The 72,089-nt window shown below is 41.5% G+C and overlaps 1 protein-coding gene across 1 annotated transcript; it reads left to right on the top strand.

The window, feature by feature from the left end:
- Window positions 1-35,397: 35,397 nt before the first annotated feature.
- On the top strand, window positions 35,398-60,600 carry LOC144781408 (uncharacterized). Its single transcript, XM_078660242.1, has 7 exons — window positions 35,398-35,555; window positions 37,995-38,064; window positions 39,405-39,475; window positions 46,482-46,552; window positions 54,827-55,264; window positions 57,061-57,276; window positions 58,073-60,600. Exons 5-7 carry the CDS (start codon window positions 54,827-54,829, stop codon window positions 58,331-58,333), a joined length of 915 nt encoding a protein of 304 aa, XP_078516368.1. The 5' UTR covers window positions 35,398-35,555; window positions 37,995-38,064; window positions 39,405-39,475; window positions 46,482-46,552; the 3' UTR covers window positions 58,334-60,600.
- The last annotated feature ends 11,489 nt before the right edge of the window (window positions 60,601-72,089 follow it).

Below are 72,089 nucleotides of genomic sequence, written 5' to 3'. Positions count from 1 at the left end.
TTTTACCGTCTCATAAATACCGAATTTTACCGATTCGGTATTTATGAATCGGTAAAATAGAAGTTCCGAGATTTAGGTAAATCCAGATGTTGATTTACCGAATCGGTAAAAGTCGGTATTTACCGATTCGGTAAATACCGACCGGTAATGCCCATTCATTCCTATGGGCTTTGAAGCCCATAGGAATGAATGGGCATTACCGATTCGGTATTTACCGAATCGGTAAAAACCGATTTTCACAAGTGTGCAGGGGGTGTCACTTTGACACCCTCTAGCACCCCCAAAACAGGTTCGGGTGCCATGTGGCAGGCATACTTGCCCTAAGGGCAGGTCTGCCTGTCATATGGCACAGGTGTGCATGCACACATGTGCATGCACACCGGAATCAGTATTTTACCATCAAATAGAATTTGATGGTAAAATACCGATTTTGTCATGCTTGTGGGACTCAGAAGAGTCCCACCTACATATCAATTTTACCGAATCGGTAAAAATACCGATTCGGTATTTTACAGAATCGGTAAATTTACCGATCGATAAATTTACCGATTCTGTAAAATACAGGGCCCTACATCTCAAATTGCATTTACCGGTCGGTAACGGCCGAATTCGGCCGTTACCGACCGGTAAATGCCTACCTACATCTGGCCCTAAGTTTCTTAGTCACTATCGGGCTCCCTGCTCATGATCTCTAATAGAGGCTAGGAGTTCATCTGCCTCCAGAGGGGAACGGATGTTATGCATTTTATTATTATACATGACCCTCAGGAAGGCAGGAAACCTCATCTGAACAGTGGCCCCCAGACCCCTGAATTTCTCCATTCTCTGGCCTAGCTCCCACTGTCTGTCAAGGGTTGTTTTAGACAGATCGGACCTAACAACAAATGAGAAATCTGGGGCTTTTAAAGATGTAGCTTTAAGCGCCAAGTTTAATATTTTCTCCTTGGTGGAGTAGGTTAGAAAGTTCACTAGAATCTTTCTGGGTTTTGATCTCCCCGAGTTTAGGCGAAATGGGTCTCTGTGGGCTCGCTGAATATCCCTCTCCAACTCTTCAACAGATTCCTCCAAATTCAGGGTCTCTTTGAGCAAAGAGGCAATGAATTTTTCAAAAGCTATCAAAAAGGTGAAGCGGGGTAAGGCGGCTGGCCCCGACGGTCTCCCCGGTGAGTTACTTCGGGTTTTGGCACCCGAAATTGTTTCAGTACTTACTAGACTATTTAATGATATCTTAGTAAAGGGAGCCACCCCACCTAAATCATGGGGGGAGGCAACAATCGTCTTGATTCCAAAACCCGGGAAAGATCCGGCCAAATGTGGCTCTTATAGGCCAATTTCACTTTTGAATAGCGATTATAAGCTCTTTGCGGTGGTGTTGGCGACTCGGCTGGGACGCAAAGTTAGCTCAATTATCCACACTGACCAGAAGGGCTTCATTCGAGGTAGACAGCTCTCAGACCTCACTTATGATTTAATCGGGGCAGTGGACATCGCCTCTACTTTCTCCCTTCCCTTGGCCATTATGACCCTCGACGCAACAAAAGCGTTCGATAGAGTAAACTGGTCATATTTAGCTGAAGTCATGAGGAAATTCGCAATTGGGCCTAATTTCTGTAGGGCTATAGGTCTTTTGTATGCTAATCCCAGTGCGAGTATTTTGGTGAACGGTACATGTACTCAGCCCTTTCAGATTAGTAGGGGAACGAGACAGGGTTGCCCCCTATCCCCCCTACTTTTTAATATCTATATTGAACCACTTGCACAATCTCTTAGGGATGATCCAAGAATCTCCTCATTTGAATATGGAGGTTGGGAAAAAAGGGTTGGGCTCTACGCCGACGACATAGTAATTTACACTAGCGACCCAGCGACTGCCTTTCCCATAGTGGTCGAAATGGCCAAAGAATTTGGTCATATATCGGGTTATGATATTAACGCTGAGAAGACTGAGCTCATGACGTGGAACATTATTAATCCAAGCGTTGTGGTGACACCCTCAATTCGTTACCTCGGAGTTAAAATCACGCAAGATACAGACACCTTGGCTAAGGCTAACCTAGATCTGGTCTTCAAGAATGTAGGGCCCTATTGAAATCCTGGGCGGGTCTTCGACTGTCAATTTTTGGGAAAGTTAATATAGTGAAAATGTCTATCCTCCGGAAACTGACTTTTATTTTTAATTCCATCCCTCTGGCTTTTGATTCTAAGCAACTTCATAAGTGTCAGCAGGAAATTAATTCCTTCAATTGGGGCAATAAGGCTACAAGGTTGGCCTGGAAAAAATTAAGGAGGAGGAGGGAAAAAGGAGGGCTTGCTCTGCCAGACTTACAGTACTATGCGTGGGCATTCCAGCTTTCCCACACAAGAATGCTCTTGAAGTCACCAGATAATTCTTCAAATGGGAGATTGTTTAAGGCAATGCTGGTGGGGGCAAACCTTACGTTAGACGGGTTTCTATTTAAGTTCGGGGACCGAAAGTTTTTTAAAAAGGTGAGGCTTAAGACTCTTTTAACAATATTGAAGTCCTGGGTGCAAATTAAACTTAGAGTGGGGCTGGCATATTTCTCCAACTATGCTCAGATATGGGACTCTCCTGGGCTCCCACTGTGTTTGCAAGACTGCCTGGCAGCCCCCCTAATTGAAGCTGGGCTCTCAAGATGGGGTGAACTGGTATTTGAAGGCCTCTTGATAGAGTGGGAGGAGCTTAAGGAGAAAGTAGGGCCAACCTTGTCAAGATTTAAGTACACCCAAATCAGCACTAACTAGGAAAAATTCTAATATCGGGAGACCCAGCCCCCTAGAACAGCACTTAGTCGAAAAACAGACAGGAGGTAAGGAGGTTGCTTTTTGGTATTGGTCCATCTTGGAGGAGATAGATGGAGACTTCGACCTCCCAACGGAGCTATGGGGAAGTGAAATCGTGTTATTGGACGAGGATTTGTGGATAAAATCCTTTTCTCTTTTGTATAGACTTGTCAAACCCGCCTGGCTGAGACGAAACCACCTGTTCACTTTACACCGGGCATACCTCTCCCCTTTACGTCTATCTAAATATCAGGAAGGGAAATGCTGTAACAAATGTCAACTTCCAGCAGCCTCAGATATCCACATGTTTTGGGCATGCCCCCACATAATCGCTTATTGGAAAGAGGTTAAAGTCACCCTGGATTAAATTCTCAAGACCAACATTCCTCTTACGCTATCATTAGTCATATTTGGCTTTGATCAGAACATCATCGGGGTTGCGCGGTCTTTCTTATTCTATGCTATCCTTCTGGCAAGATGGCTGATATGTATACACTGGGTAGATACCATCCCTCCCGCACACTCCGCCTGGCTAATGTCTCTCTATGAAACATCCAAGATAGATTCGGCTAGATCCTGCAGTACCCAGTGCCTCACCTTTTGGAAACTCTTGATAGACTGGAAGTGAACCTTTTTTTCGGCTTGTTGGGGTTTTTTTTTTTTTCCCCCTCAAAGGTCCGATGATTATGCCCATCTACTCCATGGCTCAGTCTAGTGGTTTGCCCCGACTCCGATATCTATTTACTGGCCTAACAGGCATGAAGTTGCCTAGAGGAGTATCAACAAGTTCAACATATCTCCCGCCAATCCGTAATAAGTTCTGCCCAGTTTGCGAAGCGGCTCAATTATCAGGGCCTTGCTCCCGAAGGCAGTGAGGTGGTTGGTGTGTTTTTTTTTTCTTTGCATCTATGGAACGAGTGTCGGGCAGATGAGGATTTAAAAAAAAAATAAACACAATAATATCAACAACAATTTTATTGATAAAATAATTGTGTTGTCAAAACAAAAATTTGGACAACAACAATACAGAATGCAAAACTATTGCTGATGACAACAAATAAGATAAACTAACTAAATAGCAACAGCAAAAATCTTGTCAACAAAATATTCTTACAACCAAAGTTAAAAATAATATATTCAGATTTAAAATATAGCTAGTACGTTTAATAACACTTAACGAAAATAGCATAACTATAAACACTTTTATGAAATTATGTAAAATACATATTCTAAGAAGCAAATATTACATTGCACACAAGTGGGAAGCCTATTTAAAAGAGTGTATCATCATCAAAACACAGCCTGCTGCAGAAAAATGCATTATCTTAATTTGAAGGTCAGTCTGTTGCAGACAGGAAAATCATCAAGCCACCTGGGAGGGAGTAGGAGGTTTTTTAGAAAGTGTTAGACTTGTCATCCTCTGGGTGGTCTTTCCCCAAACATTTCTGCCTGCTTACCTCCTCTTTTTGGTTTTTGTTGGCTATAGGATTCTGAGCACATTATCACTGCTGACTAGTGCTAAATTGCATGTGCTTCTCCCCTTAACGTGGTGATATTGGTGTATACCCAATTGGCATATTTAGTTTACGTATACCCTATACCCAGGGCTTGTAATCTAAATGCTACTAGTGGGTCTTGAGCACTGGTTCTGCCACCCACACGAGTAGTCTTCAAACCTGTCTCAGGCCTGCCATTGCAATGCCTGTGTGGGCAGTTAATGCTACTTCGACTTGGCATTTAAAACCACTTGCCAAGCCTGAAACTCCCATTTTATTGCACATAAGTCCTCTATAAGGTAGGCCGTCGGTAGCCCTAAGTGCAGGGTGCTGTGTAAATAAAAGGTAGGACATGTACTTTTGTTTTTCACTACTGTGAAGACTACTCCTCTCGTAGGATTCAATAGGTATTCTTGATTAAAAAGGAGTAGGTGCATCATGTTTCATATCTTTGGAATGGTAATGTTAAATCCTCTTTAATGGTAAAGTTGGATTTAGCATTACTATTTTAGAAATGCCACTTTTAGAAAGTAGGCATTTCTCTGCTCCTATTGCTCAGCGTGCCTTGCAGCATCCAATACACGTCTGGGGTGGGTGACAGCTACACTTTGTGCATTCCCTCAAGACAACCACAAACACAGGAAGGGTGGGTGTGACAGAGAACTCATCTGCATTCTGATAGCTCTTCCTGGGCAGGCAGAGAGAGGGGGAGCTGACACTTACACCTGAAGAGGCAGTGTCCTGTTTCCCACACAAAGGAGGGCTGATTACCCCCACTGACAGTCTGAGTTCAGGGCTGGGATGAAAGGGGGACCTGTGAACTTCAAAGGCCTGCTTTGAAGGCATTCCCACTACGAAGGCACAACTAGGTATAAGTATTGGGGAGTTGACCCTGCCACGACAGTACACTACCGGACCTGTGAAGAACTCATGAGCTAAGACCGCTGTCGTACAAGGATTGCCACTCTGCTTGACTGCCGAACTGGAAGACCTGCTTTTTAGGTCGAGCCTGTCCCATTCCGCAGGAATGGATAGGATCGAATTCATGTCGGCAAAATCCTCGTGAAACTAAGGGCTTTCAGCTGGCGTTTTGTTTACGTTCACGTGAACCACGTGACAGCAAGCTCCTTCGTGCACGAGCTTGCCTGAGCCTTCCGCCTATCAGCCTGCCAGTTCTCCTCCCCTAATTATGCACTTCACTCCCACATCAAAGCCTCAGCCTCCCTCCCATGCCATTTGCTTCCTAACCAGCCTGCCTCGCATAATTGCATCAGACACTTCAAAGGAATGCGCCCTCCGAGACGTGCATTTCTCCCCCCCCCCGTATTTTCTTTGGAAACAACAGACAACGTGTACACTATTTCAGCACATTCCAAGTCTGCAGTTTTAACTACCTGTCACCACGTCAGATTTTACTTTGTTGTTTTTTGCAGATTTATATAGGCGAACTCGACCCGAAGGTGCAGGAGCGCTTTTCATGAGCACTAGTTACGTTTGTTGTTTAAACAGTCGAAAGGTGGATTTACACAAGCAGAACTGTGCGTGCACTTCACTAAATCCTCGAATACCCCTGCGTGGTGACTGTGCCATTTGAACACGTTGTTAGATTCAGAGTGCAGAGTGCAGATTCAGAGTGCAGAGTGCAGATTCAGAGTGCATATTCAGAGTGCAGATTCAGAGTGCAGAGTGCAGATTCAGAGTGCAGATTCAGAGTGCAGAGTGCAGATTCAGAGTGCAGATTCAGAGTGCAGATTCAGAGTGCAGAGTGCAGATTCAGAGTGCAGATTCAGAGTGCAGAGTGCAGATTCAAAGTGCAGATTCAGAGTGCAGATTCAGAGTGCAGATTCAGAGTGCAGAGTGCAGATTCAAAGTGCAGATTCAGAGTGCAGATTCAGAGTGCAGATTCAGAGTGCAGAGTGCAGATTCAGAGTGCAGAGTGCAGATTCAGAGTGCAGAGTGCAGATTCAGAGTGCAGATTCAGAGTGCAGATTCAGAGTGCAGATTCAGAGTGCAGAGTGCAGATTCAGAGTGCAGAGTGCAGATTCAGAGTGCAGATTCAGAGTGCAGATTCAGAGTGCAGAGTGCAGATTCAGAGTGCAGAGTGCAGATTCAGAGTGCAGAGTGCAGATTCAGAGTGCAGATTCAGAGTGCAGAGTGCAGATTCAGAGTGCAGAGTGCAGATTCAGAGTGCAGATTCAGAGTGCAGATTCAGAGTGCAGAGTGCAGATTCAGAGTGCAGAGTGCAGATTCAGAGTGCAGATTCAGAGTGCAGAGTGCAGATTCAGAGTGCAGAGTGCAGATTCAGAGTGCAGAGTGCAGATTCAGAGTGCAGATTCAGAGCGCAGAGTGCAGATTCAGAGTACAGAGTGCAGATTCAGAGTGCAGAGTGCAGATTCAGAGTGCAGAGTGCAGATTCAGAGTGCAGATTCAGAGTGCAGATTCAGAGTGCAGAGTGCAGATTCAGAGTGCAGAGTGCAGATTCAGAGTGCAGATTCAGAGTGTAGAGTGCAGATTCAGAGTGCAGAGTGCAGATTCAGAGTGCAGAGTGCAGATTCAGAGTGCAGATTCAGAGTGCAGATTCAGAGTGCAGGGTGCAGATTCAGAGTGCAGAGTGTAGATTCAGAGTGCAGGTTCAGAGTGCAGAGTGCAGATTCAGAGTGCAGAGTGCAGATTCAGAGTGCAGAGTGCAGATTCAGAGTGCAGAGTGCAGATTCAGAGTGCAGAGTGCAGATTCAGAGTGCAGATTCAGAGTGCAGAGTGCAGATTCAGAGTGCAGAGTGCAGATTCAGAGTGCAGATTCAGAGTGCAGAGTGCAGATTCAGAGTGCAGATTCAGAGTGCAGAGTGCAGATTCAGAGTGCAGATTCAGAGTGCAGATTCAGAGTGCAGAGTGCAGATTCAGAGTGCAGAGTGCAGATTCAGAGCAGTGCAGAGTGCAGATTCAGAGTGCAGAGTGCAGATTCAGAGTGCAGATTCAGAGTGCAGATTCAGAGTGCAGAGTGCAGATTCAGAGTGCAGATTCAGAGTGCAGAGTGCAGATTCAGAGTGCAGATTCAGAGTGCAGAGTGCAGATTCAGAGTGCAGATTCAGAGTGCAGAGTGCAGATTCAGAGTGCAGATTCAGAGTGCAGAGTGCAGTTCAGAGTGCAGAGTGCAGATTGAGAGTGCAGAGTGCAGATTCAGAGTGCAGATTCAGAGTGCAGAGTGCAGATTCAGAGTGCAGATTCAGAGTGCAGATTCAGAGTGCAGAGTGCAGATTCAGAGTGCAGAGTGCAGATTCAGAGTGCAGATTCAGAGTGCAGATTCAGAGTGCAGATTCAGAGTGCAGAGTGCAGATTGAGAGTGCAGAGTGCAGATTCAGAGTGCAGATTCAGAGTGCAGAGTGCAGATTCAGAGTGCAGATTCAGAGTGCAGAGTGCAGATTCAGAGTGCAGAGTGCAGATTCAGAGTGCAGAGTGCAGATTCAGAGTGCAGATTCAGAGTGCAGATTCAGAGTGCAGATTCAGAGTGCAGAGTGCAGATTCAGAGTGCAGATTCAGAGTGCAGATTCAGAGTGCAGAGTGCAGATTCAGAGTGCAGATTCAGATTGCAGAGTGCAGATTCAGAGTGCAGATTCAGAGTGCAGATTCAGAGTGCAGAGTGCAGATTCAGAGTGCAGATTCAGAGTGCAGAGTGCAGATTCAGAGTGCAGATTCAGAGTGCAGAGTGCAGATTCAGAGTGCAGAGTGCAGATTCAGAGTGCAGATTCAGAGTGCAGAGTGCAGATTCAGAGTGCAGATTCAGAGTGCAGATTCAGAGTGCAGATTCAGAGTGCAGAGTGCAGATTCAGAGTGCAGATTCAGAGTGCAGATTCAGAGTGCAGATTCAGAGTGCAGAGTGCAGATTCAGAGTGCAGAGTGCAGAGTGCAGATTCAGAGTGCAGAGTGCAGAGTGCAGATTCAGAGTGCAGAGTGCAGATTCAGAGTGCAGAGTGCAGAGTGCAGATTCAGAGTGCAGAGTGCAGAGTGCAGATTCAGAGTGCAGAGTGCAGAGTGCAGAGTGCAGAGTGCAGATTCAGAGTGCAGAGTGCAGATTCAGAGTGCAGATTCAGAGTGCAGATTCAGAGTGCAGATTCAGAGTGCAGAGTGCAGATTCAGAGTGCAGAGTGCAGATTCAGAGTGCAGATTCAGAGTTCAGAGTGCAGATTCAGAGTGCAGATTCAGTGTGCAGAGTGCAGATTCAGGGTGCAGATTCAGAGTTCAGAGTGCAGATTCAGAGTTCAGATTCAGAGTGCAGATTCAGAGTGCAGATTCAGAGTGCAGATTCAGAGTGCAGAGTGCAGATTCAGAGTGCAGAGTGCAGATTCAGAGTGCAGAGTGCAGATTCAGAGTGCAGATTCAGAGTGCAGATTCAGAGTGCAGAGTGCAGAGTGCAGATTCAGAGTGCAGAGTGCAGATTCAGAGTTCAGAGTGCAGATTCAGAGTGCAGATTCAGAGTGCAGATTCAGAGTGCAGAGTGCAGAGTCAGAGTGCAGATTCAGAGTGCAGATTCAGAGTTCAGAGTGCAGATTCAGAGTGCAGATTCAGAGTGCAGATTCAGAGTTCAGAGTGCAGATTCAGAGTGCAGAGTGCAGATTCAGAGTGCAGATTCAGAGTGCAGAGTGCAGATTCAGAGTGCAGATTCAGAGTGCAGATTCAGAGTGCAGAGTGCAGATTCAGAGTTCAGAGTGCAGAGTGCAGAGTGCAGATTCAGAGTGCAGAGTGCAGATTCAGAGTGCAGATTCAGAGTGCAGATTCAGAGTTCAGAGTGCAGATTCAGAGTGCAGATTCAGAGTGCAGATTCAGAGTGCAGATTCAGAGTGCAGAGTGCAGATTCAGAGTGCAGAGTGCAGAGTGCAGATTCAGAGTGCAGAGTGCAGATTCAGAGTGCAGATTCAGAGTGCAGAGTGCAGATTCAGAGTGCAGAGTGCAGATTCAGAGTGCAGAGTGCAGAGTGCAGATTCAGAGTGCAGAGTGCAGATTCAGAGTGCAGATTCAGAGTGCAGATTCAGAGTGCAGATTCAGAGTGCAGAGTGCAGATTCAGAGTGCAGAGTGCAGATTCAGAGTGCAGAGTGTAGATTCAGAGTGCAGAGTGCAGAGTGCAGATTCAGAGTGCAGAGTGCAGATTCAGAGTGCAGAGTGCAGAGTGCAGATTCAGAGTGCAGATTCAGAGTGCAGAGTGCAGATTCAGAGTGCAGATTCAGAGTGCAGAGTGCAGAGTGCAGAGTGCAGATTCAGAGTGCAGATTCAGAGTGCAGATTCAGAGTGCAGAGTGCAGATTCAGAGTGCAGAGTGCAGATTCAGAGTGCATATTCAGAGTGCAGATTCAGAGTGCAGAGTGCAGAGTGCAGAGTGCAGCTTCAGAGTGCAGATTCAGAGTGCAGATTCAGAGTGCAGAGTGCAGAGTGCAGATTCAGAGTGCAGAGTGCAGATTCAGAGTGCAGACTGCAGATTCAGAGTGCAGAGTGCAGATTCAGAGTGCAGAGTGCAGATTCAGAGTGCAGAGTGCAGAGTGCAGATTCAGAGTGCAGAGTGCAGAGTGCAGATTCAGAGTGCAGATTCAGAGTGCAGATTCAGAGTGCAGAGTGCAGATTCAGAGTGCAGAGTGCAGATTCAGAGTGCAGAGTGCAGATTCAGAGTGCAGAGTGCAGATTCAGAGTGCAGAGTGCAGAGTGCAGATTCAGAGTGCAGAGTGCAGATTCAGAGTGCAGAGTGCAGATTCAGAGTGCAGAGTGCAGATTCAGAGTGCAGAGTGCAGATTCAGAGTGCAGAGTGTAGATTCAGAGTGCAGAGTGCAGAGTGCAGATTCAGAGTGCAGAGTGCAGATTCAGAGTGCAGAGTGCAGATTCAGAGTGCAGAGTGCAGATTCAGAGTGCAGAGTGCAGATTCAGAGTGCAGAGTGCAGAGTGCAGATTCAGAGTGCAGAGTGCAGATTCAGAGTGCAGAGTGCAGATTCAGAGTGCAGATGCAGAGTGCAGATTCAGAGTGCAGATTCAGAGTCACCAGGCAGGCTTTGACAACAAGGTAGACCAGAGCGCGGGGGAGCTTAGCCTGTAAGGGTATGAACGCCATGTTCCCTGTAATTAAGAAGCAGCCTATTCAACACTTAAGACAGTAATGTCATCCCATCTGCCAAGGCCTGCGCTGGCTGGCAGCGCGCCCCTGCCTGCTGCTGCTTCTGTTACCCACCTGATCCTCGGAGACCCGCTTTGATGGAGCGTTTGCAAACACAAGTTTCTTCGCCGGGCTGGCGGCGCGCGCAGGAGATAACAAGCATTGGCATTGCCAATAGGTCTCGCTTGTGGGACCTTATAAGTATTTAGTTTTGCAGCACAATATCCTTGTTGCATAATCGGATATTGTGCTGCAAAACTAAATACTTATAAGGTCCCCAAGCGAGACCTATTGGCAAACCCAATGCTTGTTTGCTTTGCTCGCTGCCCCGCTGCCTGCTTATTTTTGCCCTGCTGAGGGCAAGGATTGGACCTATCTCACTTGAACCCAGAGTGACTCAAAGGGCTTGCTCACTTGCCCCCTATTTGAAAATCTCAGGGCCATCAAAGACTTTCTTCACCCCTGCAACAGCATCTGGAATCTGCCATCTGTGAGTCCTGCCATGCCAAGTGGTGGCAATCCAGTCATAGGCCCTTGAACGTGAGCTTTTGCTATGCAGAACCATCAAAATCGTCATAGTGATGCCTTTGCGCCGATCAGAACCAACACATTGCCCTTCGACGCAGGAGCTTATTCATGACGGACTGTGTGGCTAAATGGCGATGGACAGCGGAGCTCAATGATGACACAGTGCCTACATCGTAAAGGGGTTCGTCGACATGATGCATCGAGTATTCAACATCAACACTTGTTCCATCCAAGGTACTTTTTCAGCATGACATGCATGAGTTCTGTAGCTGGGTAGCCCTCCATCACGGTTGGCCTGAACTTTGGATTTGCCACTGTCCAGCACAACCTCAAGTAACCCCTAAGTGCTATTTTCTTCTAAGCACTACTTTTTGATTTATTCTTTAAAAATGTATAACCCTGGTTCTACTTATTGGAGTTTTGTCATTTCTGTCTTGATTTACTCATACAATTATTATCTATTTTCCTAACCATGTGTGGAGTATTTTTTGTGGTGTTGTCATTGTTTTACTGTGTGCATGTGTTGCACAAATATTTTACACATTGCCTCTTTAGATAAGCCTGACTGCTCTGTGCCCAGCTTCCAGAGGGTGAGAACTGGTTATTTTTTAGTGTGTATCTAGATTACCCTGACTAGAGTGGTGGTTCCTGCTTGGACAAGGTGAATATCTCTGCCAACCAGCAACCCCAGTTCTAACATAGAGTAAACAACATAGAAGGCAAAAGATACCCTTTTCCTAAAGAGAAAGAAAACTTGCAAAGTGGGCTGTCACGGAGGCTGGGTCTGTCTCATAATATTAGGAGTGGGGCGAGGAGCACGAATGAGAGGGTAATGCTGATAAAAAACTGTACAGTACTGGTAATACCGTTTATAAAGTGGAAGTCTCTAAACCTCAGTCTCTTAGCATAGTCATCAAACAGATTCTTCCACTGGTCGTGTGGACCTTTGATAGCCGACTTGAAGTGTTGGGGGAGAGTTAGAGTTCAGAAGACACATGAATTTCAATAAATCAGTACAATTCTATAATAATGACAAAGGATAGTATGCAACCATAAATATTTATTTTCAGATTATCAGTTTATTACAGTCATCAAACTTTTCAAGGTTCAATCCAAGGTATCCTTACAGGCAAGATGGTAGTGTGCTCATGCACTATTAATCGTGATATCATGATATACAGAATGCAAATAATCAGTATGTAAAGATTGCAAATTATCCAGATTAAGTGTTCCATAAAGAAACTAAAATTAGCTAAATCAAGAAATGAAAATGCAAACGGAAATGAGGAAGGTGTCAGCATCATGTGAACCTCAGTAGAAGTTCAGAAAATGAACAGTGTGTTTAGTATGAAGTCTTACACTTGGAGGAAATCAAGGAAAGGTAGAGAGATCTGCTCTCTATGAAGTCAGGAAAGGTGTAGAGACAAAATATCGAGTTTTTTTATCGACTAGACATAATATAGAGTCAAAAATATAGAATAGACATAATATCGACTAGACATAATATAGACTACCAAAATATCGACTAGAAAATGTTAATATCGAATAGAATGGACATAATATCGAATCAAAAATATAGAATGGACATAATATTGACTAGACATAATATAGACAACAAAAACATCGAATTTTAGGTAAGTTAATATTATTTTTTATTTTTTGTGTAATATAATTCTGTAGCGGGTTGTGGGTTTATAGGGGAATAGGGTGGGAAGTAATTTAATTATAATTAATTAAATATGTTAATTTATTTATTGTTATTTATTTAGAATTAATTGTTAATTAATTATTAATTGGTAATGAATTAAAATATAATTGGTAATTAATTTTAATTGATTAATTGATAAAAAAAATATTAATTTATTTTCTGTAGCTGGTTGTGGGTTTATAGGTGAATAGGGTGGGAAGTAATTTAATTATAAATAATTAAATATGTTCATTAATTAATTGATTGGTATTTATTTAGAAAAAATTGTCAATTAATTTTTAATTGGTAAGTAATTAATTGTTAATTGATAATTATTTTTTATTAATTGATTAATTGATAATTATGTGAATAATATTATTTTATTTTTAGTAGCGGGTTGTTGGTTTATAGGGGAATAGGGTGGTAAGTAATTTAATATAATTAATTAAACATGATAATTAATTGATTTGTATTTATTTTAAAAAAATGTTAATACATTTTTTATTGGTAATTAATTAATTCTTAATTGGTAATTACAATTTATTAATTGATTAATTCATAATTATGTGATTTATATTAATTTATTTTCACTAGCGTGGGGATATTAAAATTTACCCCTATGCTATCCAACGTTTTCCCTACTGTTGCAGTCGCTGGAGTGGGAATAGTAATTTTTACCCCTGCGCTATCCAACGCTTTCCCTACTGTTGCACTCTCTGGAGTGGAAAAATAATTTTTACCCCTACGCTATCCAATGCTTTCCCTACTGTTGCACTCACTGGAGTGGGAATAGTAATTTTTACCCTTACGCTATCCAACGGTTTCCCTACTGTTGCATTCGCTGGAGTGGGAATAGTAATTTTTACCCCTACGCTATCCAACGCTTTCCCTACTGTTGCACTCGCTGGAGTGGGAATAGTAATTTTTACCCCTACGCTATCCAACGCTTTCCCTACTGTTGCACTCGCTGGAGTGGTAATAGTAATTTTTAACCCTACGCTATCCAACGCTTTCCCTACTGTTGCACTTACTGGAGTGGGAATAGTAATTTTTACCCCTACGTTATCCAACACTTTCCCTACTGTTGCACTTACTGGAGTGGGAATAGTAATGTTTACCCCTATGCTATCCAACGCCTTCCCTACTGTTGCACTCTCTGGAGTGGGAATAGTAATTTTTACCCCTACGGTATCCAACGCTTTCCCTACTGATGCACTCGCTGGAGTGGGAATAATAATTTTTACCCCTACGCTATCCAACGCTTTCCCTACTGTTGCACTCGCTGGAGTTGGAATAGTAATTTTTACCCCTACGCCATCCAACGCTTTCCCTACTGTTGCACTCTCTGGAGTGGGAATAGTAAATGTTACCCCTACGCTATCCAACGCTTTCCCTACTGTTGCACTCGTTGGAGTGGGAATAGTAATTTTTACCCCTACGCTATCCAACACTTTCCCTGCTGTTGCACTCGCTGGAGATGGAATAGTAATTTTTACCCCTACGGTATCCAACGCTTTACCTACTATTGCACTCGCTGGAGTGGGAATAGTAATTTTTACCCCTACGCTATCCAACGCTTTCCCTACTGTTGCACTCTTTGGAGTGGGAATAGTAATTTTTACCCCTACGGTATCCAACGCTTTCCCTACTGTTGCACTCGCTGCAGTGGGAATAGTAATTTTTACCCCTACGCTATCCAACACTTTCCCTACTGTTTCACTTGCTTGAGTTGGAATAGTAATTTTTACCCCTACGGGATCCAACGCTTTCCCTACTGTTGCACTCGCTGGAGTGGGAATAGTAATTTTTACCCCTACGCTATCCAACGCTTTCCCTACTGTTGCACTCTTTGGAGTGGGAATAGTAATTTGTACCCATACACTATCCAATGCTTTCCCTACTGTTGCACTCGCTGGAGTGGGAATAGTAATTTTTACCCCTACGCTATCTAACACTTTCCCTACTGTTGCACTTGCTGGAGTTGGAATAGTAATTTTTACCCCTATGCTATCCAACGCTTTCCCTACTGTTGCACTCTTTGGAGTGGGAATAGTCATTTTTACCCCTACGCTATCCAACGCTTTCCCTACTGTTGCACTCTTTGGAGTGGGAATAGTAAGTTTTTACCCCTACGCTATCCAATGCTTTCCCTACTATTGCACTCGCTGGAGTGGGAATAGTAATTTTTACCCCTACGCTATCCAACGCTTTCCCTACTGTTGCACTCGCTGGAGTGGGAATAGTAATTTTTACCCCTACGCTATCCAAAGCTTTCCCTACTGTTGCACTCTCTGGAGTAGGAATAGTTATTTTTAACCCCTACGCTATCCAATGCTTTCCCTACTGTTGCACTCACTGGAGTGGGAATAGTAAATTTAAACCTCTCGCTATCCTACGGAAAAAATATTGTATATGTTTTGTTAATAATATTTATATATACATATATATATATATTTAAAAATATTTTTTTTAAGTTATAATAATTATTTATTAATGTTAAGTTTATTTAAGTATTTTAAGTATGTTTAAATTAATTATATTTATTATTGTAGTACTTTAAAATTACTTTTAAGATATTTTAAAAAATCGATATTTTGACTGTCTATATTTTTTCCTATCGATATTTTGGAGTCGATATTTTTGTACTTACCTGTTTGTAGCTAGGAAGTCGATATTCTGGCATTTTATATTTTTACCTCGATATTTTGGTAAGTCGATATTTTGACTGTCGATATTATGTCAGTGATCCGCCAGGAAAGGGTCTCTCTTCAAACTGCTATTGAAGACTAATTAAAAGCACAATTGAAAGTTCCAGAACATCCATATCTCCCTCCCACAGTTCAGAACCAATCGTGTGGTGTATTTGCCGAGAACCAGTAGACTCCCCAAATTCACCCTCTCACACAATTAGGTACACATCTACTCATCTTTGAGTGCTACATCTCCCTACTATAAAGGGTACAGGAGGCTCCTTTCACCGTCATCTCTTCATGCTTGTTGCCAACGTTCTCCACCCAGGCCTCGCTATTAATCTAGTACAAAATAATTAACCTTTCTCTAACTAACGAGGGACTTAATAACACACCTGCAAAGAAAGAACTATACAGCATACTAACAATCTCAAAATGTGTAGCACTCTGCTAAAGCCTAATGTCAAGCTAAGTTAGCTCAAAAATCAAAATGGAAGTACATTATAACATTATCAACCATAAGAAAACAAGCTATCATCATTAAAACTTGAATATTTAATAAGTTTGAAGGCATGTGTTACCTATTCACTCCACTGCACTACATTGCGATTTCCTAATGCGCACAAGTACGTTACATATGATAATGCATAAATGTGAAACACACGAGTTTAGTTAAGGCATACATTGAATATATGGATCATATGCTGTAACATATGACTAGAGTTCATGCGGAGAGCGGAGTCTAATTTACGCTGCAAAAACAGTTTGTGCACTTTACTGCTGCTTGTTTACTGCAAACATTATAAACAGTGCAAAAAATCTAACATTGTACACAAACAGAACATGTGCCAGCAAAAGTGTGAAAATGTTATAGCTGCAGAGCTCCCAAAACAGTGTTTTTAAGTGTAGCGCAGCACAAAACGTGCCTGTGTTTTATTTCCTCATCCTAGATCTTAAAATGATGGTCTTCTGCGGAGAGTGACAGGAGACAGAATGGGGATTTGAAATTCAATTTTCAGAGAGACGTCCTGCTGCACCACTGGATCTGGAGAGACAAGGGTCATTGAATGGAGTTAAAAAGCTGAGGGAGACAACAAAATGGAGATATCGATTTCTTTTCTGTGCTGGCTGGGCTTGCATTCTCCGGTATTGCCTGCAGCAATCTTGTAAATATTGATTTGAAGGCCGTGTTCATTAGTCTGAAAATACACACAGAATTTCTTTTCCCTCTGTCTCCCTCCTTCTCTCCCTCCCACATTGTTCTCCCATTCGTTGTCCATCTTCCCTCCGTCTGTCTTTTTTTCTTTCTTTCTTTCTTTCCTTTTTTGTTTGTCCCCTCTTCTACATAGATTGACCCCCTATTTCTTTCAACCTCTCCTACTTTAAATGACGCTGAGAATTGTGGAGCAATTAAAAAGAGAACAGATTGGGTGTAAGAAAAAAGTAAATAAGAAAGCAACCCTCAGACTACGCAAAATTATGAATGGAAATTCCTAAATCAATTTCAAATACTAGCAATAACTTCAAAATAGGCATTGCATTCCATAGTTTTTAGCTAATCTACACCATTATACACATAGACAAACCATAAGCAAATGAGTCTTTGACCGACCCCAAAAGGGACAGTCCACCCTAAACTGTCTACATCGTCTTTGAATGCGCATGCAGTCAGTCCACACATTTAATTTTTGTTGGGCCTCAAGAGTGAAGCACAGACTATTTACAAGCCCCTATCGCTACCACAATCTCACTTTTTGGGACGTTGTGGTGGCGATAGGGCATTCGCCTTATTTACAACTTAATGTGGCTTAAAGCAGTCTTGTAAATAAACCCCCCTTTTACGCTGTACTTAGCGTGAAAGGGGAGGGCAATAGGTGTTGTGGTGGGCGTTCCACCCTAACACCCATTGATTTTGACACTGCCCCCGATTTATATGGGTGGTGTAAATAGGAGGCAGCGCCAAAATTAAGACCAGGGAAAACATGGCCTTAAACAGGCGAAACGTGGAGGAATGCTTTATTTCTCCTCGTTTTTGCTGTTTCTATATGTGCTGCGTTGTGCAGAATACATAGTAACAGCAAAATGCCATTGATTTTTTATGTGCAGAAAGGTGTCTCTTCCTGAACATAAACAATGCAAAAAAAGACGTTTTGGCACTTCTATGTGTTCAGCATTAAGCAGCACACATACAAGTTACAAAACGCCATTTAAAGATTGTTTATGTGCAGGAAGGTACACCTTCTGTTTATGTACAGGACGGTACACCTTCCTGCACATAAACAATCTTCCCCTCAACGCAGACACCTTTGCACCATGGTGCAAGGGTGCCAGCGTTGGCACTAGGCTGCTAAATATAGTGCCAGCGCAGGGGAAAATTGAGGGCTGCACCATATTCTTGTGAATATGGAGCAGCCCTGTGTTTATGAAGTGGCAGAGCGCAGCGTTAAGCCAAGGAGGCTAACGCTGCGCTCCGCCACTTCATTGTAAATCTGCCCCCGAGTCCTAAGGCACAGCAAGTTTGGGACTTAAGTCCTGATTGAGGGTTTGGCAGATGGTGTAAAGGCAGACAGGATGGCGGAGGACTTTACGTCTGTCACCCTGCCTTTAGTGCCTACCAAACTGAGAGATGTCTGCTGGCCCCGCAGACATTTCGATAAATTGGCAGAAACTACTGTCATGTCGGTTCCTGACAATGTTGGAAAGGTTTGATAGATGGCTCTGTCAAACATGATGACCACTCAACAAACATTTCCAAAGTTTCTTATTTTTCAGCAGCAAACTCTCAAAGCAGGAGTTTATTTTTGAAAAAAGAAATGCTAATGACCCACACACCATGGAAGCTGTCCCCTGTAGTGTAGGAGTCATTCTCTTTTCTTTTCTTTCACTGTTAGGTTTGGTGACAGATAGGAAAAATATGCACATAACACCATCTAAATAGGTCAGACTATGTTATGTGCTTCTTCCGACGGCCCCGCTCCATCAGGACATGGAAGAAAGGTTTACTCCGAAGGACTATATTTTATTCCATCTGTGTAAACATGATAGCTCGCTGAACACTAAATTGGGTGGGGCAGACCGAGAGTTTGGCAGAGAGACTACTCCATTACTGTTGCAACAGAGTACTCTCTTCGCCAAATTTTAAATTGAGCCTTTAATCTATACTTAACCCAACCCTTAGGGGAATGTATGCACTTAGATGCTGCAAAAGAAATATATTCAAATATGTGCATCGATTTGAACAACTAGTAATTTCCTCTGGGGCTATATAATTTATTGATTTTTTATATCGTGCACAAATACAAGCAGGGCCAGCTTCGGAGCTGGTGGCGCCCAGTGGGACAGTGTTTCTTGGCACCCCCAATGGCCACCTCCGCCACCTATTCCCTCACTACCACCCTTTAACAGTGCCCCTCATGTGCCCATATCCACTTTCTCTCAGATGCATTTAATTATTTTTATAGCGCCATTCATACCAGTGTAGGGTGTCAGAGCACTTTACATCACACACATTACACTGAGACAATCATACATATGTAAATCAGTGTATAGAAAATGTTATATAAGACAGAGGACAACAAGGTGTAGTAGTCACATATCATCCATACTGGTAGGCAGGATAGTTTAAGAGTGCTTGGTCTGGAGAAGCACAAACTAAGAATTTAAAATTAAACACCATGACTAGGTGTTCTCTTTAATAATGCAAATTGATTTCTACCCAAACGAACACTTTTTACAACAGTGGGATGATGAAAGACTGGAATAAATAATATCGCTCTAATCTATTCCTTGCAATTTGCATGCAGCTTTTGATGACAGTTAATAGCTCACTATTCTATATTAGGATTTTGACTTATATACTGGAAGAAACAAAAAGATATCTCTGACACAAGCTGTAACTAACTGACCTATTTACATTATGTGCATTTTGTGATCTGCATGGTGCACCTTCTTTGCAGCAGTCATATTAACCCTCTGCTACGTTACGATGAGTCAAAACTTCCACTAGACAAAACTCCGATCTCTCTCCAAGAAGAACATAATCACCGGAGCTATCTTGTCATTTTTATTGTTGCCTGAAAATTGCTGAAGGCAAGGAACGCAGCCATACTCGACTTGCAAACTGGGCACCCTCACCGGAAGTCAGCGCTGGGTGCAGTGGCACCGGTGAATCCTCCCTAGAGCCAGCCATGAATACAAGTAGGAACCAATCACACGCAAATCAGCCTTGGTCACGCCCTAAAGTGGATAGTCTGCTCAAAATGTTACATGACATCCTATCTGAAAAGAAACTCAAACAAACCCAGACATATTTCAGCCTTATTGGACCTCATAAGTGAGGTGCAGCTTGAGTCTGTACGGCAAAGAAAATACATGACAAACATCTGGGCATATACATACCATTTAGAGTTAATGTAAATGATTTGTAATTACTCTAGATGAATTTTATTCTATAGACTTTAGGTTGTCTGTTCCATCACAAATAAGGATCAACAATTGTTAAAGCAGCCTCAGCCCCTCCGCTAAAGTGACGTTTATGGCCCAATGGCTGGCCAACGTCCTCGCCCCGAATGGGAACTATTGGTAAAATTTCGGGCCATTTACCATCCCTGGACTTGTGTAGTTTGAGAAAGTGCCATTGTGCCATTTCAGAGAGGGACCATGCATATGCAAATCATCATTTATCAGTCTCAAAAGAGATAATCCAGCCCAAACTATGAGGCTGGGGTCTCTCTGATCGGGAACATAAGTAACATAAGTAACGTGAGCCCCCTTGCAGGTCCTTTGCAGTATTAAAGACTGATGATACTTTTCCACAAAGATAAACTACATTAGAAATGAAGGTGATGGCATCTTCCATCAGGGCCACATCAGCTCAGATGGTGCCATATTCCCTCATTGCCTGATCCTATTCACACTAGTAGCACAGCAAGTGCAAAGGAAGAAGCAAAGCATATTCAATAATGATGTGCCGACATCTCCCTTTCAAGTGATCTGACTATGCAACACAGCAATGCTCTTCTGCACAGTCTATGTTTGTTGTATGTGTGTAAAAACCCTCCACTATTTTGTCTTCCACATAGGCTTTTCATGTGAAACTTTGTCATCAGAGGTTCTTGCTTGAGGCTTTTCCCTCAGGCACGAGCTCATGTTGCACTACACAGAAGCTAATTACGGGCCTCATTTATGAGGAATTGGCATGGGGCAGCGCCGCAAGTCTTCTTTTCTGCACTGCCCTACGCCAATGTGAAAGGGCCGGAAAACACCATATTTATGAAATACAGTGCATTCCTGTCCTTTCCCCCTCTGCTGGAGCACAATTTGCTGCCTAGTGCCAACATAGGCACTTGTGCACCATGGTACAAGGGTGCCTCCGTTGCAGGCAGGATTGTTTTTGTGCACAATGTGCCACATGCATTCTTCTGGTTGTTTCTGGGCTCAAGGGTAATCATACTCCAAGAACTGTTGAAAACTTATGGCTCATTAAGGGAAGTCTAGAGCTCCCGGTAAAATAAGGCATAAACAGGCGAGTCTTGCGTGTCGCTTTGAAATCGTTGAGAATAATCCATCTACTGCAGCTTCTCAGTGATGCTCATTTCAAAGACAAAGACAAGGGAGTGACCCCCGGCTTGCAACTTCTTGGACGTTGGAAGCGGTGGCCTAGCAAACTCTCAGCTTTTGTAGCTTGAGCGTTGGTACCACTATGCCCCATGAGCTGGTGAACTCACTTCTTCTAACATACTAATTAGTTACTTACAGGCCTCATGTGTCTGTAGGATTGCAGACAAATGCTCATAATGGGCACTGTTAGGGAATATTATGAAGAGGGCTGTCTTCCTTGGGCTGACATGCTCAGAGAAGAAAACAAACAGAAACATTTAGAAAATAAGGTCACAAAAGGAGAGAGAGGGGAAAACGGAAGGAGTATGTGAGCGATAACAAAGTATGTAAAAGTAAGGATGTGGAGAAAAACAATTAGTAGGTGTAAAGGGGAAATAAAGAAAGGGAGGAAGAGTGAAAGAAAGTGAAAGGAAAGAAGGAAAAATGTGAATGGTAGGATGGAGGAGTGAAAGGAAGGAAGAATTAATAAATGAATAGCAGAGAGTAAGGATGGTCGAAATGCAAGTGTAAAAGGATGGAGGGGAGGGTGAAAGAAATGATGGGCCCTAAAACGTAATCTCTTAGTCAATTTGTCAAAGATTTGTCCCCATTGTTCGTATTGACCTTTATTAGCTGACGCAAAGCACTGAAAGGGAGAAAACATCAGCAATAAATTTCTAATTTGTGAAACTAATATGACTCCACAATAAGAACCAGGACTCACTGAATATGGTTAAAGGGTTTTATTTGGGTTACCAATCAATCCTGTATATATTCAGACCAGGATTAGGTTCAATAAATGCAATAATATAAAAGATATGCAGACATTTCTTAAAAAGTTAAGGCGCAATAGAAAGTCATATCGAAGTGCAATAATCACAGTTGTATAAATACAGATTAAAGCAAACAGCTGTTCCCATAAAGAAACTTCACTTCTTTCTTATAAACATGTAGCAAATACAGAGTCATCTATCAAGGGTCTCTAAATTGGGAGCATAAAAGAAGATGACAGCATGATCAAACTTCAGTAGATGTCCACAGGCAAAGAAATAAGCATTTAGCATTAAGCTTCACACTTACAGGAATAGGGCATGCAGAGGAGTCTGTACCTTTCTATGGGACTGATTTAAATCTTGGCAGGACTGGTCCCACCGTCGCTTTTTTGGCGATCTTCCTGCCTGCTGCCTTGGCGGTCAGACTGCTCAATTTAGATGTTGGCTAGTCATTGGATGGAAGACCGCAGCAGTCCTGCCGCCTCCGCCAGAATGTTTCTCCTGTGTCTACGGCACCAGAGGCAGAAGCTGCTGTCAGAGGGAGTCCTGACAAGATTGCCACCATCCACATTACAATGTGCCTTTCTGTCGAGGCAACTGTGGTGGAGAAATCTCCAAGCTCAAGTTGGCGAAGTGGGTGAAAACCCACCTTTTTTCAGGGTCCCTCCACTGATTCCATCTTGAATGCCATTGTCCAGGGATTCTGTGCTGCTGCTACTAGACCACGAAGCTCAGCCACCCCGTAGTCGTCTGAATCTGAGGTAGGCTTTTGGTGTGGGTGTACATTCAATAGTGTATGTATGTTGTTGGTGTGCAATGCTATATGTAAAACATATGTGACTACACATTACCTACATATACATAATGTCAGATTCACAACATGTATGTGTGTTAAGTTGAAAATAAGTTGTTTCCACACCACCATGGCCTCACTCCATCAGGACACAGCCAGCACAACAGGAACATCTAAATCTGCACGGTGGAAACCCGCCGGCATGAAGGCAACGGCATATTGTTAGCCAGTAGAGAAGGCCGCCACCACCGCTGTCTCCTGCCTATTCCTGCTTCATCAAAATACGGAGGGTGGACTGCTGTCAGCTTGACAGCGTACTTTGGACCGCGGGACATCAGTAGTATTACCAAGATCTAAATCATGCCTTAAGTCTAAAGGGAATCTCTCCTAAATCTTATTATGGGAACACCAATTTAAAAGTAACAGGAGATTCAGAAACACCTTCTCTCCGTTCACAGCACCAGGGACCAATCAGGTCACTACTTGAGTACATCTGCAACATTGCTTCAGGTTCAAATCATATGGAAATAACACTTCGGTTCTCAACATTGAAAATGTGCCATCCTGGTACATGATGAACAGAAGGTGTCTTTCGACCATTGTTTCTCAGTGTTGGCTGCCAAGTTTCTCTCCAGGCCTCTCTATCAGCCATCTAATAGAGACAACAAGCCTTTCTCAAGCTGACTTAAAATATATTTTTTTTGTTTGATCTGTTTATTAAAGATTTTATGTTTCGTTTTTTATACATGAATACAAAGCAGTGCATCATCAAAGAAAGCACCATACGGAACCAATAGGAAAACAGAAATTCTAGACAGGTAAGCAACGATATGACTGCTTGGTTACGTCCATAAGCATAAATAATATAGGCAATAACATTCACCATATCTCGTCAAACAAACCACGTCTTCCCGCCGTCAAGAATCGGAACAAATGCCTCATGGCGCAATGTAACTGCAACTTATGCAACATGTAATAATGTACATAATCACGTTTCGTGTGGCTTCACTCGGCCATATCACATGGAGCAGTGCATAGATTCAAACGTTTATATGAAAACACCAACTACAAAAGAATAAAGCTCACTCATCGGGGAAGGGGGAAGGAAGGAGCCACGAGAGGGGAGAGAGGAGAACCAATGTCTCCTTGCGGCAGAACAAAGTGTTTTCAACTGCTCTAAGGGTCACAATCCATCTACCAGGAGTAAAGCTCATCCAGAAAAGTGGGCAGAGGTTGCAGTCAGCATATCAACACACCATCGGGACACGGGCTACTCAAGCCAATCTAACTAACAAGCTGATGTAAATCATGAGAATAAACCTGCAAGGAAAAGACAAAACATGCTGGCAAAGGAAAATGCATTTGAACTGAGGCTTGTAGTCAGGCTAACTTACATGAGCATTAATGTGCATTGCGAATATATGATTATACATGCACACTTCTAACTTTTAAAATGTCTGCAAAATGTGAGCAAAAGAATACGTTTACATAAGCCAATATATCTTGATGTGTAAGTGTAAAATGTGAATAAAAAAATACATGATTTTATTTTTAAACTGAACATTAGTGCACACGTATATAAATTTCTAGGGCCCAATTCACAAAAGTAATACGAGACAAAATCCATTTAGGAATACTAAAGTTAGGATTTTGTCTCTGTTAAACTTAAGTTTTGGTCTTAAGTTAAACTTAAGACAAACTTAAGTTTAACTGAGACAAAATCTCTTCAGATGGAACCATCAACACGATCAATATGCTAAACGGCTCCACAGCTCCTTGCCTGGATGGCTTTACAGGTGATTTTTACAAAAAGTAAATCCTAGTCATAAAGTTGGGATTTTGTCTCTGTTAAACTTAAGTTTGTCTTAAATTTTACTTAATTTTACTACCTTGCTGAACCTTTCTCTTCAGACGAAATCATCAGCGCTATCAACATGCTAAACAGCTCCACTGCTCCTGGACTGGATGGCTTTACAGGTCATTTTTACAAAAAGTACAAAGATATACTGGCCCCTAGGCTTCTCGAAGTTTACCATGAGGCCCTAGAATGACTGACAGCTACCTCCCACTCTCAGAGAGGAAGTGGTCGTTTTGCTGCCCAAACCTGGTAAGGACCGCTTGTTATGCGGGTCTTACAGACCGCTTTCATTACTGAACCTAAACTAAAAGATTCTGGCAAAAATGATCGCTTTGTGGCTTGCCTTACCACTTGACAAAATAATATCCCCAGTCCAATCTGGATTTGTACTACACAGATCCACCTCCTTGAATCTGCGCACGCTGTTTGCAGCAATACACAGAATTAACTCGACAATTCCAGCAGCTGCAGTCCTGTTGGAGACAGAGAAAGCGTTTGATTCCCCAGAGTGGCCCTTTTTAGGTTTTGCCTAGCGAAAGCTGCGCTCTGCGCAGCTTTTCGCGCAGGCGAAATCCTGTTGAGAACTGTAGGGTGCTTTGGGTCGGCCCTCGTCATTGATTGGCTGGCTCCGTAAACGGAGCCTTGCCATTGGACGAGGGGCCTGTCCGTCAATGCCGGACCAGACACGGGGGCGTTCCTGACATTCTTTGCCTTTTGCCGACGTCACGCGACGCCGGGAACGCCCCCGAGTCTGGTCCGGCATTGCCGGCACCTCCCTTGCTCTACTGTCATCACCACAACACTGCGCCCATTTTATCCCAAGCTAAACACTCGGAGAGGCGCAGTGACCGGGTCTTTGAAGGCCGCTCTCCCAATGAAAACAAGTTTTCTCTCCGAGTCAGCACGAGCAGGAAGACGAGCAGCGCGCCTCCCAGCTGGCCTCTCGCATCAGCATCCAGAGCTGCCCTGCGCGGTGTGTAGCTTCAGTGGAGCTTCAGAGTGCAGAGTGGAGCTTCAGAGTGGAGCTTCAGAGTGGAGCTTCAGAGTGGAGCTTCAGAGTGGAGCTTCAGAGTGGAGCTTCAGAGTGCAGAGTGGAGCTTCAGAGTGCAGAGTGGAGCTTCAGAGTGCAGATTCAGAGTGGAGCTTCAGAGTGCAGAGTGGAGCTTCAGAGTGCAGATTCAGAGTGGAGCTTCAGAGTGCAGAGTGGAGCTTCAGAGTTCAGATTCAGAGTGGAGCTTCAGAGTGCAGAGTGGAGCTTCAGAGTGGAGCTTCAGAGTGCAGATTCAGAGTGGAGCTTCAGAGTGCAGAGTGGAGCTTCAGAGTGCAGATTCAGAGTGGAGCTTCAGAGTGCAGAGTGGAGCTTCAGAGTGGAGCTTCAGAGTGGAGCTTCAGAGTGGAGCTTCAGAGTGGAGCTTCAGAGTGGAGCTTCAGAGTGCAGCTTCAGAGTGGAGCTTCAGAGTGGAGCTTCAGAGTGCAGCTTCAGAGTGGAGCTTCAGAGTGGAGCTTCAGAGTGCAGCTTCAGAGTGGAGCTTCAGAGTGCAGAGTGGAGCTTCAGAGTGCAGATTCAGAGTGGAGCTTCAGAGTGCAGAGTGGAGCTTCAGAGTGCAGATTCAGAGTGGAGCTTCAGAGTGCAGAGTGGAGCTTCAGAGTGGAGCTTCAGAGTGCAGAGTGGAGCTTCAGAGTGCAGAGTGGAGCTTCAGAGTGGAGCTTCAGAGTGCAGAGTGGAGCTTCAGAGTGGAGCTTCAGAGTGCAGAGTGGAGCTTCAGAGTGGAGCTTCAGAGTGGAGCTTCAGAGTGGAGCTTCAGAGTGGAGCTTCAGAGTGGAGCTTCAGAGTGGAGCTTCAGAGTGGAGCTTCAGAGTGCAGAGTGGAGCTTCAGAGTGGAGCTTCAGAGTGGAGCTTCAGAGTGGAGCTTCAGAGTGGAGCTTCAGAGTGGAGCTTCAGAGTGGAGCTTCAGAGTGGAGCTTCAGAGTGCAGCTTCAGAGTGCAGCTTCAGAGTGCAGAGTGGAGCTTCAGAGTGCAGATTCAGAGTGCAGAGTGGAGCTTCAGAGTGCAGATTCAGAGTGGAGCTTCAGAGTGCAGAGTGGAGCTTCAGAGTGCAGAGTGGAGCTTCAGAGTGCAGAGTGGAGCTTCAGAGTGCAGAGTGGAGCTTCAGAGTGCAGAGTGGAGCTTCAGAGTGCAGAGTGGAGCTTCAGAGTGGAGCTTCAGAGTGGAGCTTCAGAGTGGAGCTTCAGAGTGGAGCTTCAGAGTGGAGCTTCAGAGTGGAGGAGTGGAGCTTCAGAGTGGAGGAGTGGAGCTTCAGAGTGCAGATTCAGAGTGGAGCTTCAGAGTGCAGAGTGGAGCTTCAGAGTGCAGATTCAGAGTGGAGCTTCAGAGTGCAGAGTGGAGCTTCAGAGTGCAGATTCAGAGTGGAGCTTCAGAGTGCAGAGTGGAGCTTCAGAGTGCAGATTCAGAGTGGAGCTTCAAAGTGCAGAGTGGAGCTTCAGAGTGGAGCTTCAGAGTGCAGAGTGGAGCTTCAGAGTGGAGCTTCAGAGTGGAGCTTCAGAGTGCAGAGTGGAGCTTCAGAGTGGAGCTTCAGAGTGGAGCTTCAGAGTGGAGCTTCAGAGTGCAGAGTGGAGCTTCAGAGTGGAGCTTCAGAGTGGAGCTTCAGAGTGGAGCTTCAGAGTGGAGCTTCAGAGTGGAGCTTCAGAGTGGAGCTTCAGAGTGGAGCTTCAGAGTGCAGATTCAGAGTGCAGATTCAGAGTGGAGCTTCAGAGTGCAGAGTGGAGCTTCAGAGTGCAGAGTGGAGCTTCAGAGTGCAGATTCAGAGTGGAGCTTCAGAGTGCAGAGTGGAGCTGCAGAGTGCAGAGTGGAGCTTCAGAGTGCAGAGTGGAGCTTCAGAGTGCAGAGTGGAGCTTCAGAGTGCAGAGTGGAGCTTCAGAGTGCAGAGTGGAGCTTCAGAGTGGAGCTTCAGAGTGGAGCTTCAGAGTGGAGCTTCAGAGTGGAGCTTCAGAGTGGAGCTTCAGAGTGGAGCTTCAGAGTGGAGCTTCAGAGTGCAGAGTGGAGCTTCAGAGTGGAGCTTCAGAGTGGAGCTTCAGAGTGGAGCTTCAGAGTGGAGCTTCAGAGTGGAGCTTCAGAGTGGAGCTTCAGAGTGGAGCTTCAGAGTGCAGAGTGGAGCTTCAGAGTGCAGATTCAGAGTGGAGCTTCAGAGTGCAGAGTGGAGCTTCAGAGTGGAGCTTCAGAGTGCAGAGTGGAGCTTCAGAGTGGAGCTTCAGAGTGGAGCTTCAGAGTGGAGCTTCAGAGTGGAGCTTCAGAGTGGAGCTTCAGAGTGGAGCTTCAGAGTGGAGCTTCAGAGTGGAGCTTCAGAGTGGAGCTTCAGAGTGCAGATTCAGAGTGCAGATTCAGAGTGGAGCTTCAGAGTGCAGAGTGGAGCTTCAGAGTGCAGAGTGGAGCTTCAGAGTGCAGATTCAGAGTGGAGCTTCAGAGTGGAGCTTCAGAGTGGAGCTTCAGAGTGGAGCTTCAGAGTGGAGCTTCAGAGTGGAGCTTCAGAGTGGAGCTTCAGAGTGGAGCTTCAGAGTGGAGCTTCAGAGTGCAGATTCAGAGTGGAGATTCAGAGTGCAGATTCAGAGTGGAGATTCAGAGTGGAGCTTCAGAGTGCAGAGTGGAGCTGCAGATTTAGAGTGGAGCTGCAGATTCAGAGTGGAGCTGCAGAGTGCAGATTCAGAGTGCAGAGTGGAGCTTCAGAGTGCAGATTCAGAGTGGAGCATCAGAGTGCAGATTCAGAGTGGAGCATCAGAGTGCAGATTCAGAGTGGAGCTTCAGAGTGCAGAGTGGAGCTTCAGAGTGGAGCTTCAGAGTGGAGCTTCAGAGTGGAGCTTCAGAGTGGAGCTTCAGAGTGGAGCTTCAGAGTGGAGCTTCAGAGTGCAGAGTGGAGCTTCAGAGTGCAGAGTGGAGCTTCAGAGTGGAGCTTCAGAGTGGAGCTTCAGAGTGGAGCTTCAGAGTGGAGCTTCAGAGTGGAGCTTCAGAGTGGAGCTTCAGAGTGGAGCTTCAGAGTGCAGAGTGGAGCTTCAGAGTGCAGAGTGGAGCTTCAGAGTGCAGATTCAGAGTGGAGCTTCAGAGTGCAGAGTGGAGCTTCAGAGTGCAGATTCAGAGTGGAGCTTCAGAGTGCAGAGTGGAGCTTCAGAGTGGAGATTCAGAGTGCAGAGTGGAGCTTCAGAGTGCAGAGTGGAGCTTCAGAGTGGAGCTTCAGAGTGCAGAGTGGAGCTTCAGAGTGGAGCTTCAGAGTGCAGAGTGGAGCTTCAGAGTGGAGCTTCAGAGTGGAGCATCAGAGTGGAGCATCAGAGTGGAGCATCAGAGTGGAGCATCAGAGTGGAGCATCAGAGTGGAGCATCAGAGTGGAGCTTCAGAGTGGAGCTTCAGAGTGGAGCTTCAGAGTGGAGCTTCAGAGTGGAGCTTCAGAGTGGAGCATCAGAGTGGAGCATCAGAGTGCAGAGTGGAGCTTCAGAGTGCAGAGTGGAGCTTCAGAGTGCAGATTCAGAGTGGAGCTTCAGAGTGCAGAGTGGAGCTTCAGAGTGCAGATTCAGAGTGGAGCTTCAGAGTGCAGAGTGGAGCTTCAGAGTGCAGATTCAGAGTGCAGAGTGGAGCTTCAGAGTGGAGCTTCAGAGTGGAGCTTCAGAGTGGAGCTTCAGAGTGGAGCTTCAGAGTGGAGCTTCAGAGTGGAGCTTCAGAGTGGAGCTTCAGAGTGGAGCTTCAGAGTGGAGCTTCAGAGTGCAGATTCAGAGTGGAGCTGCAGAGTGCAGATTCAGAGTGCAGAGTGGAGCTTCAGAGTGCAGATTCAGAGTGCAGAGTGGAGCTTCAGAGTGCAGATTCAGAGTGGAGCATCAGAGTGCAGATTCAGAGTGGAGCTTCAGAGTGCAGAGTGGAGCTTCAGAGTGCAGATTCAGAGTGGAGCTTCAGAGTGCAGAGTGGAGCTTCAGAGTGCAGATTCAGAGTGGAGCTTCAGAGTGCAGAGTGGAGCTTCAGAGTGCAGAGTGGAGCTTCAGAGTGCAGATTCAGAGTGGAGCTTCAGAGTGCAGAGTGGAGCTTCAGAGTGCAGATTCAGAGTGGAGCTTCAGAGTGCAGAGTGGAGCTTCAGAGTGGAGCTTCAGAGTGCAGAGTGGAGCTTCAGAGTGGAGCTTCAGAGTGCAGATTCAGAGTGGAGCTTCAGAGTGGAGCTTCAGAGTGGAGCTTCAGAGTGGAGCTTCAGAGTGGAGCTTCAGAGTGGAGCTTCAGAGTGGAGCTTCAGAGTGGAGCTTCAGAGTGCAGCTTCAGAGTGGAGCTTCAGAGTGGAGCTTCAGAGTGCAGCTTCAGAGTGGAGCTTCAGAGTGCAGATTCAGAGTGCAGATTCAGAGTGGAGCTTCAGAGTGCAGATTCAGAGTGGAGCTTCAGAGTGCAGATTCAGAGTGGAGCTTCAGAGTGGAGCTTCAGAGTGCAGATTCAGAGTGGAGCTTCAGAGTGGAGCTTCAGAGTGGAGCTTCAGAGTGGAGCTTCAGAGTGGAGCTTCAGAGTGGAGCTTCAGAGTGGAGCTTCAGAGTGGAGCTTCAGAGTGGAGCTTCAGAGTGGAGCTTCAGAGTGGAGCTTCAGAGTGCAGAGTGGAGCTTCAGAGTGCAGATTCAGAGTGGAGCTTCAGAGTGCAGATTCAGAGTGGAGCTTCAGAGTGGAGCTTCAGAGTGGAGCTTCAGAGTGGAGCTTCAGAGTGGAGCTTCAGAGTGGAGCTTCAGAGTGGAGCTTCAGAGTGCAGAGTGGAGCTTCAGAGTGCAGAGTGGAGCTTCAGAGTGCAGAGTGGAGCTTCAGAGTGCAGATTCAGAGTGGAGCTTCAGAGTGCAGAGTGGAGCTTCAGAGTGCAGATTCAGAGTGGAGCTTCAGAGTGCAGAGTGGAGCTGCAGAGTGGAGCTTCAGAGTGCAGAGTGGAGCTTCAGAGTGCAGAGTGGAGCTTCAGAGTGCAGAGTGGAGCTTCAGAGTGGAGCTTCAGAGTGCAGAGTGGAGCTTCAGAGTGCAGCTTCAGAGTGGAGCTTCAGAGTGCAGAGTGGAGCTTCAGAGTGGAGCTTCAGAGTGCAGAGTGGAGCTTCAGAGTGGAGCTTCAGAGTGCAGAGTGGAGCTTCAGAGTGCAGAGTGGAGCTTCAGAGTGGAGCTTCAGAGTGGAGCTTCAGAGTGGAGCTTCAGAGTGGAGCTTCAGAGTGGAGCTTCAGAGTGGAGCTTCAGAGTGCAGCTTCAGAGTGCAGAGTGGAGCTTCAGAGTGCAGAGTGGAGCTTCAGAGTGCAGCTTCAGAGTGCAGAGTGCAGCTTCAGAGTGCAGAGTGGAGCTTCAGAGTGCAGAGTGGAGCTTCAGAGTGCAGAGTGGAGCTTCAGAGTGCAGAGTGGAGCTTCAGAGTGGAGCTTCAGAGTGTCAAGAGCAATGCCAATAGCTCTAACTTTAACAAAGGCAAAACCATTGCATTGTAAATGCTTGTTAGGTTTTGCCTAGCGAAAGCTGCGCTCTGCGCAGCTTTTTCGCGCAGGCGAAATCCTGTTGAGAACTGTAGGGTGCTTTGGGTCGGCCCTCGTCATTGATTGGCTGGCTCCGTAAACGGAGCCTTGCCATTGGACGAGGGGCCTGTCCGTCAATGCCGGACCAGACACGGGGGCGTTCCTGACATTCTTTGCCTTTTGCCGACGTCACGCGACGCCGGGAACGCCCCCGAGTCTGGTCCGGCATTGCCGGGACCTGCGTTTGCTGAAGTGTCGGGTTTCTTTGCTGTGGCGGAACAAATTGCAGGTAAGCGATGGTGTCTTTTGTAATATAAATGACTGTATTTTTTGAATGCCCCATCCGAAATGTTTAATCACGTATTTTTTTTTGTTCTCTGCAGGTATTTTGCGACGGCCCGGTGGGGGGAACAATTTCCGGTCGGGATCCTTGGCTCGCTGTCTGTCTCCGTCTCCGTGCTCCAAGGGATTTCTTGCAGGTAAGCGATGGTGTCTTTTGTAATATAAATGACTGTATTTTTTGAATGCCCCATCCGAAATGTTTAATCACGTATTTTTTTTTGTTTTTCTCTTCAGGTTGCCGGGACCTGCCTTTGGTGACGTGTCGGGTTTCTGTGTTTGTGGCGGAACAAATTGCAGGTAAGCGATGATGTCTTTTGTAATCTAAATGACTGTCTTTTTTGAATGCCCCATCCGAAATGTTTAATCACGTATTTTTTTTTGTTCTCTGCAGGTTTGCTGAAGTGTCGGGTTTCTTTGCTGTGGCGGAACAAATTGCAGGTAAGCGATGGTGTCTTTTGTAATATAAATGACTGTATTTTTTGAATGCCCCATCCGAAATGTTTAATCACGTATTTTTTTTTGTTCTCTGCAGGTATTTTGCGACGGCCCGGTGGGGGGAACAATTTCCGGTCGGGATCCTTGGCTCGCTGTCTGTCTCCGTCTCCGTGCTCCAAGGGATTTCTTGCAGGTAAGCGATGGTGTCTTTTGTAATATAAATGACTGTATTTTTTGAATGCCCCATCCGAAATGTTTAATCACGTATTTTTTTTTGTTTTTCTCTTCAGGTTGCCGGGACCTGCCTTTGGTGACGTGTCGGGTTTCTGTGTTTGTGGCGGAACAAATTGCAGGTAAGCGATGATGTCTTTTGTAATCTAAATAACTGTCTTTTTTGAATGCCCCATCCGAAATGTTTAATCACGTATTTTTTTTTGTTCTCTGCAGGTTTGCTGAAGTGTCGGGTTTCTTTGCTGTGGCGGAACAAATTGCAGGTAAGCGATGGTGTCTTTTGTAATATAAATGACTGTATTTTTTGAATGCCCCATCCGAAATGTTTAATCACGTATTTTTTTTGTTCTCTGCAGGTATTTTGCGACGGCCCGGTGGGGGGAACAATTTCCGGTCGGGATCCTTGGCTCGCTGTCTGTCTCCGTCTCCGTGCTCCAAGGGATTTCTTGCAGGTAAGCGATGGTGTCTTTTGTAATATAAATGACTGTATTTTTTGAATGCCCCATCCGAAATGTTTAATCACGTATTTTTTTTTGTTCTCCGCAGGTATTTTGCGACGGCCCGGTGGGGGGAACAATTTCCGGTCGGGATCCTTGGCTCGCTGTCTGTCTCCGTCTCCGTGCTCCAAGGGATTTCTTGCAGGTAAGCGATGGTGTCTTTTGTAATATAAATGACTGTATTTTTTGAATGCCCCATCCGAAATGTTTAATCACGTATTTTTTTTTGTTCTCTGCAGGTATTTTGCGACGGCCCGGTGGGGGGAACAATTTCCGGTCGGGATCCTTGGCTCGCTGTCTGTCTCCGTCTCCGTGCTCCAAGGGATTTCTTGCAGGTAAGCGATGGTGTCTTTTGTAATATAAATGACTGTATTTTTTGAATGCCCCATCCGAAATGTTTAATCACGTATTTTTTTTTGTTCTCTGCAGGTATTTTGCGACGGCCCGGTGGGGGGAACAATTTCCGGTCGGGATCCTTGGCTCGCTGTCTGTCTCCGTCTCCGTGCTCCAAGGGATTTCTTGCAGGTAAGCGATGGTGTCTTTTGTAATATACGCGATTTACATTTGTATATAATTATAATTTGTTTTATGTGTTCTACTTTTTATAACTTTGCAAAGTGTTTTAGAAATTAATTTATCTCACTTTCGTTGCAGGTATTTTTCGGCGTCGCTGCGTGGTCCCGGGATCTGGGCGTGGTCGCGGTTTCCGGTCGCCATTTTGCGCTCGGTGTCTGGCTTCGTGGTACGATGGATTTCAGGTACGCGATTTCAATTTGTATGTAATTGTAATTTGTTTTATGTGTTCTACTTTTTATAACTTTGCAACGTGTTTTACAAATTAATTTATCTTCATTTCGTTGCAGGTATTTTTCGGCGTCGCGGCGTGGTCCCGGGATCTGGGCGTGGTCGCTGTTTCCGGTCGCCATTTTGCGCTCGGTGTCTGGCTTCGTGGTACGATGGATTTCAGGTACGCGTTTAATTTGTATATAATTGTAATTTGTTTTATGTGTTCTACAGTCTTTAGCCTATTTGTTTTATATATTTTGCGCTTGTTCTCTTTAATGTTTCCGTGTCGGGTCTCCTCCGTGGCGTGACGACTTGCAGGTAAGCGATGGTGTGTTTTTTAATTTACATTTTTATGTCGCTGTAATTTCTTTTATGTGTTCAGCCTATTCTGTTTTTATTGTAATGTATTTATTTTTGGGGCCTGTTCTCTTTAATGTTTCCGGGTTGGGTCGCCTTCGTGGCGTGACGACTTGCAGGTAAGCGATGGTGTGTGTTGTAATTAATAAATGGCTGTCTCTTTTTAATGACTGTGAGTTTTTGTAACTTTGTAAAACTTTTTTTAGAATTAATTTATCTCACTTTCGTTGCAGGTATTTTTCGGCGTCGCTGCGTGGTCCCGGGATCTGGGCGTGGTCACGGTTTCCGGTCGCCATTTTGTCTTTGGATTCTTGGCTCGCTCGGTGTCTGTCTCCGTGGTACGATGGATTTCAGGTATGCGATTGCCATTTGTATGTCATTGTAATTTATTGTATATGTGTTCAGTGTATTTTGTTTATATTGTAATGTATTTATTTTTTGGGCCTGTTCTCTCTAGTGTTTTTGTGTCGGGTCTCCTCCGTTGCGTGACGACTTGCAGGTAAGCGATTGTGTGTTTTGTAATAGTGTTTTTGTGTCGGGTACGCAATTTACATTTTCATCTAATACTTATTTTGTTTACAAGTGTATTTCCTATTGGTCTTATATATTTTGGGCCTGTTCTCTCTCATGTTTCCGTGTCGGGTCTCCTCCATGGCGTGACGACTTGCACGTAAGCGATGGTGTGTTGTGTAATTTACTTTTTTATGTCATTGTAATTTCTTTTATGTGTTCAGCCTGTTTTGTTTATATTGTAATGTATTTCTTTTTTGGGACTGTTCTCTTTTGTGTTTTTGTGTAGGGGCTCATTCGTGGCATGACGACTTGCAGGTAAGCCATGTTGTGTTTTGTAACAAATGACTGTCCCTTTTCAATGCCCGGGAGTTTTTTAACATGGAAAAGGTATTTTTGAGTTTATGTATCTTCCTTTCTTTGCACGAATTGAACGGCGGCGGCGTGGGAACGATTTCCGGTCGCCATTTTGTCATGGGATCTTTGGCTGTCTGTCTCCGTCTCCTTGGTCCAAGGGATTTCAGGTATGCGATTTAAATTGTAATGTAATTAGTATTTCTTTTACAGGTGTTCAGCCTTTTTGGTTTATATTCTTTTAATGTTTCTTTTTGGGGCTGTTCTCTCTAGTGTTTCCGTGTAGCCTGCCGTGACGTGTCGGGTTTCCTTCCCCGTGGACGAACAACTTTAAGGTAAGCGCTGTGGTCATGTCTTAGTGCGACTCGGTGTAGATAGATTCAAATGTAATTTGTATTTTCTTACAGGTGTTGTAGATTTAACGTAACAGGTGTTCGGCCTATTTGGTTTATGTTCTTCTGATGTTTCTTTTTTGGCCTGTACTCTCTAGTGTTTCCGTGTCGGGTCTCATCCGTGGCGTGACGACTTGCAGGTAAGCGATGTGTTTTGTAACTAAACAATTACTGTCACTTTCGAATACCCGGAGTGTTTTGTTACGTTTCAAAAGTAATTTCTAACTTCATTTCTTTCCCTTTATTTGCAGGAATATGTCGGCGGCGTGGTGTCGTACTTCTATTATGCTTACTTTAATAGTTATTTTATATCGTGTGGTTTCAGTGTAGGGAATTATTGCAAAGAGCTATCGTGTTTTTCTACTTTAACAAAATGATATTCACCAGCACTTCTTTTTGTATTTGCAGGCAGCGTGGCGCCAACTCGTCTACCACTAAGCTTTGATATTCAAGATCGGCTAAAGTCGCACATAGCCACTAAGTACTCTAACGAGTCACAGCATCCACGACCTTTTCATTCGGCCAGACAGCCTCCTATCGGCAATTTACATATGTCGAGACAGCAACATCCTAAACAACATCTCACCTACATGTTCTTAACAACAAACTTTGCAAGTCTTTTGTTATTTAATGAACTAACTGCGTTTTTTTTTTGTCTTCCACAGTATGTAAAGGACTACAGCCACGGAAAGAAACATTTCTTCGAGCGAGCTCAGAAGGTATACTTCGTGACAGTGGACTGGAGCCTCTCGATTTCTCGACCGATCTCAGGAGGTATACTTCGAGACAGCGGACTGGAGCCTTTCGACATAAACTGTAAGTTCCTTCCTGTCTGTGAAAGTAATTTGTCCTTTTGAGCTGCGGTATTACGACCACAATTTTCAGTTTTACACGCGCAAACAAAGCAGTAATAATATGAATCACTTTAGAATTAAATTTTGTTGCCTATACGTTTGTCCAATTTCACCATGTTTTTGTTTAATGCGTTTGAGTTCTTTTTGGTACATTGCCAATAGGTACATTTACGATATAAATGTTGTCGCATGTCTCCTTTATTCATGAACTTTTCAAATTCAAACAAATGCTTACATTGTAAGGACCTCTGTTTATTCAAATTCGCCATTATGTACATTTTGGATGCCTTGTTTGTGCGATGCCACATTTTATTTAATATGCATAAATCGTGGGGCTGAGTTAGCTGACCACAAGCATGTATTTGTCGCAACACTAGATTTAGTCAAAGCATGAAGGCCTGTTACATTTACTGAGAGCATAAAGAACAGTTAGGATAAGGTGAGACCGACGACTTTCAGTGCAAAGTTATACATCGGCAAACTGTGCATGTAGGAGGAAAATGTAGGTAGATTTACGATATAAATGTTTGCGCATGTCTACTTTATTGATGGCCTTTGAAAATGCGAACACATGCTTACTTTGTAAGGCCTTGCTGTTTAATGCAATTCGTCATTATGTACATTTGGGATGCCTTGTTTGTGCGATGCCAGATTTTATTTCATATGCTCAAATCGTAGGGCTGAGAGTTAGATGGGCACAAGCATGTGTTTGTCGCAACACTCGATTTAGTCACAGCATGAAGGCCCGTTACATTTACTGAGAGCATAAAGAACAGTTAGGATAAGGTAAGACACGACGACTTTCAGGGCTAACTTATACATCGGCAAACTGCATTTAGGAGGAAAATGTTTGCGCATGTAAGTTTAGCCCTTTCTGTGAAAGTAATTTGTCCCCTTTTTTAGTTCATATGCTCAAATCGTAGGGCTGAGAGTTAGATGAGCACAAGCATGTGTTTGTCGCAACACTAGATTTAGTCAGAGCATGAAGGCCCGTTACATTTACTGAGAGCATAAAGAACAGTTAGGATAAAGTGAGACACGACGACTTTCAGTGCAAAGTTATACATCGGAAAACTGCATTTAGGAGAAAAATGTAGGTAGATTTACGATTTAAATGTTTGCGCATGTCTACTTTATTGATGGCCTTTGAAAATTCGAACACATGCTTACTTTGTAAGGCCTTGCTGTTTAATGCAATTCGTCATTATGTACATTTTGGGTGCCTTGTTTGTGCGATGCCAGATTTTATTTCATATGCTCAAATCGTAGGGCTGAGAGTTAGATGGGCACAAGCATGTGTTTGTCGCAACACTAAATTTAGTCATTGCATGAAGGTGAGACACGACGACTTTCAGTGCAAAGTTATACATCGGCAAACTGCATAAAGGAGGAAAATGTTTGCGCATGTAAGTTTAGCCCTTTCTGTGAAAGTAATTTGTCCCCTTTTTTATTTAATATGCTCAAATCGTAGGGCTGAGAGTTAGATGAGCACAAGCATGTGTTTGTCGCAACACTAGATTTAGTCAGAGCATGAATGCCCGTTACATTTACTGAGAGCATAAAGAACAGTTAGGATAAGGTGAGACACGACGACATTCAGTGCAAAGTTATACATGGGCAAACTGCATTTAGGATGACAATGTTTGCGCACGTAAGTTCAGGCCTTTCTGTGAAAGTAATCTGTTCTTTTGAGCAGCGGTATTACGAGCACATTTTTCAGTTTTTATACGCGCAAACAAATCAGTAATAATACGTATTACTTTAAATTTAAATTGTCTTGCATATACATTTGCCCAATTTCCCCATGTTTTTGTTTAATGCCTTTGAGTTCTTTTTCATACATCGCCAATAGGTACATTTACGATATAAATGTTTGCAAACTGTGCATTTAGGATGAAAATGTTTGCGCATGTAAGTATGCCTTTCTGTGAAACTAATTTGCAGTAAGAATACGTATCACTTTACAATTCAATTGTGTTGTATATACATTTGGCCAATTTCACCATGTTTTTTGTTAATCCATTTCAGTGATTTAGGTAAGACTAATCTTTCACACACACACACATATATATATATATATATATATATATATATATATATATATGTTCAGTTACAACTTTAGTTCACAAACTGCTTTGCACGATGCGAGAAATTAAATAAAACACTGGCAACATTCCTTCTTTTATTTTCACTACGTGCATGCGCGGATTTCTATATTTTTAAAGGCACATACAAACCAGTAACGTGACGCAAATAATTGCCATACTATTACATTAGAACGCATTAATCGCTAATACGCAAAGCTTTAGCTAAGATTCAATTTGCACAGTTTGCATGAGAAAATCACTGCTTTTTTTGCCTGCACTCATAATATTTTGCTAATGCTATTTTTGTTTTGTAGGGTAAAAAAGTACACGTTTGTTGCAACTGACCCATCGACTACACAATTTGAAATTCGTTATATAAACACGGTATGTTAATACTTTATTTATTTTACTTAATACATTTCTTTTTTTAATAATTGCTGTTTGTACTGAGCATTCTTTGCTGTATACTTATACACAAAATTTCGCTCATAAAGCACATCTTATGCTTTTGTACAAGAGCGCCACTGGTAAAGTTGTAGTCAACAGAGAAGGAAAACTTATAACAAACACTTTTTTTACAGGTCCCTGTAGGGAATGCTTTGACTCATTTACCACACGCAATATACATAGATCTCTTTATTTCCTGCCTTCCCTTTCAATTTCTTTCTTGCCTTTCCTTATGTCTCTCTTCTGCATTTACTCTGCATCTCCTTCACAATTTTACATTCAATGTCCTTTCTTTCACTCTCGCATTATTCTTCTCTCCTTTTCTCCGACTTTCTCTTTCTTTTGCTCTCCTTCTCTCTCCTGCATCCTCACTCTTCTGCCCTCACCCTATATATTCATCCCCACCTTCTTTACAGGTCCCGGCAGCAAATGCTTACATACTAAGCTAGCACATGCAACATACATACATTTCACTCTCTTGACTTTCATTTCAATTTTGCATTTTTGCCTTTATCTCTTTTGCATTTACTCTGCATCTCCTTTCCCATTTTGCCATCAGTCTTTCTCTTTTATTTACTCCTGCTCTATTCTTCCCTCACTATTACACCTACTTTCTTTCTTCTTCTCTTCTCCCTCTTTTTTTCATGCCCTCTCTTATACCTTCTCTCTCCTGTTTTAATCTTCTTTCCTTCTATCATGCACACTTTCTTTTACTCCATCTCTATTCAGCTCTCACTTTTACCCATCCTTTTCTTCTCTCTCCTGCTCTCTATTTTTTGCGTCCTCCCCCTTCTGCTTGCTATCTCCCGACTTATCTATTATGCTTATCTCTTTTACCTTCTCTTTTCCTATTCCTTCTATCTTTATTTCTCTCACTCTCTTGATATCTTAACCTTTTGCCCCTCTTCTTCCAGACACTTTCCACCACTCCTTCTTTCTCTCCTTATATCTCGCTCTTTTGTATTCCTTCTTTATTTCTCTCAATTTTGCACATTCTTCCCTCACTATTACACCTACTTTCTTTCTTCTTCTCTTCGCTCACTTTTTTTCATGCCCTCTCTTATACCTTCTCTCTCCTGTTTTAATCTTCTTTCCTTCTATCATGCACACTTTCTTTTACTCCCTCTCTATTCAGCTCTCACTTTTACCCATCCTTTTTCATTGCTACTCTATAATACATAGTGCTTCTAATTCTCTATTTACAACTTCTAATATACTTCACACAAATGTCCTCACTCTTTTCAAACTTTTGCTAACAGTATATTTTACTTTTACAGGACAAAAAATTTGCCATTTGGTGCAACTGCCCCATCGAGGACACATCTTTCAAATTTGTTCATTCAACACGGTACGTTCATACTTAAAACTTATTTTACTTTAGGCATTTTTGGGTAGTACTTCCTGTCTGTACTGGACATTCTTTGCTAGATTATTATACACAAAAGTTTGCCTCATAAACAACATTTAATTTAGTTTGGAGATGAAAGCAGCACTGGTGAGGTCGTAATCAGGAGAGAGGTCAAAGGTAAAGGAAAACTTATAACTAAGACTTTGTTCTTTCTGTCTGTACTGGGCATTCTTTGCTGGATATACACAAAAGTTTGCCTCATAAACAACATTTGATTTAGTTTGGAGATGAGCAAATGATTAGATACTGAGACAGCACATGCAACATATATACATATCCTTCTCTTGCCTTCCCTTTCAATTTAGCATTCTTGCCTTTCCTCTCTCTTGCATTTACTCTGCATCTCCTTCATGATTTTGCCAGCAGTCTTTCTATTTTATTTACTCCTGCTCTATTCTTTCCTCACTTTCTCCTACTTTCCTTCTTTTTTTTCCTCTCCCTCTTTTGCATCCTTTCTCTTCTACACTCTCTCCTGTATTCCCCTCTTTTCTTTCTTTCTATCATGCACTTTCTTTTACTCACTCTATTCTGCTCTCACTTTTACTCCTCCTTACCTTCTCTCTGATGCTCTTTCTAGCTTGCGTCTCAGCTTGCTCTCTCTACTTATGCTTGCTCTCTCCCTACTTATCTATTATGCTTATCTCTCCTTCCCTCTCTTTTTTCCTATTCCTTCTATCTTTATCTCTCTCCCTCTTGCTCTCTTACCTTTTGCCCCTCTTCTTCTTGCATACCCTTTCCATCTCTCTCCTTTCTTTCTCTACTTCCTAAATGTAGCTGTCTCTTGAATTCATTCTTTATCTCTCTATTTCCTGCGTCCTTTCTCCTTTCTGCTTCCTCTCTCCCTTTTCTATCATGCTTATCTCTCCTGCCATCTCTTTTCCTATTCCTATCTTTATCTCTCTCCCGCATGCTCTTACCTTTTGCCCCTCTCTTCTTCTTGCATACTCTTTTTATCTCTCTCCTTTCTTTCTCTCCTCCTTATGTTGCTATCTTGTATTCCTTCTTTATTTCTCTTTATTTTGCCCACTCCATCTTACATTCACAATCTTGTGCTTTTTTTCATCTATACTCACCTTCTTTCTTCCATCACAATCTGTTCCCTCCTGCTCTCTTTATTGCTCTCCTATATATATCTCTCCTTTCTGCTCTCTCCTTCTCCCTACTACCCCTTATTTCAACTGCTCTCTCTTTCCTTCTTGCTCCCACTCGATTATGCTTCTCTTTTTATCTCCCTCCTTTCTGCTCTTTTCTCTTTGTCATCAATCTCCCTCTTGCACCCTCTTCCAACTGCTCCATTCTTACTTATTTGTTGCTCATGCCCTCCTTCCCACCCTCTCTTTACCTCATGCATTTTCTCTCTCCTTTGCTCTCCCTTTTGCCCTCTCTTTTACTTTCACTTTCTATCTCCTTCCCTATGTTGTTCTCCATTTCCATCTTGCACTCCTCTTTCTTGTCCTCTGACTCCATTCTGCACTCTCTTCTCTCTCCTTTTTGCTCTTTTTTCTCTCTCCTGCACCCTATTCCATCTCCTCTCTCTCCTTCCTTCTTCCTCCCTCTCTATCATGATTATTTTTGTATCTCCCTTCTGCTATTTTCCCTTTGCCATCACTCTCCCTCTTGCCCCCTCTTCCAACTGCTCCCTTCTTAATTCTTTCTTGCTCATGCACACCCTCCCTTTAACTCCTGCTTTCTCTCTTCCTTGCTCTTCCTTTTGCAGTCTGTGACTTTCACTTTCTATCTCCTTCCCTATCTTGTTCTGGCTTTCCATCTTGCACTCCTATTTTTTGCCCTATGCCTCCATTCTGCAGTCTTTTCCCCTTTCTACGTTCTCTCTCATGATCTCCATTATCTTGCATCCTCTTTACTTCCTTAGCGATCATACTTCTATCTCCTGCACCCTCTTTCTCTTTCTCTATCTTCTTTTTACCTCCTCTCTGCGTACTCCGTTCTTTTTTTGCACTCTCTCTTCTTTTTTTAAATTACTTCTTTATTCTTTCTTCTATATATCTCTCCTTTCTGCTCTCTTCCTTCTTCTTCCTGCCCCCTATTCCATCTGCTCCCTCCTTTCTTCTTGCTCCTTTTCTATCTATCATGCTTCTCTGTCCTGCACTCTCCTTCTTTTCTAATACTCTCCGTGTTCCTCTTCCTCCCTATCTTTCATTCTTCTCTCTATCTCTTTTATGCTTTCTTTTCTCTCTACCATACCTCTCTCCTGCACCCTCTTCCATCTGCTCTCTCTCCCTCCCTCCTTGCTCATGCCTTACTTCTTACTCTTCCTTTACCTTCTGCCTTTCTTCTTACTCCTGCGTATTATCTCCTTCCTGCCTTCACTCTCCATCTCTGTCCTTAAAAGATACCATCTCTTACCTGCAAGAAATCCCTTGTATCATGGAGACGGAGACAGACAGCGAGCCAAGGATACAGACCGGAAATTGTTACCCCCACCGTGCCGTCGCAAAATACCTGCAGAGAACAAAAAAAAATACGTGATTAAACATTTCGGATGGGGCATTCAAAAAAGACAGTCATTTATATTACAAAAGACATCATCGCTTACCTGCAATTTGTTCCGCCACAGACAAAGAAACCTGATACGTCATCAAAGGCAGGTCCCGGCAATGCCGGGCTAGAATCGGGGGCGTTCCCGGCGTCGTTTTGTCGGCAAAAGCCAAAGAATCTTGAACGCCCCTGAGTCTGCTTTAAATTGACGGACAGGCCCCTCGTCCAATGGCTAGGCTCAATTTATGGAGCCAGACAATGAATGACGAGGGCCGACCCAAACTCACACTACAGTTCTCATTAGGTTTTGGCCTGCGCAAAAAAGCTGCTCCCTTTGCGCCCTGCGTCCTTTCTCCTTTCTGCTTGCTCTCTCCATCCTTTTCTATCATGCTTATCTCTCCTGCCCTCTCTTCCTATTCCTTCGATCTTTATCTCTCTCCCTGTTGCTCTCTTACCTTTTGCCCCTCTCTTCTTCTTGCATACCCTTTCCATCTCCTTTCTTTCTCTGCTCCTTATGTCGCTATCTTGTATTCCTTCTTTATTTCTCTTTATTTTGCCCACTCCATCTTATATTCACACTCTTGTGCTTTTCTTCATCTACCCTCTCACCTTCTTTCTTCCATCCCTCTCTTTACATCATGCTTTTTCTCTCTCTCCCTTGCTCTCCCTTTTGCCCTCTCTCTTACTTTAACTTTCTATCTCCTTCCCCATATTGTGCTACATTTCCATCTTGCACTCCTTCTCTTTCTTGCCCTCTGACTCCATTCTGCACTCTCTTCTCTTTTCTCTCTCCTTTTTGCTCTCTTTCTTCTTACTCTTGACCCCTATTCCATCTGCTCTCTCTCCTTCCTTCTTCCTCCCTCTATATCATCATTCTTTTTTTATCTCCCTTCTGCTATTTTCCCTTTGCCATCACTCTCCCTCTTGCCCCCTCTTCCAACTGCTCCCTTCTTAATTCTTTCTTGCTCATGCACACCCTCCCTTTAACTCCTGCTTTCTCTCTTTCTTGCTCTTCCTTTTGCACTCTGTGACTTTCACTCTCTATATACTTCCCTATGTTGTTCTGCCTTTCCATCTTGCACTCCTTATATTTTTGGACCTCTGCCTCCATTCTGCAGTCTTTTCCCCCTTTTACGTTCTCTCTCATGATCTCCATTTATCTTGCATCCTCTCTACTTTCTTATCTATCATACTTCTATCTCCGGCACTCTCTTCCTCTTTCTTACTTATCTTTCTCTAACTTCTTTTCACCTCCTCTCTGCATACTCCGTTCTTTCTTGGCACTCTCTCTTCCTTTTTTTAATTACTTCTTTATTCATTCTTCTCTATATATCTCTCCTTTATGCTCTCTTCCTTCTTCCTGCCCCCTATTACATCTGCTCTCTCCTTTCTTCTAGCTCCTTTTCTATCTATCATGCTTCTCTGTCCTGCACTCCTTTTTCTTTTCTTTTTCTCTTTCTAATACTCTCAGTGTTCCTCTTCCTCCCTATCTATCATTCTTCTCTCTATCTCCTTTATGCTTTCTTTTCTCTCTACCATCCCTCTCTCCTGCACCCTCTTCCATCTGCTCTCTCTCCCTCCCTCTTGCTCATGCCCTACTTCTTACTCTTACTTAACATTCTGTCTTTCTTCTTACTCCTGCGTTTTATCTCCTTCCTGCCTTCACTCTCCATCTCTGTCCTCATCTTGTATTCTCTTTCTATTTTGCACTCTTTGACTCACTGTCTCAGTCTCCATGGTGCAAGGACCCCCATAGAGAGAGATGTAGATGGAGGGCAGTAAGAAGAGAGCGGTTGGAAGAGGGGGCAAGAGGAAGAGTGATGGCAAAGGGAAAAAAAAGCAAAAAGGAGAGGGAGATAAAGAATAAGGATAGATAAGGCAAGAGAGAGTATGCAGAGAGTGAGCAATAGAAAAAACAGATAAAAAAGAGAAAGTTAAAAGGATAAAAGAGGGAGCAAGTGCAAGAGAAAAATAGTACATAGGGAGGAAGAGAAAAAAAAGACAAAAAGAAACGTAAGGGTAGAATGAAGTCAAAAAATCCTTTTCAAACTTAAAAAAAAACCGGTCATTCAAAAGAGACAGTCATTTATTTGTTACAAAACACATCGCTTACCTGAAAGTTGTTACGCCAAGGAGGAGACCCAACACGGAAACACTAGAGAGAACAGCCCAAAAAAAAAACATTATAAGAATATAAACAAAATAGTTAAACACCTGTAAGAGAAATACTAATTGCATTACAATTTAAAACGCATACCTGAAATCCCTTGTGCCATGAAGACAGCGAGCCATGAATCCCAACACAAAATGCCGACCGGAAATAGTTACTATCTTGCACTCTTTGTTTCCTATCTTCTATCACAATTGTACACTTACTTTTCGTCTTCCCTCTCTCTTCCTCCCTCTCTTCCTCCCTATCTACTATTCTTCTCTCTTGCACATTCTCCCTGTTTTGCCTTTAACTTTTTCTCTTTTCTATCTTTTATCTGTTTTTTCCTCTTGCTCACTCTCTGCATCCACTCTTTCTCTCCTTCCTTATCTATCATTATTCTCTTTATCTCCCTCTCCGCTTTTTCCCCCTTTGCTATCACTCTTCCTCTTGTTTCCCCTTTGCTATCACTCTTCCTCTTGCCCACTCTTCCAACTGCTCTCTTCTTTACTGCCCTCCATCTACATCTATCTCTATGGGGGTCCTTGCACCATGGACACTGACAGCGAGCCAAAGATCTCAAGACAAAATGGCAACAAGAAATACTTGACCAACCCTGCTGTCAAATACTGCAACAAAAGAAAAATAAATTTAGTCACATTCGGCGCATTCAAAGTGACAGTATTATCAGCTTTACAAAACACAACAGTGCTTACCTGAAAGTCTTTACACCACTGAGCTGGCCCTCTTGCTCCTGCACTTTCTTCCATCCATTCCTCCTTCTTGCTCATGCCCTACATCCTACCCTCCCTTTTTCTCTCTCTCTCATGTCCTCTCTCCTTCCTGCCTTCACTCTCTATCTACGTCTCCATCTTGTCTTCACTTTCTATCTTGCACTTTTTTTACTTGCTATCTTCTCACTACATTCTGCACTTACTTCTCTTCTTGCTTTCTAGCTCTCTTGATCTCCTATGTGTCTCCTCTCTTCATCAACACTTTCTAGCTACTTTGTGTGCTTTACACACATTTTTCCACTTCAATTTACTAAGTTAGTGTGAGCATCCCTATAAGGCTATATAGATGATGTTAACTATAGTGTTTATTTAGGAACACTATGCAACAACTATAGAACACCCTGGACAAACGCAATGACTTATATTTACAACTAATTGTGTGAAAGTTTTATATGTTTGTCTGCTATTTCTTTTACAGGTGCACAAACACTCCGCAATTAGGAGTATTTTTGGAATGAGCAATTGCTCTTCCCCCTTTTTTTTATGCACTAAATCATTTTTTGGATATTTTCACTTTCACGCCCCCAGGTCAGGGTGGGCGATTAGAGAGTCCATACCGCCGGGGTATAATTCTGTTATTATAAATGCCTAAGTAAATGTAAACAACTGTAAAACATGAAACATGTTGACTGACTAATTAGTATTTTAAATTAACAAATCCATTACCTTGGGCATTAAATTCAGACACATAACTCTTTCATTTGTATACTAAGCATCAAGAATTATAGATTTTTACTTACACATTAGGCAGTTTTAATTATAAAACTCACAACATGCCTTTTTCACAAAACCTGCTCCGCAGTCTTCTGGCGTCGTAGCACACCAAAGAGGCATTCGGCCTCTTTGGTGGGGCCCAATGATGAAGCATGACACTGACTAGGTCGGTGTGTGAGGGCTTTCTTTTCCACCTAAAGTGAGTGTGCAATTCCCCAGTTGCATCACTCAGTCTCTGTGGCAAATTCAGATGTATTTAACGTCTCTTCTATTGTTTATTTAGATTTAACAAGAGATTAAGTGTTCCTTAATCTCACTACCTCTCCTATTCCTTTGTACTTGCTTAAAATTACAAACAATGCATCTAATACACTCTTTACAACTTCTCATAAAAATCACTTCATGTAATTTACATTTCTATTTTTTTGTAGCTTACATTCTACACCTCTATATATCCTCTCTTCCTTATCAGACTTCTCTCTTTTCCTTATCTTTCTCTTCATCTTTCCACTACTCTTAATATTGCCTAACCACCCCTCTTTATTAACATCTCTTCTTCCTGCCCTCCATCTCTCTCTATCTTGCTCACTTTATCCTCCTTACTACTATACATTACTAGTTACTCTATACTACATACACTTCTAATACTCGATTTACGACTACTAATATGCTTCACTCAGTCCACACACATACTACACATACAACTTCTACACATAGTCTTGAGTATCGAGCCGCTTTTATTATATTAATATGTCAACTCAATATTAATGCTTGTTTCATTCTTCCTTAGATTGCCAATTGATTGAATAACATCAGACGTTCATAATTGTTTGACACAACATCAGTGAAAACATCATCACGGTAAAAGTATCTATTTTGCTTCTGTATTGACTTGTAAGTATAGAAATAGCAAGGGAAAAAGCAAGACACATATCAACACACACGTGTGTATATATATATATATATATATATATATATATATATATATATATAGTATATACTTAGAATTCGAAAAGATAGTATAAAAGATTTCCATAGGTAACATTAATCTTAAGAAAAAAAAATAGTTAACAAAAAAGTAAAAGTAATTGCTTTTTATTTTGCTACCAGCTCCAACTATAAAACAAGTCCAAAACAACAATAGAGTGGATTTAGAGAAAAATAAACTAGACAAAATCAGATATATAATTAGTTATTAAAAAAATTATATATATATTTATATACTTAACATTGAAAATTATTTCTTTTATAAAAACAATTGCTAATTGTTTGGAAATATATACAATTAGAAGTATGTTTTTTAAATAAGCTATCAACCTGTAACTTGGAATATATTTAACAGTAAAATAACTATATATATATATACATATAAATATATCCAATTATATATATATCCAAATATATATATATATATATATATATATATGCTAATAGTATAACTTATAGCTAGTACATCACTAAAATTGTAAACAAAATACATCTAAATCTGCTATCTAAAATACAAAGCAAAAAAATAGTGTTCAATTAATTGCCTTGCATTATAGTTAACTACAAAAGAAAATATAAATTAGCTATAGATATATATATATATATATATATATATATATATATATATATATAGAGAGAGATTAAATAAGAGAACGAAAATAGACTCGCGTATAACAAAAAAATCTAGCAATACTGTAGCGATATCAAATTATTTCATAAATTAGATTAGCTAAGATGCAAATACTAGCAGCAGATTATCATCAAGGTCATGACAAATTTACATGCAATTCTAGAGGTTATCAATGCTTGCCAAATAGTACTTTTGCAATTATACACAACTATTACAAAGATGCACATACATGGACTAAAGAAGACTTGCATTACATTATGAAATTAGGTGATGCTTTATATATAGATATGCATTTACTTAATAGCGAACAACTTAGGCATCCAGATGAGTTACCAAATTTTATTGAACACAATACTACTATCTATTCTCTTAAACTTAAAGAACCTTATTATGGAGACATATTACAACAATGTGACCCTTCGTTTCCAAATCTCAACAAAATATTAAAACCTGCACTTGATTCCAACTCCGGTGTTATACTTTGCATGGAAATTTATGTTATTTCCATTTTTAAGAAAAATGATTCGTACTTTGTATTTGACTCACATAGTCGTGATAAGACTGGAATGCCTCATCCAAATGGAACATGTATTACTATACAGTTCACATTTGAAAAACTTCTAGAGTACATCACTAATCTGGCACACTATCTTAAGAAACCAAACCTGAATTGTGTGCCGTATGAATTAACTCCAATACAAATAAGTACGATTACAAAAGAATCACTTCAAAAAGCAATGGTGCGTCATGAAAAAAATAAGAATGCAGTAGCACCGAAATTTTTTTATGTGTATTCTACTAAAGGTAGTGAAAATTTTTTCACACAAGCATTTGAAATGCGTATAGAAAATGCCAAAAAAATCATTCAGAGATGTCAATCTAAAAAAAATACTTTTTGGAATAAGGAACAGCCATTAGCATTTTTAGATAATACTCCTAGTACTAGTACGTATTCCTGTGCAATTATCACTACAACAGGGCCTAATAATCAATCTAAAAAGAACAGCAAGCAGATCAGCACAACACAATATACTAATACACCAGAAGAGACTACTCCTACTGACACATATGCAAGTATACTTAAGAAAACACTTAAGAGCAACACAGAAAGACAACATATTAATAGCACACACATAAATGTACAACAAACAATACCAGCAAGTAATTTAAATACCAACACATATTCTACTAATGTAATTAATAACACACACATAAATGTACAACAAACAATAAACACAAGTAATGTACATACAAACACATATTCAAGTTATTACTATAATACATATAAACTTATTACTGGAAGTAATGACAGTTTACTTCATGATAATATACACAATAGCACATTGCAGAACAAGGAAAGTAGCACAAATAATACCAATATAGATTCACATATTTTAACACAAACACCACAAGAAATTCCCTTTTTACATAACACACATCCACAGGAAAAAAATACACATAGTGATAAAACTATTCACTATACACATTGTCTTCAAAATAGTATATTTGCTATTCTAAAGAACTACTGTAAACCAGCATATATTTGGGATAGTGTAGACTTGCACTGTATTATGAATCTTGGAGATGCTTTGTACACTGAAATGCACTCTGTCGATGAACAAGATTGTATGCAACCTCTAAAGTTACCAAATTACATAGTTAGCAATGACATAATCTATTCTACAAAGCTCAAAAAATGCTTTAGCGAAGAACTAACAAAATCAGCACAAACTTTACATAGTAAATTTATATCTGCACTAACTTCTACAATTAATTCACAAACTGGTATATTGATCTCTATAGGTAGATATATATTTTCAGTCTTCAAAACTATACATACATACTCTCTATTTGATTCACATAGCCAAAATGAAAATGCAATACAACATCCTAATGGAACATGTATTGCTATCCAAATTGACTCTATTAATCTTATTATAGAATACATCCTAAAGTTAGGCAATAGAGAACAAATGACTAATTCTGAGAGTATTATTTTAGATTTAACTACTGTGAACATAACAACAATTAGCAAAAAAGGATTATACCAAACACAACGGAATCATAAACAAGGAAATGTAAAGTCTAGAAAAAGCATATATGTTCATACGACACATATATCTATAAATGCATTAGGGGAAATTCCTTCAAATAACTTACAAGTAGAAAATACATTAATAAACACACAAAAGAGCAATAGTCAAGACAATAGACTGCATGTAACAGAAGACAGTTATTTAGATTCACACATAGCTCTTAACAATCCTGAGATAATAAACACATTAGCAGCTGATGTTGAATCACTAATTCAAACAACCAATATAGAAATTCTAGAAATAAACAGTAATAGAAAAAGAAAACGGACACAAAACAAAGAGAATGAACTTAATCATAGAGATATAGCAGGTCAAACAACAAATGATATAATTAGGATATTTCAGGAAGAAATAAGATATGGACCTGAGTACACTTGCACTATTTGCAATCAACTATGGCATAAGCAAAGTCTTCAAAAAACAAACAGTATTAGTAAGAGAGCTAAATTCATAGAATGTAACATTAGCAAATACAGAACAGATGAGATATGCAGAACATGTTACACATATATATCTAAAGACAAAATACCTCCATGTTCAGTATATAATGGGATGACATTTCCTGATATCCCAGCAGTCTTACACTTGCATAACTTAGAAGAAAGATTAGTATCACCAAGAATACCTTTTTTACAAATTAGAACATTACCACGTGGATTCCAAAAATCTCTATCAGGTGCAGTAGTAAATGTACCTGCAGACGTTATGACAACAGTAACTGTTTTACCAAGGCAAATTAATGATAACATGACAATTCCAATAAAATTAAAAAGAAAATTAAGTTATAAATCTTATACCCATTATGAAAATGTTAGACCAAACAAAGTAAAACGTGCAGCTTTATATTTAGCCACTACTAGCACTTTGTTTCAAGAATATGGAATCACTATTAATAAAGATTGGGATTATACAACACAAGATATACATTCTTGTGATGAGACTTCAGATACAAGTTATATGTCAGATTCCTCAGACAATATTCCAGCAGGAAATTTAGATACTATGTTAGATAATGAAACTATTACTACAGAAACAAATAATATTTTAAGTTTAGCCCCTGCAGAATATAACACACCAAGAGGCTTGTATGAAGACAAAGATTCTGAATATTTGGCATTCCCAACTATATTTTGCGGAAAACGAAGGCCAACTAATAAAGAAAGGCATGTCCCAATACATTACAGCACAATCTGTCAATCAGAAGTAAGAAGTAATGATCTAAGAGTAGCAAAGTGTGCTACTAATCTTTTCTTTAAATTAAAAACATTACACATTAAACAATTACAGAGCAAAATATTTATATCTCTTAGGAAATACTTTAATAATGGAAACATTATAACTGCCAAAGACATAAAAGATAAATTAGATACAATTTTACAGTATAATGAAGGATACAAAATACTTAAAACTATCCGTAGTTCACCACCATATTGGGAGCAATGCAAAAAAGACCTTTTTGCTATGATTAGACAATTAGGATTACCAACATTTTTTTTAACTTTATCTGCTGCAGAAACGAAATGGTATCACTTAATTAACATATTATTACGTACAGAAAAAAGACCAGAATGCACAAAAGAAGAATTTAAAAATATGTCATGGGAAACAAAATGCAAATTAATACAGCAAAATCCCATTACATGTGCAAGACATTTTGACTTCCAAGTTAGGAAATTATTTAATTCTATTTTATTGCATGAAAGTAATCCGATTGGAAAAATTATTGATTACTTTTATAGAGTGGAATTCCAACAACGGGGATCACCACATATACATGCTATAATATGGATAGAAAATGCTCCACTATATGAAACTTCTGATAGGAATGAAGTCACTACTTTCATAAATAAGTATGTTACATGTGCAAAAACACAAGAACCAGATATAGAGTCTTTACTACCTCTACAAAGACACGGCCATACCAAAAACTGCCGTATCAAACATAAAAGAACATGCAAATATCATTATCCCAGATATCCAATGCCTGAAACTTTTATACTAGAACCAATAGAGCTAGACAAAACAAATAACGAGCTCTTACAGCAAATTGAACTAATACATCTAACTATAAACAGCCAAGAATTTTCAAATTATACTTTTGAACAGTTTTTACATTCAATGAACATAGATCTAAAACAATATACTTTATGTATACAATCTATTATAGAAAAAAATACTATTTTCTTGAAAAGGACACCAGCTGAATGCTTTATAAATAACTACAATCCAACTATTTTGAAAGCATGGCAAGCAAACATAGATATACAATACATCTTAGATGCATATGCATGTGCTGTGTATATTGTTTCATACATTAGTAAATCACAGCGAGGAATGAGCAAATTAATTGCCCAAGCTGCTAAAGAAGTACATGCCAATCCGAGTATTAAAGAACAACTTAAGCATATAGGTAACACATTCTTAAACTGTACAGAAATAAGTGCCCAAGAAGCAGCATATCTAATACTACAAATTCCTTTACGGAAAAGTTCAAGATCTTTTGTATTTATCAATACAAGTCCTAATGAAAAGCGTACATACTTATTAAAAGACATCGAAACTATCAATTCTTTACCAGATGAGTCTTGTAAAATACAATATGATAATATTATAGTGAGGTACAGCAAACGCCCTGTAAAATTAGAAACATGTACATTAGCTGACTATGCATCTATGTATAATGAAAAGAAAAAATGTAAAGGAAAAGAAGAAACAGGCCATGACAATTTCCTTATTGAAAATAACTTTCATAGCTCAGATGACGAAGAACTTGAGATAAATTTAGTAGACGAAACAAACTGCATAAAAAGAAAAAAAGGAAGAGTAATTCGCTATTGCAGATTTAACATCAAAAATGACTCAGAAAATTACTATAGAGAATTGCTCATGCTTTTTTACCCATGGCGAAATGAACATAATATAATTAATAACAAGGAAACTTATTATGAACGCTATCTAGAACTTAAAAATGCAGTTGATTCAAACCATAATAAATATAATAAACATAATAAACAACTAACAACTAATAGCAATGAAACTAGTATATTAGATACATTGCTACCACCAATAGATACAGAAGAAGATAACACCATATGCCATGAAGTGCAAAATAATGAAAACCCATTGTATGACCTATCATTTGATTTAGGGATTAGAAGTACAAGTAGAGAAGAATCAATAAGCAATAACATAATGCCAAAAGAACAATATGATAGTATAATGCAAAATCTAACAGAAGAACAACTTAACTTTATATATCATCATTTGCATTGGGTTAAAACAAAAGAAACACCATGCTACACATTTTGTACAGGTGGTGCAGGAGTAGGCAAACGTTTCCTTATAACAGCACTTTACCAAACATTAGTGCGTTATTACAATACAAAAGCAGGAGAAAACCCAGATAACATATATGTATTGCTTACAGCTCCAACTGGCAAAGCAGCACATAACATTCAAGGACAAACACTACATAGTACTTTTAAAATACCTATTTCACAAACACTAACTCATAGACAGCTAACTCATGAGAATAGAAGCACACTACAAGGTCAGCTAATGCATCTTAAATTGCTAATAATTGATGAAATATCAATGGTAGGGGCTAATGTATTCAACTTTATACATAATAGATTGCAAGAGATAAAAATGTCTGATCTCCCTTTTGGCGGAATATCTATTTTAGCAATTGGAGACTTTTACCAATTGAAGCCAGTTTTTGACCCATACATATTTGACAACCCAAAACATTCATATAGGCCAGTAAGTACTAATTTATGGCAGACACATTTCAAGTTATTTGAGTTGACTAAAATAATGAGACAACAAAATGACTTGCCATTTGCTGAACTACTAAACAGATTAAGAGAAGGGAAACAAACAAATGAAGATATTATTCAGATAAAAACACGAGAAATAGAGCCACCGGAAACCATTAGCAAAACGATCCCTTACATTATGGGAACTAACAACGAAGTCAATAGCATAAATAATGCAGTTTTATTAGAACATATAACTCATTACCCAGTTTACACAGCTACAGCAATAGATACAGTTGCAGCAGACTTAAGTGAAGCAGTAAAAAAAAAAATACTCCAACAGTTGCCCACAGATCCTACTAAAACAATGAGCCTGCCATCAATATTACATATTGCATTGCAATTAAGATATGATTTAACAAACAATATAAATGTCAATGATGGTTTAACAAATGGTGCAACAGGTATAGTAGAATTTGTAGAAACTATCAATAACAGACCAAATGTTATTTGGATTAATTTTGATAAAGAAACAGTAGGTAAATTAACAAGACAAGAAAACAAACACATATATCACAGTAATATTTTGCCTCATTGGACACCCATTCATGCTATTACACGGCATTTCCAATATACACAGAAATTTATAACTATTATACGCAAACAATTCCCATTGCGACAATCATCTGCAAGAACTATACATAGAACACAAGGAGAAACAATTGAGCCCATTTACATTCACTTTAACAACAGTAAAGTACATCATCTGCATTATGTAGCTTTAAGCAGAGCTAAATCTTTAGACAACATATACATTAGAAACTTTCAGCAAGACAAAATTGCTGTACATCCAAAAGTACATGAAGAAATGACACGTTTAAGAACACACATGCAATTACAAATATCAGTACCACAATTAGATCGCTATAGACAACAGTGTAATATAATTGTCCATAACATACGGTCCTTGCAAAGAAATTACACTGCTATTAAATCGGACCAAAATATCATGAACAGTGATATTATATGCCTCACTGAAATAAACACAACTAGAAAAGCAGGTAAGAATACGTTCTTAATAGAACAATATCACCTAGTATTATTTGATAAATTTCACAACCAGCACACAAAGCATGGTATTGCCATTTATTACAAAAAAAACATGCTTTTATCGCCAATATATCAAACACAACACGAAATTGACTTGTTATTTTTCACTCAGCATCTTAATGATTCTGAATACTTATTTATTATACTGTACAAACCACCACATGTACTTTTGCAAACATTATTACAAGTTTTAAGTAGCATAATTAACTTGTATCCAAATTCGAAATATGTCATCATGGGAGACTTCAATATAGATTTAACACAAATGTCACCAAACAGAACTTTGCTATTAGAATATATGCTACAGCAATTTCAATGCCAGCAAAAAATACAACAATACACAACAGACTACAATTCAACACTAGATCACATCTATACTAATGACAACATCATGCACTACAGTACATTAGAATCATATTATAGTGATCACAAAGCATTATGGGTGGCAGTTTAAAATGCAACAACTTCATTAACATGCGATTTTATTACAGGTAATAGCAAAAGGGGAAAAATTTATGTTCAGAATGTGTACTAACATTTTCTCTCGTTTCAGATGATTTCCATACAAGACCTCAAAAAAATGAAACCTGAAGACAACAAGCCGTACCAAAAAACAATCCGAGCCAACGTTATAAAATGTTCCACAAAAACAAACTATACAAATGCTAAACAAGAGAACAAAGTCATGTATCATCTAGCTCTAGCTGATGAAAGTAGTTGCATTAAAGCAACGTGCTACAATGAGCCATTTTACCAGCAAACTAAAGAAGGACAAGCTATTATGATTCGCAATTTCTTAGCCAAAAACAATGTGATTATCATCACGAAACAAACGAAACTATCACGCATGATCCCCTTAACTATACCTCAAGAAATAATACAGGAGGCAGAATATATCCTACAACCCCCTGCTCCACCAATATCACCTATAAAAACAGTTAAAACAGCTTCACTACGCTCATTAATGAGCATTTCTGGGACTATTGCAGAGGTAAGCTTATAAAAAGAAAGAAAATTATCACACACCCTTTTACACACACACTATATACCAAAAACTCTTGCACACAATACTTACTGCTTTGACCCACTCTCACTCTTTGACCCACTCTCACTCTTTGACAGACTCTCTCTCTTTGACAGACTCTCTCTTTCACAGACTCTCTCTTTCACAGACTCTCTTTCACAGACTCTCTCTCTTTCACAGACTCTCTCTCTTTGACAGACTCTCTCTCTTTGACAGACTCTCTCTCTTTGACAGACTCTCTCTCTTTGACAGACTCTCTCTTTGACAGACTCTCTCTTTGACAGACTCTCTCTTTGACAGACTCTCTCTCTTTGACAGACTCTCTCTCTTTGACAGACTCTCTCTCTTTGACAGACTCTCTCTCTTTGACAGACTCTCTCTCTTTGACAGACTCTCTCTCTGACAGACTCTCTCTTTCACAGACTCTCTCTTTCACAGACTCTCTCTTTCACAGACTCTCTCTTTCACAGACTCTCTCTCTTTCACAGACTCTCTCTCTTTCACAGACTCTCTCTCTTTCACAGACTCTCTCTTTCACAGACTCTCTCTCTTTGACAGACTCTCTCTCTTTAACAGACTCTCTCTCTTTGACAGACTCTCTCTTTGACAGACTCTCTCTTTGACAGACTCTCTCTTTGACAGACTCTCTCTTTGACAGACTCTCTCTCTTTGACAGACTCTCTCTCTTTGACAGACTCTCTCTCTTTGACAGACTCTCTCTCTTTGACAGACTCTCTCTCTTTGACAGACTCTCTCTCTTTAACAGACTCTCTTTGACACTCTCTCTCATTGACCGACTCTCTTGGACAGACTCTCTTGGACAGACTCTCTTGGACAGACTCTCTTGGACAGACTCTCTTGGACAGACTCTCTTGGACCGACTCTCTTGGACCGACTCTCTTTGACAGACTCTCTCTCTTTCACAGACTCTCTCTCTTTCACAGACTCTCTCTTTCACAGACTCTCTCTCTTTAACAGACTCTCTCTCTTTGACAGACTCTCTCTCTTTGACAGACTCTCTCTCTTTGACAGACTCTCTCTTTGACAGACTCTCTCTTTGACAGACTCTGTCTCTTTGACAGACTCTCTCGCTTTGACAGACTCTCTCTTTGACAGACTCTCTCTCTTTGACAGACTCTCTTTGACAGACTCTCTCTCTTTGACAGACTCTCTCTTTGACAGACTCTCTCTCTCTTTGACAGACTCTCTCTCTCTTTGACAGACTCTCTCTCTTTGACAGACTCTCTCTCTTTGACAGACTCTCTCTTTGACAGACTCTCTCTCTTTGACAGACTCTCTCTCTTTGACAGACTCTCTCTCTTTCACAGACTCTCTCTCTCTTTGACAGACTCTCTCTCTCTTTGACAGACTCTCTCTCTCTTTGAGAGACTCTCTCTCTCTTTGACAGACTCTCTCTCTCTGACAGACTCTCTCTCTCTGACAGACTCTCTCTCTCTTTGACAGACTCTCTCTTTGACAGACTCTCTCTCTCTGACAGACTCTCTCTCTCTTTGACAGACTCTTTCTCTCTTTGACACTCTCTCTCTTTGACAGACTCTCTCTCTCTTTGACGCTCTCTCTCTGACAGACTCTCAAACACTTTCGTACACACTCTTTCGCACACTCACACACTTTCACACACATTCTTTAACACACACATTCTGCTACAACACGCTCACACCAACTCTTTAACACCCACACTCTTACACACCAACACTGTAACATAATAAAAAAAATTTAATTACCAATTTTTTGTCTTACAGGAAGAAGAAACAAAAACAATTATTATTGCTGGCCAAGATACAAAACTTAAATCAATAACTGTGAAAGATACAACGGACTCAGTGAAAATAACTCTTTGGAGAGATGCCACAGACTTCCCCATAGAAATTGGATCCTACATAAAGATGACGCACCTGACAGTGCATGAATTTAGCAGCAATAAAATGTTAAACACAACAAGAAATACACAATTTCAAGTAAGTACAAATTATTAAACTATTAATAACTTGCTCTACTACTCAATCTATAATATTTACTTTTTAAAACACTATCAAACTCTATATTCACTAATTACAATTCACTCAAACTCTCTTCTAATACTCTCTATCTAAATCAATTAAGCTATACTACGTATTCTACTAATCACTACTATAAAACTCACTAATACTCTCCACTAATAAATCTACTACTCAATCTTAACTACTCTCTCTTTATTACTCGCACCATAAAAAAACACAATTACAGAAAAATAACATTCACTATTTCAAAATAACTTACTAAGAATGCCCAACTATCACTTACAAATATGACTTTAATACTTACACTTAAGTACACAATTTTGTCGTTTTCAAATTCTCTTTATACTACTACGCCAATAACTTCAATACTCCCAAAAATAATTAACAATGCACTAAAAAAAAAAACACACTCTACTAATAACTCAAACTCAACTCACACTGCACTATTAACTATAATCACTATTTACAATACTCTTCTAAAACACAAAACTAGTACCTACTACTCACTATTTATTAATACGTATTTTTACTAAAGTACCTATAACATTACAAAACAGTCTCTAATCCTCTATTATACACACTATATTATACCTTTTCACTATCTTTACTCACATCTATCTTTTCTTAAACTATCTTCACTACTTATTAACATTATTTAAGCCTGCATATAACAAGAAATTTTTCCGTAGGTCAACACAAGAAAAAAAAAGGACTTCAAAAAAATGAAATTAACTAACTTCTTTTTCCTTCACAGAAAATACAACCACCAGAAGAAGAAATAAATATGACTATATATGGGATAGAAACTGCGCATCAGGAACACTGTACACTAAATGTACATATTGATAACGCCGAAAATTTACAATCAGTAGAAATAAATAACAATGTTCTACTGGACTTCTTCAATATACCAGCCGACATTGACGACATTCAAGAAGCTCTAATGCCTAGCTGGCCAAAAAATGTTAATGTCATTTTTCAAAACGGATACATACTAAAAATACATGAGTTGTAAAAAAGAACACAATACTTTACTGTAAATAGAAGTACAAAAAGAAGATATTCAAATTATGTTTCAGTAAAAAGGCTAAAAATACAGTATTTTAATTAACGTTTAATTTGCTTTCATACAATAATACTAAATATATTTACTTAAATACAATTTTTAAAGCTTTTTATCTTGTCTTTGCATTATTATTTACAGAGTACATAAGATATGTTACTGGCCAATTTTACTTTAAAAAGACTACAACAAATGCAATAATTCTATGTTCTATAGCAAATTGAGCAAAATGCATAAAATGTTACTGTGCACAATTTTTTTTTTTACAGAAGCTACACCACATGCACTCATTCTGTTCTGTAGCAAATTCATCTGTCTTATATCTTGTGAAAGAATGGGAAAATACAAACATCCCACATTCATTAGAACTGCTACTCCCGTGATAATGCTCATATACCTACACTTTCATCCATCCACCCATCATTCATCCCACCACCTTTTCATACATCTTTCATCCATGCAATATTTTAGCCACCCATACATCAGCCACGTTTTATTCCATTCGTCCACCCTTTTATTCTACCATGCATCCTTTCATCCACACTTTCATTCATCCACACTTGCATCTTTCCATCCATACTTTCTCAGCCACACTTCGATCCATCCACCCATCATATAGCCACCTACATTTTCACACATCCATTCATCATTCATGCAACATTTTTATTAATACATCCATCTAACATTTCATTCTACTAACAATACATTCACTCACTTTCAGCTTTACATCCATACATCCATCCTTTACACATCCACCCTTCTATCCATCCACTCATCATTCGTCCACCCACCTTTTCAACAATACATCATTCATCCATGCAACATTTTCTACATCCATCTTAAAATGTCAGTCTCCAATATATATACACATCAACGCATCCATCCAGCAACACATCATTTATCCACCGACATTTTCAAAAATACATCAAACATCCATGCAACATTTTAACTATCCATACTTTCATTCTACCATCCATCCTTCATCCATCCAACGTTTCATCTATACATCCATCCACCCACACTTTCATCCACCCACCCATCATCACAACACATTTTCACACATCCATACGTCATTCATCCATGCAACATTTTATACATCCACCTTTTCTTACATCCGTCCTTCCGTCCACCCTTTTATCCTTCCATGCATCCTTTCATCCACACTTTTATTCATCCATCCTTCAGCCAGCCACACTTCCACCTTTCCATACATCCATCCTTTACTCATCCACCCTTCGATCCATACACCCATCATACAGCCACATAAATTTCCACACATCCATCCATCATTCATGCAACATTTTTTATAATACATTCATCTACCATTTCATTCTACTAACACTACATCCATCCACTTTCAGCTTTCCATCCAGACAGCCATCATTTACACATCCACCCTTCTATCCATTCACTCATCATTCGTCCAACAACTTTTTCAACAATCCATCAATCATTCATCCATGCAACATTTTCTACATCCATCTTAAAATTTAATTCCACAATCTATACACACATCAACACATCCATCCAGCCACACATTATTTATCCACCTAGCTTTTCACACATGCATCATACATCCATGCAACTTTAACTATCCATCCTTTCATTCTTCCATCCATCTTTCATACATCCTTCATCCATCCAACGTTTCATCTATACATCAATTCACCCACACTTTCATCCATCCACCCATCATTCATCACACCACCTTTACACACATCCATACATCATTCATCCATGCAACATTTTATACATCCATACAACCACCTTTTCTTTCATCCGTCCTTCCGTCCACCGTTTCATCCTTCCACGCATCCTTTCATCCATTCACACTTTCAACAATACATCCTGCATCCATCCACTTTTTCATCCTTCCATCCATCCTTTACACATCCACACACCTTTTCACACATCCATCATTCATCCATGCAACATTTTATACCTCAATCTTCAGATTCTTCAGAACTTATGGGGTTTTTCAAACTAGTAAAGTCACTGTGTAATATTGTGCCTATGCATGGTTCTGTGTGGCATCCTCAAGTGCCTTATTGATGTTTTACAACAATACATGCAATCGCATTCTAAGACCTTCACATCATTGTATATGTTTAAAGAAGTTTCGAAGCAGCTGCCTGCATCCATCTAAAAGTGGCTTGTACAAGATATATTTTCATAAGTTGAAAAAAAGGACACAACACTTTACTGTAAATGGAAGTTAAAAAAACAGTTAAATTACGTTTCATAAAAAATGTAAAAGTATTTTCTGTAAAGTTTAATTTGCTTACATACAATAATAATAAATATATTTACTTAAATAAAAAATTTAAACCTTATCTTGTCTTTGCATTATTATTTACAAAAAAAATAAATATGTTACTGTGCAAATTTAGTTTTAAAAAAAATACAACAAATGCACTCATTCTATGTTCTATAGCAAATTGATCAAAATGCCTAACTTATGTTACTGTGCAATACTTTTTTTTTAAAGAAGCTATACCACATGCACTCATTCTATGTTCTGTAGCAAATTCATCTGTCTTATACCTTCAGAAACAATGGTAAAAAAATATCCTACGTTCATTAGAAGTGCTACTCCAGTAATAATACTCACAACAAGATAAAAATTGTGAATACGATACATCATTCATCCTACCACATTTTCACACATCCATACATCATTTATCTATGCAACATTTTATCCATCCATACATCCACGCTTTCTTCCATCCTTCTTCCATCCACACTTTCATCCTTCCATGCATCTATTCATCCACACTTTCAACAATGCATCCTGCATCCCTCCACCCTTTCATCCTTCCATCCATACATCCATCCTTTCAACATCCACATTTCAATCCATCCAACAATCAATAATCCACCCACATTTTCACACATCCATTCATCCATGCAACTTTTAATACATCAATCTTCATATTCTTCAGAAGGTACCTTATTAATGTTTTACAACAATACATGCACTCACATTCTATGACCTTGACCTCCTTGTATATGGTGTTTCAGAAAATTTCTAAGCATCTGCCTGCGGCCATCTAAGAGTGGCTTCAATAACATATATTGTACACCATTGTATAGTTATAATATATTCTTCATAATAAAAAGTTAAAAATAACTCTCCAAAGATTTATAGAACTCTAAGGGCTTACTATACATTGCCCAACAAGGGGACAGCTTTCTGTGTGTGAGCGGGGTGGCTCTAAGTGTGGAGGGGGCTTTGTAGGAGGTGACTCGCAGTTTATAGAAGAGGCTCACAGTCTGTGGAGGGAGCTCAAAGTGTGTGTGGGAGGGCTCGCAGTGTGGTGGTGCTCGCAGTGTGTGGGGGAAGGGCGCAGTGTGGGTGTGTGTTGGGGGCTCATTTGCAAAAGATAAAGCTAGTGCCATTGCAAATAACAATGCCATTTAGTTATGTTAAAAAAAAGGTCAAGAGCTTTGCCAACAGCTCAAACTTTAACAAAGGCAAAACCATTGCATTGTAAATGCTTGTTACTAAATGTAATGTGCAGTCTGGGTATGCCCACGGGGTTCATTGAGCTTACAGCCATTCTATATTCCGCCCCCACTGCCAGGATCTTCTTAAATGGCACACTTTCCTGGCCCTTCACATTATCTCGTGGAACCAGGCAGGGTCGCCTTTACTTTTCATATTAGCTATAGATCCACTGATCCCACAGTTTCAGGAACGCCACTTACAGAGAGGACTCCAATGTAACACAGGGCCCCTTCTGGTGTCGCTATATGCAGATGACATCATTCTCTATGTCAGGGACCCGCAGACTAACATAGACCCGCTAATCAAAGAAATTATTAGATTTGGTGGATACTCTGGCTTTGGTATAAACTGGCATAAGTCAGTCATATTTTCCCTCACTTCTAGTTTGGTAAGTTGGGATTGAGAGTTCCAGCTGGCCTGGAACACGGACTTGGTTAAATACCTCGGGATTGAGGAGGAGCCAAGATGGCGGCGTAAACGCTCGGCTCCGTGAGCCTTCTCACCCCGCGCATACATCCTGGCACTTATCCTGAGCTGTAACGGCATATTTATGTAGGCGAAGGATAACTTTCACTTACCGTTTGCTCCTGAGGCTTCTGCTTGCTGCAGACCCGTTGAAATGTCCCCGAATGTTTTGCGGCCTTCACGGAGCTGGGACCGGGGTCTCGAGTGCGGAGAGTGGCCGGCTGCGACTGCAACAACAGCGGCCTCTGGTGATGGTGAGGAGTCGGCCGGAGGGAACTGAAGACCTGGTGGCCGATGGCGACAGTGCCGACCCAGCCCAACTAGCGGAGAACCATGTGGGGAGTGCGATACAGCTGGGTCGAGGGGAGTGCATGGTACTTGGCCCCCCATTCCGGTGTTGTATCCGGGCACATTACCGACTTTTCCCGGAGTCAGTGTGCGGGCCCCAGGGAGAGGCGGAGTTTTTAGCCTTTTGGTGACTCTCCGCTGAGAAACCTGCCTTGACTTTTGAGATCCCCGTTGTGAATCCTGTTCCTCCCTGGTGTGAGGCCCGGTCCCGAGGTGAGGTGGAGAAGGACGAGGCCGGATCAGCTGAGATGGCGGATAGCGCCCTCGTACGCACACCTCATCAGGACAGAGAAGCCGTTGTGCGAGAGAGTCCTGGGGTCTGGCGTCACGAGAAAGAGCCCACGTCCAGAGATGTGTTGGCTGCGTTAGCAACTCTGTATATGACCCTGATCCGGGACGCCCGGGATCTGGGAAGGAGGATGGCCGCCATTGTGGAGAAGTGTGGCTCACTGGTTAGAGGCGGCAGACCCGTAAGCAGAGAACGGCCCGGGACCAGGGTTCGATTCCCGACGCGGCAGGGTCGTGGACCAGGGTCAGCGGACTCGATAATTCTCGCCTCGGTGCCTACTCTAGTCAGAAACCACACTCGGCAACTCTGGGCATCAGCTTGCCTCATCTTCACAACGGCCCCCCCAGACTGCCGGGGATGCTTGGTCGCACCTTAGGGATACCCATCAGGGACCATCTCTCAGGGTGAGCCAGGACGGGTTCCCCAGCGGTCGAAGCGTGGAGATACTCCTCCGGGAGTCGATTCCTAGCGCTATATAAAATTAAATTAAATTGTTGTCCCGCCGCTCCACATGGGCATGGTTGAATCACAGGGAAGCGCCGATGTGCTCGCCTCTGCGTCAGTGATGAGTGTTCCAGCTGCGCCTACATTCGTGGAGACGCCGATAGACCCGGTCTGTGATACCGCTTTGGACTGCTCTGTTGTATATGTGAGTGACTCGTCGGGGTCCTTATCTGTACGGCGGCTGAAGAAACAACATCAATCCATGGTTTGGGCTGCCCCGGCGGCGTTTCAACGAGTACCGGATTGTGTGACCTTCTCTTCCTGGCGGGTGAAACTGTGTTCGGACTGGGGGATGTTTCCGGTATCGATACTGACACAGACGGATTTCCGCCATACGTCTTCGGCTGGGTTTTTGGGGCTACAGTCCCATGGAGTATTGGCGCTGCCCGGTCCGCCCGGATCGGTTGGACCCACCACACTGCTTTGTATGCCGACTGATGAGTGGCCGTATGTGGGTACTATTGATAGAGAAGGCCAGGGATGAGACCGTCTAGGACATAGTGGAACACGTTGTTGGCTGACGGTGATTAGTGGGACGCTCAACGGCGATGTTATTGATTGAATTGATAATTATTGCTTACTGTGGCTATTCTGACCTTGCTTTTCCGATGTTTTATTGTGCGCGATGGGTGGGGGGGGGGCGGGTAGTTTGATCGATGGCCCTTCTCCATATTTTTTCCTTCCTTTTTCTTTTTCTATTACTCTATATTTCGGGTCTCTCATTTAGGGCGATAGGCACGCTGCTGGGGGGGGGGTAGGCCGTAGCCTTCTGCAGGGGTGCAGGGTGGGGGGTAGGGGGAAGGGGGTTGTTTATTTGTTCTTTCTTTGTCTCTATGGCCCTTTGTCTTTTCTTTTTCTCGGTATCGTCGTCTTTCATGTTTCCTACAGTCTGTTTTGTTTTTAAGGGCTGGGGTGCTGTTCGACGCGACATGTATGTGTTGTTTACATTTATCCTGACTCGTATGCCTTGCCCCCATGTCTTTAAGTGTATTCGCACTCTTCGCGGATTTCTGTTTCATGTTGCTATTGTAGGACCATGTATGACCGTATGGCAATTATTCTGATATTTTTTCTGTTTTATTTTTCTTCACTGTAAAATGAACCTTCTTGAATCCTGATTATCACACTGTACGCTCAAATACGAGTTATATCCTGGATACTTACCTGACCCCGAATTACTGGCTGCTGTATCTTTCTATATTGCTTTGCTGAACTTCCGCATTGACTAGCGGCCGGCCGGGATGGTTGTAGGCCCATGCTTGTATTTATGTGAAGTGATAATAAAGGTTTAAAAAAAAAAAAAAAATACCTGGGGGTTCACATTCACCTGGACAACTCCGAAATTATTCAACTAAACTATGGCAAGGCTATACACCAACTAGAAACACAGGTGGACAAGTGGCTATGACTCCCACTCTCAATTGCAGGACTGGTTGCTTTGGTCAAAATGATTGTTCTTCCTAAGTTTCTGTATCTTTTGAAAAACATCGCTATTCCACTAACAAATCGGTTCTTCATGACACTATGTACTCACCTCATCCGACTGACCTGGGGTGACAAAAGGCCTAGGGTCCGCTGGGAGGTGATGACACTGCCTTATGATAGAGGGGGATTTGGGGTTCCCAACCTTCCGCTATATTACTTAGTGGCGCAGTGCAGCTTTGCACATTCTTGGTTCCACCCTGATGCCAGAATCCCGTATTTACGTCCAGATGCCGATTTGGACGTTCCAGATTCACTCAACACAGTGCTTCCTCTGGGATTCCCATGAGATCCGAATGGCACATCCAAACGGTCTCCACCACTAGTTGGGTCAGGTTGAAACTGATTAGGGTTATGGCTTTCCCTGTGCTATACTCTCCGTGTCTACTGATTACCAAAAACCGCTGGATCCCTATATCAGGTGAAAAGATCGTGCAATGCACTCTCTTCAATTATGATCTGCATACAGTAGGGGATTTGTACATCAATGGGCATATTTTTTCTGTCTCGGAAGGGGCTAAGTTTAGTGACGCCTCCTTCATGGACAAATTTGTACTTACTTGCATGCGGTCAACATTGAGTGCAATTGTCCCTGGAATCCCTTTGGAACCTGATCTGTTCACCCCCCTCTCCACTGTTTTAGATAGTGCTGGGGGGGAACACCTAATCACCAAGATGTACAGGGCATGTGCAGATATGATTCCAATAAATGACTCCAAACTAAGGGCTTCCTGGAAGGCAGATCTGGGACACCCTGTTCTAGATGACCAGTGGGCAGTGTGCTGCAGCCAGAGCAAAGAGGTGTCTCTGAACAGCCACCACAGACCTATTCATTTTAAATTTCTGCCCAGAACCTGCATTACACCTGTTATGGTGCATAGGCTTGACCCCGGAAAATCTCATTGCTGTCTGAAGTGTAATACCCCACGTTTGGATTTCGTCCATCTCTCTTGGAATTGTGGCAAAATTAAAGCCTCCTGGACCACAATTTTTCAAACACTAAGGGAAATGACAGATTTAGACATTGAACCCACACCAGAGGTCGCACTGCTGGGGTATGTGAAAATTATCCCAAACACTGTTCGGAAATTCGCAGTTAAGGGTTACTTCTGGCCAAGAGGGAAATAGCACTCAAATGGAGGCGCAAAGCTGCTCCGACATTAACGGACTGGCTAAACAATGTTGTGTATTGCAACACCAACAATGATTTATACTCCACCACTCTTCCCAGAACGTCCCACCCCAGAGACATTTGGGGCCCATTGAAACATTATACATCAGCTGCGCAGTCGCAACCTGTCACACAAAATGAACACGGACTGGTGCCTACTGGGGTAGGAGAAGCGGGAGGAGAATTGACCACTGGGAACGGAAATGTAATTATTAATGGTTCAATGTTTCTTTTTTATACTGGCAAAATCCTGCAGGAAGTACATACCATTAACGGACTGGAGAGTTGGTCACGAGGTTGCTGACTTAATTGTTCGCTTTGAGTTGAATACAAATAAAATTGTAATATTGAGTGGAGCCGGTGAGTTATTTAGTCTTCTGCTGTATAGGCGCTGTTACATATAATGGTACAAGATATTGAAGATGTTATGTTAAGTTTTTGAAACTGGTAAATAAAGTTTAAAAAAAAATAAAAAATACATTTAAAAAAACTAGGATTACTAGCCCACATCAGATACCTTGAGTAGGCCTTGAACTGTGCTGCTTCGCTACCCTGAGAAAGTCAAGTGCTACAATAGGGTACTTGATTCCCTCTAAAGGGAAAATTGTAGGCTTGTTACTTATGAAGGGCGCACATCTTTCTCAAATAGTAACCCACTAGCTTACAGAAACAAATTGACTTGTTTACTCAAAATGAAAAAACGTTACCTGAGGACAAAATTAGTATATTTCAAGAATGTGAGAAAGTGGGGAGGAGGAATAGCCATTTTATTCAAAGACTGCTTTACTTGTCTCCCAGAGTCAGCAGCTTCAGTAGGTGAACACGAGATCCTAGCATTCCAAATGTCCAATGGAGAACATAAACTACTCGGGGAGCAGTCATTTACAATCCTCCAGGATACAAGCCGGATTTTAGCTCTAAACTGCTGTCTCAACGAATCCCCTCTTGCCTAAAATATAGCAATTTTTTAGTCCTAGGCGATTTTAATGTTCATTTTGACATTTCTGACGACTCTGTGGTTAACCACTTTGTTAAACACTTGGACAACGACATGCAGATATTGCAGCTAAAACAATAGATTAAAGGACCAACTCACACTGCTGGGCACATGCTTGATATGCTGTCCTAGACTGACCAGTTCCTAATCTCCTATTCTTTTAACTTGCCAACCAAGCCAACCTGCTTGATCACACCATCATCAACGGTAAAAAGAGCATGGAACCGTATCACTCCTGACTCGCTTGCTCCCCACTTCTCCCTATGCGACCTAAGTATTGCTAGGGCACTTTCTGTTCAGACAGAGGCCGAACTTTTACATTCCGAAATAACCCACGCATTGGACCAATGTGCCCCAGGTTAGGAAGTAAACCAAATTGGAAAACACCATCGGAGAAATGGTATTCGCCTGAACTGAGACTAATGAAAAGGAAATGTAAATCACTAGAACATAAATGGAGACTGTCTAAAGAAAGTAGCAATAGACTGCTCTTCAAAGGGAAGTTGAAGACTTATCACAATGCTCTCAAAAGTGCTAAGAACCGCTACTATGCAAAACGAATAGATGACAACCGTATATCACCCAAAGAGTTATATAAAATAGAGAAGGAACTCTGCGAACCTACCAGTATGTCCCATACCATGACCCCTTTAAGTGAGAACTGTGAGATAATCAGCAACTTCTTCACTGATAAAATCTCTGAAATCTATTCCTCTTGCCGCCCTGATCCTCTTGGACTTGACAGCAGCATTATCAAGGTATCTTACGACCTCCTGTGGAGCATTCTGCACAAAAAGGGATTACACTTGAAAGCTCTTCAATGGTTCAACTCTTTCCAATGTAACAGAACACAAAAAATTCAAATGGGTCCCTTCTCTTCCAGTTCAAAAACATCAACTATGGTGTCCCGCAGGGAGCCTCCTTAGCCCAACCCTTTTTAACACCTACGTCTCTTCATTAGCTAACGTTGGCAGGAAATGGGGCTTCAATATCTGCTCCTATGCAGACAATACGTAGCTACTAATTGCCTTCAAAGAAAAGCATGAGGATACCAAAAATAACGTAGTCAACTGACTCTCAGAAACAGCAACTTGACCAACAGAACACTGTCCGAAGCGAAACGCTGAGAATTCTGAAACTCTGCTCTTCGGAGGAGCTCACCTACTCTGGGACAATAACTGGTGGCCCCAGTCACTAGGGGCCGCCCAGGAACTCAAATGTGTTGCAAAAAACCTGGGCATACTCATCGACAATGCATTCACCATGCAAGACCAAGTGCGAGCGTTGTGCGGATAACGCTTTGCCACGCTAAAACTACTAAGGAGACTCTTCTCATGGATCCCCTTAAGCTGCAGAAAGACTATTACCCAGGTATTACTTTCTAGTAAACTAGATTATGGGAACGAGCTCTATGTGGGCATGCCTGAGTATCTTTTCTCCCGACTGCAAGCGATCCAGAACGCAGCCGCCAAGCTGGTCTGTAATAAAAGCAAATGCAGCTCATCATCTGAATGTCTGAGGGAGCTCCATTGGCTACCTGTGCGCAAAAGGGCCAAGGTTAAGCTACTGTGTTATGCACACAGAGCTTTACACAAGGGTGGTCCCCTAAATTTGCAGGACAAAATAGAATTTTACATTTCCACATGAAAACTTAGGCTGACGTTGTACGCGGAAGCCGCGAGCGGAGAGATTCACCGAGTGCCAAACATCGAGTGGACACCCGGCAGGCAGGATCACGAAGTAACATCCCCCTGACAATCATGATTTAATCGTGCCTTCTCCGTCCATGAGCATACAGCATCGGGCATCACCCTCAAAATTCTGAATCATCTAAGGACATCTCTACCCCAAGAAACACAGAACCACAGTGCCCCTGAGAGAGAGAATACTGTTGCTCCATCAAGGCTACATTTCAGTACAGGACAGTTTCCAGTCCAGGTCCTGAGGAGAACCCCTTAAAAACACGTGGGTTCGAAACGCGTTGACTCTATGCTGGAACAAGATTCAGGAAGGGCATATCAGGACTGTAATTGCAGATAAAGTCCACCTGGTTTTCGACCCTTGGATTTAGTAGGTTCCAACATAATCAAGCAAGCAGGCCAGCTAAAAGACTGAACGGCCCCTTGCTTGTTGGTTGGTTTTATATCAGGACTGGTGCCTCAAACATTGAATGAAGATAGGCATTTTCTGTCTGTGTTTTTGTATATATGGTGTAAATGTAAATATGTCTCATTTATAGTGTTCGTTAAATTTGTGTTTTGAATATCGTATTTCTATGGGAATTTTGTCACTGAAATGGTATCAATGTTCGGACATATATGAATGTTTTTGAAAATGAAGGACTGAGTAAAAATTACTAAATGAAAAGTGTGTCCGCTTAGATCTATTGGATAAGTGGTACTAGATTAGGCCCTTATAAACAATCTACCTGGCCATTTCCTTTGCTGTTTCAATTTAGAGTGGTCTAGGCCAGTTAGTATATAGACCCAAGCCTTTTTTGTTCTCCTTGGCCAAAATCAAAAGCATTAAGAAAGTTAGAGCAGGGAGTCGCTCTTTCTCCAATTTGGCAGCTGTCCACTGGAATGAACTTCCCTTAGATCTTTGCCTTACAGACGATTATATGTCTTTCAGGAAGAAACTGAAAACATGGCTGTTCCCTAGGACATAGGTACTGGCACCTGCAGCCTCTTAACCTAGTTCCCTCTGTTTCTAAAAGTTCCGGTGTTCGCTACTTCCACCTCAGTATAACGCTTTCCTAAGCGCCATGATATCCCTTCAGATGAATGTTGAGATTAATAAATACAAATACAAAATACAAATACAAACTGATATATGGGTGAAAAATTAAATTGCTAAAAAATGAAAGACTTTATATTGGGAGCAATTAGAGTACTTATTTTTTTAGAATGACATTTTATTTTCACACAGCACCATAATACTTGAAAAAGCTAAAATGAAAAGCTACAGGATTTCGGAATAAACCATTCTTAGAATCAGAATATCCTCAGACTCCATGGCAGAAGCAGTCCAGATCTATCTAGCCCTCATGCTTGATGGTGTCCCAGTCTGCAAGGTGTTCTTAAAAACTGCTTCCTGAAGCCCTGGGTCTAACCGATCATTATGTATTCCTTCAGAGACATTTATCTAAAATTATGAGATAATTCTGTAGACATTTTCATTGTTGATTGGGTAAGGTCTGATACACCAACAGGACCTCCTGGACCGTGACATTAGGAATTTGTCGAAGATCAAACCAGTGTTTCTTCAATTATTGGCCTAATTTATTTGCCAGAATGACTGACTTTTAGAGCAGTCACATGCATGTGTGTATCTGTCCCTCCTGTGCTGCATCGTCATATCTCCTTTGTTTAGTTTGTGAAGTCTGGTCTCGGTGCAATTGGTCACAGACCTGATGAAGACCCTGGTAAACTATCAGCCTCATGACCAAGCCCCCACAATATGTGACTAAACATCTAGCAGGCTAGGTAGGCACTCTTTGATTTTGGCAGTTAAGATTCAGGTTTTGGCTGGAGGAAACATATACTCAAGAGAGATTGCTTTCTTAAACATCTGTGAAATGGAGACACTCAAGTCAATCTTTGTCATCTTCATAGGTAGCATTCAGTGTAGTTGCTGGAGGTATTTCTCTATATCTTCCTTCCCAATCTCTAACCTCAACCACATATGGGTGAACGTCACAAAGGAACGGTCCTTCATAGCATTGTTCTAGAAGGGTAAATATAGTTTGCCAGGCTTGCGAGACAACACATGCCATTACAACGCGGTCGTTACAATGACCGTGTTGTTGCAATAACATACCATTACAACGCAAGTAGGAACAACGACTTGCTTTAGGGGGAAGAAGGTGTTGGATTAAAAAATCCATCACCTTCCCTTCTGTTGCACAGACTGGAGTTGGAATAGTAAATTATACTATTCCAACAACCAGTGCCCCCCCTACAGCAAGTTGTTGTTCCAACTTGCGTTGTATTGGTATGTGATGTAACAACGCAGTTGTTGTAACAACTGCATTGTAATGGCATGAGTTGTAAACGCATGCGAACTAACGCGTCATATTCTTCTAGAAGACATATTAGTTTTGTGATTCAATCTTTCAAGTAAATGAGATGGCCATGTATACAAATGGTCATGGATGCAGAAGTGATTATACAGCCCGATAGTGGGAATGGCTGTGAGGCTGATATGTATTATTTCCCACTTATGACCAACTTTTCACATGTCACTTAAGTGTTCAAGTAATGGGTTGGGTGTATGTAGAGATATACTTTGCCTGACTTAGTGTTTTGTGTTGAAGGGGTTCAATAGTAAGTCTTCATTGATCACCCACATGGACCTCTTGGGCAAAGCATGGAGAGATCCAAAGAGCTGTGCCTCTCTGTTCACCCACAATGATAGTGTGCTATAGGAGCTTTGAGGCTGCTCCTGAGGGGTTCAACATTAATGTGCCCAGTTTGGTCTTGGTCCTCTTGACCAGCCATGGAAAGTCAATAAGCAGTGAGGTCAGTGGGAACACAGCAAGAAGGTATTTTATCTGGGTCAATGAAACCATTTGAAAGAGTGAAGCGTGACACAATATGGAAACTGGCAAAGCCCATAATCTTGCAAAATTTGCCTCCAGAATTTCCATCAATGTGCATCAGAATTCAAGCGCCCGGTTTTTCAGACAAGCCATGATTCACAGAGGTGACCTTCTCTAGAGCTGCAACGGCCTGAGCAGCATTTGTCAGGGGAAAGAGTTCTTTCTTGCTACAATTAGATTTGAATCCTAGGAAGTCAGAAAACTGCACAGTGTTCTCCAGGATCCTCAGTAACTTCACCTCTAAGACGCCAAGCATGACCAAGATATCTTCTAGTTATAGCAGAGGTTTCTCTTTTGTATACCCACAAGTTTGTGTGTTGATGTCCGCCTCTACTCTTTCATCA

This window comes from Lissotriton helveticus, chromosome 9 (genome assembly GCF_964261635.1).
Source record: "Lissotriton helveticus chromosome 9, aLisHel1.1, whole genome shotgun sequence".
NCBI classification, from domain to species: Eukaryota; Metazoa; Chordata; class Amphibia; order Caudata; family Salamandridae; genus Lissotriton; species Lissotriton helveticus.
The sequence above is the reverse complement of the archived record's forward strand: the minus strand, read 5'-3'. Positions and strand labels throughout refer to the sequence as shown.

What these genes read in the sequence shown, in the direction of transcription:
- LOC144781408 (XM_078660242.1), top strand. Translation starts at nt 54,827, where the DNA reads ATGATTTCCATACAAGACCTCAAAAAAATGAAACCTGAAGACAACAAG. An exon ending in TTTCTGGGACTATTGCAGAG is followed by an intron (nt 55,265 to 57,060) that starts GTAAGCTTATAA and finishes TTTGTCTTACAG; the next exon opens with GAAGAAGAAACAAAAACAAT. An exon ending in CAAGAAATACACAATTTCAA is followed by an intron (nt 57,277 to 58,072) that starts GTAAGTACAAAT and finishes TTTCCTTCACAG; the next exon opens with AAAATACAACCACCAGAAGA.